The 71,210-nt window shown below is 47.9% G+C and overlaps 1 protein-coding gene across 1 annotated transcript; it reads left to right on the top strand.

Moving 5' to 3' along the window:
* Positions 1-26,852: 26,852 nt before the first annotated feature.
* IFNGR2 (interferon gamma receptor 2) lies at positions 26,853-58,539 on the top strand. The gene is made up of 7 exons (XM_039480581.2): positions 26,853-27,322; positions 37,846-37,978; positions 44,492-44,694; positions 50,364-50,512; positions 55,257-55,410; positions 55,788-55,945; positions 57,532-58,539. The coding sequence occupies exons 1-7, from the start codon at positions 27,244-27,246 to the stop codon at positions 57,664-57,666; spliced, it is 1,011 nt and encodes a 336-aa protein (XP_039336515.2). The 5' UTR covers positions 26,853-27,243; the 3' UTR covers positions 57,667-58,539.
* The last annotated feature ends 12,671 nt before the right edge of the window (positions 58,540-71,210 follow it).

The raw sequence follows: 71,210 nt of genomic DNA, 5'->3' as shown, positions 1-71,210 counted from the left end.
CCTCCAAACTCCTGCCAGTGGATCCGGAGTCTCAGAACCACACTGTTGAGTTGGATACACAGTAAACCCCTGGGTAACTATCGAGTCATGATGCAGACTTCAGGTTGTTCTGTATAAAAAGCAAAATAAATGTTTTAATTAACAGAAAAAGAAAAACAACAACAAAAAAAAACACATTTTAAAAAGTACATTCAGGCTGGGCGTGGTGGCTTACACCTGTAATCCCAGCACTTTGGGAGGCTGAAGGGGGCGGATCACCTGAGTCAGGAGTTCGAAACCAGCCTGGCCAACATGGTGAAACCCCATCTCTGCTAAAAATACAAAAATTAGTCGGGCATGCTGGCACGCAGTTATAATCCCAGCTACTCAAGAGGCTGAGGCAGGAGAATCGCTTGAGCCTGGGAGGCGCTGCAGTGAGCCAAGATCATGTCAGCCTGGGAGATAGGGCAAGACTCCATCTAAAAAAAAAAAAAAAAAAGTTTAAATTGCAGGGTTTTTTAAATAGACATATTTTTTCTCTAATGCTAATTGTATTTAAGGTGTTTTTGAAGAGTTAAATGAACATTTTTCTAAACTAGATTGTGGTAGTATTTATACAACTCTGTGAGGTTAATGAGAATTATTGATGTATACGCTTAAGATGGAGGAGTTTGTGGCATATAAATTATACCTAAATAAAGCTATTTTTTAAAATTGGGCAATAAATGAGGTCTTAATTATATAAAAACATTCTATTTCAGGAAGAACATTTAAACAGAAAATTCTGGGGCTGAGACAAAACTACACTTGATAGTATGCAATTATAAGTAGGATAAAATCAGGGGACACTTGAAAAATAGTATTACAGACAAAATCCTGAGTAGACACAGGAAAACAATCTTTTGAAAGTAATCTTTGGCCGGACACGGTGGCTCACACCTGTAATCCCAACACTTTGGGAGGCCAAGGTGGGTGGATCACCCAAAGCCAGGAGTTTGAGACCAGCCTGGCCAACATGGTGAAACCCCGTCTCTCCCAAAATTACAAAAATTAGCTGGGCATGGTGGTAGGTGCCTGTAATCCCAGCTACTCAAGAGGCTGAGGCAGGAGAATGGCTTGAAGCCAGGAGGCGGAGGTTGCAGTGAACCCAGATCGCACCACTGCACTCCAGCCTGGGTGACAGAGCAAGACTCTGTCTCAAATAATAATAATGATAATTAATAATAATCTTTTTAGAAGATAATAAGTTTTTAAATATAAATTTAAGTGACACCGAAAATATCAACTGCTTTTGGAAGGAAAGGGCTAAAATACACCCTTTGGATTTAGCCACAAAGAAGCCACTGGTGCCGTGACAGTGGCATCTCCCTTCGTGCTCAGCATCAGCCGGGCATCAGCACTGGGCTTCGGGAGGCACGTGGAGGAGGGAGCTTCCTTCCCACCTTGTCTTCCTCCAGCCCCCTCTCTGCTCACCTCTGGGTCCCTCATTTTCTCCCAGCAACCACATTGTCATCAACCTGCCCTTTTCCTTATTTACTCTCCTTCCTTCTTTTCTTTTTTTTTTGAGACAAAGTTTCACTCTGTTGCCAGGCTGGAAGGGAGTGGCACAGTCTCGGCTCACTGCAACCTCCGCCTCCCGGGTTCAAGCGATTCTCCTGCCTCAGCCCACTGACTCTAGGAGCGTGCCACCACACCTGGCTAATTTTTGTATTTTTAGTAGAGACGGGGTTTCACCATGCTGGCCAGGATGGTCTCGATCTCTTGACCTCATGATCTGCCCGCCTCGGCCTCCCAAAGTGCTGGGATTACAGGCATGAGCCACCGCGCCTGGACAACTCTCCTTCTTTTTCCCTAGTACAGCCACCTTCTCTACTTTATCCACCTTTGCCAGTTTTTCTGGGATTTTTTTTTTTTTCCCGTTCTCTTAAAAATTTCCCATCCCCATGGCAGTGACCACAGTCATCGCAGTATTTTGACAGGTCTGAGATGAGACTCAGTGAGCCACTGTGTGCTCTCCTGCCCTGAATGTGATGCCCTTCTGACGGTCCCTGGACTGTGCAAGTTCACAGACACAGATGACCAGTCCCCTCCCGACTCAGAGACCCATCTGTGCAGCTCCCTTCTTGCGAGGAAGCTTAACTGGAGGAAGAGAAGACACAGCCCCTTTTGATAAATGTCTCCTGAATGCAGAGCCTGGCTGGTGGTAGGAAGGGTGGCAGAATGTGGAGGCTGTAAGGACATACCCCCCCCTAATTATCCCTTGGCCTAACGTCTATCATTCACTTGCTTCTCTAGTGCCTAGGAATGATGGGACTATCAAGGCAGTGCTGGAAGAACTGTGGGGACCCTGTCTGAAAGGCCTGGCCAGAGAACTGGAGCAGTCTGCAGCAGGGTCAGCAGCACAGAGAAGGCATCACCAACAGCAACAAAGCAGAGAAGGCATGGCACAGCCAACAGTAGGGCTGCTTGCAGCAGGTGCATCTCTGAGCATGTGCGAGCCCTCCTCTGCCTAGGCTTCCCATCTGCCCTTCTCTCCTCATCCAGGAGCCCTTCAAAGGAATGGCTGAAGAGAAGGACTCCCGGTAACATCAGCTAAGGGACATCTGGATTGTTGAGATTTGAGATTCTCTGTGAAGGTGATGCAGTATATAAACACACACTGAGTGGAGCCTGGGACATTCCAGAGACGTTGATATACAGTAAAGCTTTTTTTTTTTTTTTTTTTTTTTTGGAGATAGAGGCTTGCTCTGGTGCCCAGAGTGCAGTGCAGTTGCATGATCTCGGCTCACTGCAACCTCCACCTCTCGGGCTCAAGCGATTCTCCTGCCTCAGTCTCCTGAGTAGCTGGGATTACAGGCACACACCACCTAACCCGGCTAATTTTTTCATTTTCAGTAGAGAAGGGGTTTCACCATGTTGGTCAGGCTGGTCTTGAACTCTTGACCTCGTGATCCACCTGCCTCAGCCTCCCAAAGTGCTGGGATTACAGGCGTGAGCCACTGCACTCGGCCCAGCAATTCATTTTCATACATTTGACATTTATCCAGTCACTTTCCCAAGCTCATGGATACTGGCAAAGCTGATTTGTTTATTTGTTTGTTTTGAAACAGTCTTGCTCTGTAGTCCAGGCTGTAGTGCAGTGGCACCATCCTGGCTCACTGCAAACTGTGCCTCCCAGATTCAAGCGATTTAGAGCCTCAGCCTCCCAAGTAGCTGGAATTACAGCTGCGCCACCAAACCCAGCTAATTTTTGGATTTTTAGTAGAGACAGGGTTTTGCCATGTTGGCCAGGCTGGTCTTGAATTCCTGGCCTTCTGCCCACCTTGGCCTCCCAAAGTGCTGTGATTATAGGCATGAGCCACCATGCCCGGCCATGGCAAAGCTTTTCATTGCACCTAAGTGTTTCCGAACAGTAGTTCTCAAAGTATCCAGAACTCCTTTCAGTGGGTATTAAAGGTCAAAACTGTTTTCATAACAATATCAAGAAACGAGTTGTCTTTTTCACTCGCATTCTTTCAGTGGGATGTGTGGTGGGATTTTCCAGAGGCCGCGTGTATGACATTGCACCTGTGCAAAGCAGAGCAGATGTAAGAAGCCAACTTCCTTCTATTAGGACAGAAATCAAAGAAGTTTTTTAAATCTCTTTTTAAAGAGCAGTAATTTTGGCCGGGCACGGTTGCTCACACCTGTAATCCCACCAATTTGAAAGGCTAAGGCAGGTGGATCGCTTGAGTTTGGGAGTTTGTGACCAGCCTGGCCGACATGGTAAAACCCCGTCTCTACTAAAAATACAAAATACTAGCCTAGCATTGTGGCTTAGGCTTGTAATCCCAGCTGCTTAGGAGGCTGAGGCAGGAGAATCATTTGAATCCAGGAGACAGAGGTTGCAGTGAGCTGAGATCGCACCAGTGCACTCCAGCGTGGGAGACAAGAGCGAAACTCTGTCTCAAAACAAATAAATAGCAAGTTTATCAATGAATACTTTTTTGTTTTGGAAAATATATTTTTCATGAAAAATATGTGGTTCGTGTTAACATGTAGTTGGTTTGTTATTTTTATTTATTTATTTATTTATTTATTTTGAGATAGAGTCTCATTCTGTTGCCCAGGCTGGAGTGCAATGGTGCAATCTCAGCTCACTGCAACTTCTGCCTCCTGAGTTCAAGCGATTCTCCTGCCTCAGCCTCCCACCGCGCCCTGATCATTTTTGTATTATTGGTAGAGACAGGGTTTTGTTGGCCAGGAAGGTCTTGGTCACTTGACCTCGTGATCCACCCGCCTCAGCCTCCCAAAATGCTGGGATTACAGGCGTCAGCCACTGCCCGCTGCCTGAGCTGGTTATTTTGAGAAACTGCAGGCATGGGAGTAGCTGAAAAGTGTCCTTTTGTAAAGAAAATTTGCATCTACAAAGGAAATCTACATCAGTAAAAAATATCTATAGCAGGCAGAGGGCTGCTTTGAGATACCTCTATTCGCTGAGATGCTGATTCTCTGCAGAGCAGGACAGGGTCTGCTCACCATGCTCTTACTGGTGGGTGTCACCTGCCACCACAGTAGCTAGTAATCGCAGCTACTCAGGAGCCAGAGACAGGAGAATCACCTGAACCTGTGAGGCACAGATTGCAGTAAGCCGAGAGTGCACCACCGCACTCCAGCCTGGGCGACAGAGCAAGACTCCATCTCAAAAAAACAAACCAAAAAAAAAAAAAAACCCACAAACAGAATGCTGTATAAACCTCAATCATCTGGCCTTTTGAGCCTCGTATTTGGTGGGACTTCTGTGCATATGCACATAACTAAAATGTTTTTTCTCCTGTTAATCTGTCCACTGTCAGTGTGTTTCATAGCCTCAACTATCAAACCTCAGAGAGTAGGAAGTTTTACTCTCCACCACACCAGTCTTTAAACATGCCTGGTGTCTGTAACGTGCAGCCGAGCTGAGAACGCTGGCTGGGCTCTCTTCAGGCCTCCCACGCCCGCTGGGACTTGCTCTGACTCACACAACAGGATAGCAGAGGCTTGGCAAGACAGGAAGCCAGCGCCTGGGGCAGCAGCCGGGTCTGTGCTCCCGGAAATCCACATTTGGTCAAAGGGGACACTTCAAGTTGCTGGGAGCACTTGGTCTGCTTTGTTCTGCCTCTGGCCGGGTTGGCCTGGTTTCTCCCCCTATCGTCCCCCTGCATCAGAGACTCCTCCACACAGAGCTGGTCTTAAAGCATAAACAAAACCCATGGATGATGGGGCCACAGAGATGGCAAGACCCCGGAGGATGCTGGAGGAAGCTGTGACCTCAAAATTAAGCAGAGCATCTGTGAGCTGGACGTTTTATACCCATTAGCAGTCACTCCCCATCTCCCCTGCCTGCCAGCCCCTGGTGTCCATTAATTTATATGTATTTTATATAAAGAGAATCATACAACACATGACCTTTGTGACTGGCGTCTTTCATTCGGCATCACATTCTTGAGGCTGATCTGTGTCGTAGCATGTATCAGTGCTTCCTTCCTTTATTGCCAAAGAATTTCCACGGTTTGGATACGTCACATGCTGTGTATCTAGCTATAAGCTGATGGACATTTGGGTTGTTGCCACTTTGGGGGGCAATTATGAGCACTATTTTAGGGGCCCACTTTTCTTTTCTTTTTTGGAAACAGGTCTCATTCTGTTACCCAGGCTGGAGTGCAGTGACATAATCACAGCTCACTGCTGTGTCACCCTCCTGGGCTCAAGCAATCCACCTACCTTAGCCTCCTGAGTAGCTGGAACTACTGGCAGGTGACATCACATCCAGCTAATTTTTTTTTTTTTTTAATACAGGGTTTAGCCACGTTGCCCAGGCTGGTCTCAAACTCCTGGGCTCAAGTCATCCACCAGCCTCAACCTCCCAAAGTGCTGCGTGCTGGGATTCAGTCGTGAGTCACCACGCCCAGTCTAGGGGCCCACGTTTGAATGACAACAGCCACTTTCTGGAAGGCACCTCATCAGGCATTGGCAGGGCTATGTCCCTCACAGGTTGACCCAGATGACACTCTTCCCGAGTGACTTCTGCTCCAGCCCTCTGTTCAGGCTTCCCTTGGCTCTAACCCCTCCAGGCATCCAGCCTTGCAGGAACTGGGGCCCCTACAGATCTTACTTTTATCAGCCTCAGCCAAGCTCTCCCCATCCCTCAATCCATCAAACATCCTCCAGTGACACTGAACTTCAAAGAAAGAGCAGAGGCCAGGTGCGGTGGCTCATGCCTGTAATCCCAGCACTTTGGGAGGCCAAGACAGGTGGATGACCTGAGGTCAGGAGTTCAAGATCAGCCTGGCCAACATGGTGAAACCCTGACTCTACCAAAAATACAAAAAAATTAGCCAAGCGTGATGGCGGGCACCTGTAATCCCAGCTACTCGGGAGGCTGAGGCAAGTGAATTGCTTGAACCCAGGAGGTGGAGGTTTCGGTGAGCCGAGACTATGTCACTGCACTCCTGCCTGGGCAAGAGAGAGAGACTCTGTCTCAAAAACAAAAAAAAAAAAAAAAAAAGAGAGAGAGAGAGAGAGAAAGAAAAAAGAAAGAGCAGAGAGGCCCAGTCGCTCTTCTCAGAGTCTCCATGGCATCTCTGTAGATTTGTTGGTCCAATATGGAGAAACCCCATCTCTACTAAACATACAAAATTAGCTGGGGTTGGTGGTGCGTGCCTGTAATCCCAGCTACTTGGGAGGGTGAGGCAGGAGAATAGCCTGAACCCAGGAGGCGGAGGTTGCAGTGAGCCAAGATCATGCCATTACACTCCAGCCTGGGCAACAAGAGTGAGATTCTGTCTCAAAAAAAAAAAAAAAAAAAAAAGAATAAAATAAAATAAAAATAGATAACCGGGTGCGGTGGCGTATGCCTGTAGTCCCAGCTACTTGGGAGGCTGAGGCTGGAGGATTGCTTGAGTCCAGGAGTTCTAGGCTATAGTGCGCTATGCTGATCGGGTGTCCACACTAAGTTCAACATCAATATGGTGACCTCCCAGGAGCGGGGGACCATGAGGTCCCCCACCAAGACCACAAGGAGGGGTGAACTGGCCCAGGTCGGAAATGGAGCAGGTCAAAACTCCCATGCTGTTCAGTAGTGGGATCGAGCCTGTGAATAGCCACTGCATTCCAGCCTGGGCAACATAGCGAGACCCCATCTCTTGAAAAAAAAAAAATAAATGTGTTGGTCCCTTTACATAACCCATGTTGAGGCATCTCCTAATCTCACTCACAGATGCAGCTAAGCACAGGCCCTTGTTCAGCCAAAACCATCTTGCCAAGCACCCGCCACCACCATCAGCATCATCTTCAGGTTGCTGGTCATCACCAGTTGTTGGTCATCTATGTCACCTAAGAGGCCACTCATGAAGTTAGCCCTTGACCTCAAAAAGGAACTCAAAGAAAATTCCAGTTTTTATTCCAAAAGGAGAAACTGGGCTGAGCTGTGATGGCTCACACCTGTAATCCCAGCACTTTGGGAGGCCGAGGCAGGTGGATTTCTTGAGCCCAGGGGTTTGAGACAAACCTGGGCAACCCTGGCTCTACCAAAAAATACCAAAAAAATAGCTGTGCCTGGTGGTGCCTTCCTGTAGTCCCAGCTACTCAGGAGGCTGAGGCGGGAGGATCACTTAAGCCTGGGAGGTTTAGGCTGCAGTAGGCTGAGATGGCACAGCCTGGGTGACAGAGCAAGATGCCATCTCAAAAACCAACAAAACAGAAGGAGAAACTGTTGGCAGTCCCTAATCTAGTATTGTCCCGGCTCCACCCACCTTCAGATCCAGCCTCCTCCCTCGGCACAAGGGAGCCCCCTTCTCTTTGCTCACGGTGAGGGAAGATCCCCTCGGCGGAGAGAGCTGTAGCCTTGACCTCTGCACACCTTACTTATCTAGAGCACGAGGCAGGGCCGCTGACTCATCCTGGTTTACCCCGGACTTTCCCAGTTCCAGCACTGAAAGTCCCGCATCTGGAAAAGCCCCCAAGTCCCCGACAAACCAGACAGTGGGGACCACGCAAAGCACAGTGCAGGGTGCTTTAGTCACAAAGCTGATTCAAGAGGCAGAGGCAGTGGGCCACAGAAAGCACCACGTGACCCAGGCTGTGAGGAGGACACAGGAAGCCTGCCAGGGGGTTCACCCGCCAGCAAGCTTCAGGGTTGCCTTTCCAGAGATCAGCAAACTGAAGCGCAGTCATGACTTGTCCTCATTTGCAAGACAAGACAGTAACAAATCCGTGAAGAGAAGGAGGCATAATTAAGCAAGGTGGCAGGGCCTGATGTCATTCTTGAGTGTTTTTGTTTTTTTTTTTTAATGATCAAGGTAAAATTCATGTAACATAAATTAACCATTTTAAAGTGTACAATTCAGAGGCATTTGGTACGTTCACACTGGTGTGCAACCATCACGGGTATCTAGTTCCAAAATACTTTCACTTCCTGGAAAGGAAGCCCGTTACTCAGTCACACCTACTCCGCTGCCCCCGCCCCCAGCCTCTGACAACCACCCGTGTACCTTTTGTCTCTCTGGATGTACCTTTACTGAACATTTCATATTAATGGAACCATACAATATGTGGTCCTTTGTGACTGGCTTTTTTCCCTCAGCATCAATTTTTTGTTCCTTTTTCTTTGAGATGGAGTCTTGCTCCGTCGCCCAAGCTGAAGTGCAGTGGCATGATCTCAGCTCACTGCAACCTCTGCCTCCTGGGCTCAAGCGATTCACGTGCCTCAGCCTCCCGAGTTGCTGGGATGCAGGCGTGCACCATCACACCTGGTTATTTTTTTTTTTTCTTGTAGAGACAGGGGTCTCACTACATTGACCAGACTGGTCTCAGCTCCTGACCTCAAGCGATCCTCCTGCCTCGGCTTCTCAGAGTGCTAGGATTACAGGCGTAAACCACCATGCCCAGCTTATTGTGCTAGTTCTTTCTGTTTGTTGTTTTTTTTGAGACAGAGTTTCACTCTTGCCACTCAGGCTGGAATGCAATGGTGCAATCTCAGCTCACTGCAATCTCCGCCTCCTGGGTTCAAGCGATTCTCCTGCCTCAGCCTCCCAAGTAGCTGGGACTACAGGTGTGGGCCACTGCATCTGGCTAATTTTTGTATTTTTAGTAGAGACAGGGTTTCACCATGTTGGCCAGGCTGGTCTCAAACTCCTAACCTCAAGTGATCTGCCCACCTCAGCCTTCCAAAGTGCTGATATTTCAGGTATGAGCCACCATGCCCAGCTGCTTTATCAATTCTCTATAAACATTTATTAATGAGACGTCAGTTGAGCTGTTTACCTATGTACTTGTTTCCAGAAAGAAACAGGGTGCACCTAGGCCAGCCTGGATCTCAGTGAAAGGCTCTCTTCCCTTTCAGTAACTGATCGAGAACCTCTTCTATGAGCCTTAGAATGTACCAAGAAAATCCACTCCGCAGAGTTTTATTTCTGGGCATCCTGTGCATACAAGCTGAGAGGAATCTGATTTTTATGCAGGGCTGAATGTCATTAAAAGGCTTCGAGGAAGAGTTTCCTGAGCTTCCTTGATGTTCGCGGTGCTGACTGTTACTTTCACACTTAGCTAAGTAACCTTTGATACTGTGTGGTTATCACATAATAACCACAGGTCCTTTGTCTTCTCTGTCAAAGGTGAAGAATTCGAAGGACTTTAACCACTGGTAAAAGTGTCTTCTCACATAAACCGCATAGCAGCAAGCATCATACGAACCAGCTGGTTATTCTCACTAAGTGGGTTGGATACAAGTTACAAGCCGATCGCGAAGCTGCTGAGACTGGATTGAGTGCAGGGTAGCCAAACGGCATGACTGGGAAGGGAAATCTCTAACCACCCTTTTCCCATTAGTTCCAACCCAGCCTCATGGCTTCGCCCAGCTTCCCAAGCCTTTGATGATGGCTTCAGGCAGTCCAAGCCAGGTTTACCTGAGTGCTTCCGGCCATCCCAGACTGCAATTAACGCCTTCCTTTGCCATCTGGGCTTTCCTCAGGTTAGTGGAACTGCTTCCAGGAGGGTGGGTCCTGCCCTATGGGGTGCCTGGAGCCGGGACTGTCACCAGCATCAAATGCCCAGGGAGGGAGCACAAATACACGAATCAATTGTTAGAGGAGACAATAACCCACTCAAAAAAGGGCACCAGCCAGACATGGTAGCTCACGCCTGTCATTCCAGCATTTTAGGAGGCTGAGGCAGGAGGATAGCTTGAGCCCAAGAGTTTAAGACCAGCCAGGGTAACTTAGTGAGACCCTCGTCTCTCTGTATTTTTTTTTTAATTTGTTGGGCATGGTGACCCCCACCTATAGTCTCAGCTACTTGGGAGGCTGAGGTGGGAAGACGGCTTGAGCCTGGGAAGTTGAGGCTGCAGTGAGCTATGATCATGCCACTGCACCCCAAACTGGGCAACAGAGTAAGACAAAAAAAAGAGGGGTGGGGGACAAAAGATGAGATTATAGAAAGAGATTCAAGTGTTGTTAAATCAATGGACGGCCAGACTCACAGTCAAAAAACGCAAATCAAGCAACAGTGAGATATCTTGGTGGGGAGCAGTTTCATGGGCAGATATTACCCCGTTTAATATCCTTGGTACCAGTGAGGTTGTGGGGAAAGAATGTGCTCACTAGAGCCCCCTGAAGGAGACCTCAGCACCTTTCCTGGCCTTGGGAAAGTTTCCTGGATCTTCCAAGGATTCTGCTACCAGTGACCTTCTGGTAAATTCGTTTTCTGCTTAAACTAGCTAGGGTGGGTTCTGTGGTTTCTAACTTGGCCTCTAACGCAAGGCCTCTGAGCTTCAGTTTTCCTCCCAGGCGAGAAGGGGATACTACTCTCTTCTTTACAAGTGGGTTGAGAGCGTTTCCCAAGACAACATCTCAAGTACAGATGTTCACTAGATGTATGTGGTTATCAGCACCTGTCTACCACCCCTTATCTGGGAAGCTCAGGGGCCAGAAATGTTTCATGATTTGGTTTCTTTGGCTTGTTTTTAAGACGGGAAGGGGTCTCACTATATTGCCCAGGCTGGTCTTAAACTCCTGGCCTCAATAAATCTTCCCACCTTGGCCTCCCAAAGTGCTGGGATTACAGGCGTGAGCACCCAACCTAATTTGGCGTTGTAGAAAGGCGACATGGTACACAGGTGAGATTGGGTAACACGCTCAGCACATTGGGGGCAGCACCCTATAATCAAACCACTTGTGATTTTCTAGGGAAGGTATATCCTTTCCCATTTAATGGAAGAATTAAGGACTGTATCTAGCTTGATATTAATTCAAGTCAGGAAATAAGGAAAAGTTTGTGATTTTCAGAGCTCTTTGGATTTTGGAGCTGTGAGTTGGGATTTATTTTCCCATTACCGAAATATTTGATTCTGGGACACTTGTTCTCTTAGTTTTGGTTTTGGTTTGTTTTGTTTTTGAGACGGAGTCTCACTCTGCTGCACAGGCTGGAGTGCAATGGTGTGATCTCAGCTCACTGCAACCTCAGCTTCCTGGGTTCAAGCGATTTTATAGCCTCAGCCTCCTGAGTAGCTGGGATTACAGGTGCCTGCCACCATGGCTGGCTAATTTTTGTATTTGTAGTAGAGACAGGGTTTCACTATGTTGGCCAGGCTGGTTTCAAATTCCTGACCTGAAGTGACCCTCTCACTTCAGCCTTCCAAAGTGCTGGGATACAGGTGTGAGCCACCGCGCCCAGCCTGATACTTGGTTTTTAAAAATCTTTCAACACAGGACTGGAGTATAACACCTGCCCTCTGTGGGAAGAGCTCTGGCCCCTGGGTTTATCTTCGATTCTTAGCAGTCCCAGTGACCTTCAGCCTGCAGGAGATGAGCCTCAGGTAGTTTATGACATCACTGGGTTGTTGGCCCCTCCACGCCCAAAGTGACACTAGCATTTCTCTAGGCCTTGAACTACTTGGGGGTCACAGCCACCAGCATTGAATAGGCACCAGTTTCACCTATGGGTCCTGAACTGATTTCCATGGGAGGAAATACCAGAATTTCCAATTCGGATTAAGGGTGGGACATTCCTAGGTTCAATTTCTTACTAAGCTTCTCTAAGAGGTCACATTGGGTATGCCTATGGACTACTACCGCAGCAATCAGCGACTGAGCGTTTTGCAACCCTGTTTTTAAGGTGTCTGCGTACAGCTTTTGTCCCTTTTTTCACAGTTTAATTGAGATATAACTGGTATATATTATGCTGTGCATATTTTGAATAGATATTTTGATAAGGTTTTTGCTTTGTTTTGGTTTTTTGAGATGGAGTGTGGCCACCACGCCTGGTCTTGATAAATTTTTAACATATGGGAAATTATATGTAATCATATGGGTGTGCTGGCTCACACCTGCAATCCCAGCACTTTGAGAGGCCGAGGCCAGCAGATCACCTGAGGTCAGGTTCGAGACCAGCCTGATCAACATGGTGGAACCCCCGTCTCTAATAAAAATACAAATATTAGCAGGGTACGATGGCACATGCCTGTAACCTCAGCTACTTGGGAGGTTGAGGCAAGAGAATTGCTTGAACCCAGGAGGCAGAGGGTGCAGTGAGCCGAGATCATGCCATTGCACTCCAGCCTGGGCAACACGAGCAAAACTTTGTCTCAAAAAACAAAATAACAGAAAGTTATTTTTATAATAACTTTAAATAACTTTAAACAACAGAAAGAAATGTTTACCCCTTTAGCAAGCTCTTGCTTTTAAAGGACAAATCCAGTTGCTTGACTTTTTAATTTTTTTAAAAACATGAGCAAACTAAAGTCAAAAGAGAGTCTAGATTCCATAGCACCGACAAGGTTAGGAATAATGAATAGCACCCTATTTGTTTCTAACTGCCACTTCAAAAAGAAGCCAAGGTGACACAATCTGAGCTAACGCAACTCCAGCTTGGCTGCTGATCCGCCCTGTTAGCTTCTGACTAACCCAGTTCCAGAAATGCCTGTAAAGATTTCTACTCTACCGTTCCTTGCATAAGAGTATGTACTTACCGTAAATCCTGCCCCTAGGTCAAAACAAGCTTGATGTTATCACACAGTTTACAGGCTGTGACACACATAAATTGCATTCTTGTCTTTTCCTGGAAAGTCACCTCCCTGCAGAGCACACAGCCCCTTTCCCTGTGGCATACAAGCCCCGGGTCTGGGGGTAACAGTGGGAGATATACCCATCTTGTGCTGCCCAAAACCAAGCTCATATCTGTAAGTTGCCTAATAAACTACCCTTTTCTGACAAACTGGATTTGTCTGCCATGTTCCTTGGTTTCTCAGCTCCTTTTGCAAAATTTGGGGATGACTTTGCATACAGGGCCCCAGATTGTTTCCTGGAACAGAAAAAAAGGAAATTAATGTGAAAACTGGTGACATCCAAATAAAACCTGAAGTTTAGTTAATATTAAGATGCCAATACTGTTTTCTGGCTTTTGACAAATGTCTTAGATATGTAAGATGCCCTAGTGCGGTGGCTCGCGTCTGTAATCCCAGCATTTTGGGAGGCCGAGACGGGCAGATCACTTGAGGTCAGGAGTTCAAGACCAGCCTAGCCAATGTGGTGAAACCCCATCTCTACTAAAAATACAAAAATTAGCTGGGCATGGTGGCGCACACCTGTAATCCCAGCTACTCAGGAGGCTGAGGCAGGAGAATCACTTGAGCCCAGGGGTTGGAGGTTGCAGTGAAACAAAATTGCACCACTGCACTCCAGCCTGGGCAACAGGGTAAGACCACACTGCTACTGTTTGGGGGAAATGCTTGTGGGAGGGTAGCCCGTACACATCTGAGAACTCCCTGCAAAAAAGATCCTACCTCCTTCCCCATCATTACCTCCAGATAGGAGTTTCCCAGCTGTAGGCTCCAAGGTTGGAAGGCTCGTCCAGGAGGAAGGGAGTGGGCCAGCAGGCAGGGAGGCTGGTTGGGAGGGTTCCCTGGGGAGAGCCATCCCTCCACACCTTATTGGGCTTTGTCCAACCCTAGGACCCTGGAAAGTTGGTCATGGAGCCTTGTGTAGCCATAGGCGAGGGGGACTCAGATGCCTGGGACCTCAAAAGATTCCAGGAGTAGGGAGCCTCGAACAGCAGCTCCACCCCCTTTGGATAAACTGCTGAGTATAAGGTCTTTTCGGCTGACCGACGCTGCCATGGATGCCATATCTCTGTGACCTGCACCGACAATGCAGATAAGTCTCTGGAAAATCTGAAGTAACTGGAAGACCATGAAAAGGGGAGGAAATGATCAGCCCCTGGGCACCTAATTAACTTTGAGACATTATCTATTGCTCTTTATTGCTGCCCCAATTGATAAGGCAGTTGGACTTTGTAACTGACCTTGGTCAACCTCGTGACTCCAGACCCTACCACCAGCTCCCAGCTTGCAAAAACTGCCCAAACCTATAAAACCAACTCCTAGCCCACCGCCCTCCGCTGACTCCCTTTTCAGACTCAGCCTGCCGCACCCCGATGAATAAACAGCCATCTTACTCACACAAAGCCTGTTTGGACGGGTCTCTTCATTCAGCGGGCACCTTTCAACACTGAGCATCTCAGCAGCGCTCACAGCAGATTCAAGGCCAGCCCAGCCAGCCCTCCACACCTTTCCCAGGCTTTGTCCAACCACAAAACCCTGGAAAGTTGGGCATGGAGCCTGATATAATTTGACTTAGACAGCAAAAGCGACTTAATGGTTCTTGTTTCTGAGAGCTGTGAAGAAACATACAGCAGTTCCCAGCTACTTGGTAAAAGACCCACCGTTTAGGCTATTGAAGAAATGAATCTAGGTCAGGAAGTGCATCATGTTTTCAGTAAATCTAATCTGCCTGGTGATCCATCTCACTTCCTATTTATGCGATACATTGTACTTGTAGATAATTATCAAGTTCTTGAGAGCTAGGCTGGGCAGTGCACATCTGAAGTTCTAGCTACCTGGAAGGCTGATGTGGGAGGATTGCTTGAGCACAGGAGTTCAGGGCCAGCTTGGGCAACATAGCAAGACCCCTGTTTTAATTTTAAAAACAAAGAAAGAATGGAAGGAAGGAAAAAGGGTCCTACAGTAGATTGAAGTTTAAGTTTGGCAACAATGCTTTGATCGCTGATGTATCTCAAGCGTCTAAAACAAAGCCTGACATCTAAGGAGTGCTTAATAAGTATTTGTTTAGGAATAAAAAGTAAATGAAAGTGTTCCTTTTTTTTTTTTTTTTGGCAGGACTCAGGCGATTCTCCTGCCTAAGCCTCCCGAGTAGCTGGGACTATAGGCACCAAGCCCAGCTAATTTTTTTTTTTTTTTTTTTTTTGAGACGAGGCTTTGCCACATTGTCCACACTGGTCTTAAACTCCTGGGCTCAAGCAATCCTCTCACCTTGGCCTCCCAAAGTGCTTGGATTACAGGTGTGATCCACTGCACCTGGCTGAATCTCTTTTTGATATGTGGATAAGTCAACGCCTCAGCATTAGAATATCATATTTGGTAGTGTTGCCTTCATTTGAACCAGCGTTCGTTGAGGTGAGGCTGTTTCCTAGGCAATATGAGTGATGTTCATTTGGAAAACAGGAATGTCCCTGAGTATTGAGTAAGGTGGGTTCTGGAGCTTCCTTTGCCTAGATGCCCCGAAGCTACCTGTGGGAATGAGTTAGGAGGCATGTGTGGATGGGCTCAGGTCCCTGGGTATTGGACTGGGCAGTGCTGAGAGGAATGGTGGCCTCCCCACTGCATGTATTGGGAGGCCCAGGCAGAGTAGAGACTTCCCCAAACCAGGGCAGGTCATGAGACTATGAGCTGGGGGTGCAGCCCATTGACAGAGGAAAAGAAACTGCCACTCAGTGGACACCCCCAAGCGCCTTGGGGATGTTGAAAAGCTCTGTGGATCGGTGCTTGTCCAGCACAGCCAGAGGGGCCACCCCAGTTCCTTCCAGGGGCTCCCCACCTCCCACACCGAGAGTCCAGCCACCAGGGGATGTACCAGTAATGCCGGAACAGAGGAAAAGGAGGGGCTTTCACAGAATCTCCTACTGCAGACCCCAAGAAAATCACCTAGGACTGGATGTAGTCCAACTTGCAAAGCATGCATGGTCCTGTCCATCGCACATTCACCAGCGTTCCAGACACTAGATGCTGTGTTCAGTGATTCACTGGGCATTCTCTGCCGCTGCCACTAAAACATATGTTCCACACACTCAGAGTTTTTTGTTTTTTTTTTTTTTCCACCACTATACAAACAAGGACTGAGTTTTTATCTATTATGCTCAGAACATGGCCTAGCATAGAATAGATGCTCAATAAGAAGTATGGGCTAAATACATGAAAGGAGGGAGGGAGGGAGAGAAGGCACCATATTCCAGAGCACCGTGTCCTTTCTGAACAGGCGTCACCCCTCCGCGGCTCTCTCCATCTTGCCCTCACCCGCAAAGGTACCCGCATGAATTCATGTTTGCTTTGTTTGGATTTGTTTTGTACGGATACACCAGAAGCCACACGCTATGATGTTTGCGGGTTCCAAGATAAAAAGAAAGTTCACAGCAACAATAGTTTAAGACCTCAGCGAAAGAAAGGACAGTAACAATGTATTTAACACCCACCAAATGTAGCCTAATCGCTGCATAATGCCTGAGTGTCACTATATCCAGGGGTTAACCAAAGGAAAGCTGAAGGTTCTGGGATGCAGAAAGTGAATGTAAGGCATTAGGCATCGCCTTTATCTCTGGCCCAAGGCATAGTTAGGGCTGTGCAAAGTCAAGACTGTATCTGTAGAGAACCTCTTGAAACTACCATGTATTGGTAGTCCCAGCTACTCCGGACCCTGAGACGGGAGGATGGCTTGATCCCAGGAGCTCCAGACTGTGGTAAAATAGGATTGTGCCACCGTATTCCGGCCTGGGCAACAGACAGAGATCCTGTCTTTAAAAGCAAAAACAACGACAACAACAAAAGGTGTGTATTTAAGTTTACAAGTTCTAAATCAATTAAAATTCAATAAGTTTCAATTTTAAGTTAGCCCAAATACTAAGGGCCCCAACAGAGGTCCTAACAAAAGCAAAAGTAGGCACTTCCTGTAGCAGAAGTCAGACTGAAAGCAAAATGCGTGCGCCTGTAAACTGCCCTTCTCTGTCTCTTTTTTTTTTTTTTTTTTTTTTAGAAGAATGTTACTCTTTTGCCCAGACTGGAGTGCAGTGGCATGATCTCAGCACACTGCAACTTCCACCTCCTGGGTTCAATCGATTCTCCTGCCTCAGCCTCCCAAGTAGCTGGGACCATAGGCGCCCACCACCACGCCCAGTGAATTTCTAAATTTTTAGTAGGGACAAGGCTTCACCATGTTGGCCAGACTAGTCTCGAACTCCTGACCTCAAGTGATCTACCCATCTTGGCCTCCCAAAGTGTGGGGATTACAGGTGTGAGCCACTGTACCTGGCCTCCTGGAGACTTGGATTCTTACACCACACACCAGCTTTCCCTGGAAGTCTCTGTCCTGCCGTGAGCCTCTGCAAGGGAATGTGTACCCAGAAAAATGTTTGTGGAGAGGAGGGAATTACATAAAGAACACCGCTGTCCCAGTAATTTGTCCCTCCCTACTGTAGACCTAGTGACTGGCCACACTGCCCAGGCCAGGTCCCCACTGTCACCTTTTTGCAACCAGGAAGTTGTAGTCTAGCCCATAAATGGATTTGGATAGATTATTCAAGAAATGCAGCAACTCCTTTCCACCCCCACTTGCCCTCAATCCCCAGTTCCAGAAAACAATTTTAATCTTTCTACCTACTCCTTAGTTTAAGGTGGGCTTTTTTTTTTTTTAATTATTATTTTTTTAAGTGACACAGTCTCGCTATGTTGCCCAGGCTGGAGTGCAGTGGCTATTCACAGATGCGATCCCACTACTGATCAGCACAGGAGTTTTGACCTGTTCCATTTCCGACCTGGGTCGGTTCACTCCCTCTTAGGCAACCTGGTGGTCCCTGCTCCCAGGAGGTCACCATATTGATGCCGAACTTAGCACAGACACTGATTGACATAGCGCACTACAGCCCAGAACTCCTGGACTCAAGCGATCCCCCAGCCTCAGCCTCCCAAGTAGTTGGGACTATAGCCATGCGCCACTGTGCCTGGCTCAGGCGGGCTTTGACTAAGCTAATTTAACAGTGCACTGAATTTAACAAGAAAAGGGCAAAAACCAGCCCCAGGAAGTGCAGCCGTGCAGGGACCACAGACCTGCAGACTTTGAGAGGAGGGGAATGCTGGCATGGTGGCTGCCTAGGGCTGTCAGGCTCGGGGTGTGCGTCATGTGTCGGGGCGGGTGATTGTGAGCACGCACGCTGGGCAGGAGTGAAGGGGACAGCCCAAGATGGAAGTGGGGCAAAGAGTCCAAGGTCCAGACACTGAGAGCTGCCACCTATCTGTCCAGTGTCATTCCGTGCAGCCCCTGTGGTGTACCAAATAACGACCCCCAAAGATGTCCACAACCTCACCCCCAAAACTTGTGATAAGGGGGAGTCGGCATATGTGACCAAGCTACAGGTCTCAAGATGGGAAGATGGTCCCGGATTACGGGTGGGTTCCGTCATCACAAGGGTCCTCACGTAGGGAAGAGGCCGGCAGAAGGGTCCAAGGAGGAGGGACGGTGATGGAAGCAGACATGAGGGTGGGTTGAGATGCTGCACTGCTGGCCTGAAGATGTAAGTGGGGAGCATGAGTTAAGGAACGTGGCCGGACACGGAGGCTCACAACCATAATCCCAGCACTTTGGGAGGCCAAGGTGGGCGGATCACCTGAGGTCAGAGGTTCAAGACCAGCCTGGCCAACACAGCAAAACCCCAGCTCTAATAAATTACAAAAACATTAGCCAGGTGTGGTGGCATGTGCCTGTAATTCCCGCTACTGAGGAGGTGGAGGCATGAAAATCGCTTGAACCCGGGAGGCAGAGGATGCAGTTAGCCCAGATCACGCCACTGCACTGCGGCCTGGGAGACAGCGTGAGACTCCATCCCCACCCCCTACTCCCCACCAAAAACAGAATAAAGGAATGCGGCAGCCTCTCTAGATGCTGAAAATGTCAAGGAACAGAGTCTCTCCATAGCCTCTGGAAGGACCACAGCTCTGCCAATCCATTTTGGGTTTCTCTCTCTCTCTCTCTCTCTTTCTTCCTTTTTTTTTTTTGTTTATCTGAGACAGTCTTGCTCTATCGCCCAGGCTGGAGTGCAGTGGTACCATCTTGACTCACTGCAATCTCTGCCTCCTGGATTCAAGAGATTCTCCTGTCTTGGGCTCCCGAGTAGCTGGGATTATAGGCATGCACCACCAGCCTTCCTTTCTTTCCTTTTTCTTTTCTTTTTTTTTTTTTCTTTTCTCTCTTTCTCTCTCTTTTTTTTTTTTTTTAGATGAAATTTAACTCTTGTTGCCCAGGCTGGAGTGCAATGGTGTGATCTCAGCTCACCGCAACCTCCACCTCCAGGTTTCAAGTGAATCTCCTCCTCAGCCTCCTGAGTAGCTGGGATTACAGGCATGTGCTACCACACCCACCTGATTTTTTTCTTTTTCTTTTTTTTTTTTTTTTTTTTTTTTTTGGTATTTTTAGTAGAGATGGGATTTCTCCATATTGGGTGGGCAGGTTACTCTCAAACTCCCGACCTCAGGTGACCCGCCCTCCTTGGTCTCCCAAAGTGCTGGGATTACAGGCGTGAGCCACTGTGCTGAGCTTCTTTTTCTGTTTTATAGATAGGGTCTCATTCTGGACCCAGGCTTTGGGTTATATGAAACTGATGTCCCTTTCTTTTTTATAGAGTCTCGCTCTGTCACCCAGGGTGGAATGCAGTGGTACAATCATAGCTCACTACAGACTCCAACTCCCTGGCTCAAGTGATCCTCCCAACTCAGCCCCCTGAGTAGCTAAGACATAGGCGGGCACCACCACACCTGGCTAATGTTTCATTTTTTGTAGAGACAGAGTCTTGCTATGTTGCCCAGGCTCTTCTCAACTCCTAGTCTCAAGTGATCCTCACATCTCAGCCTCCCAAAGCACTGGGATTACAGGCATGAGCCACCACACCCAGCCCCATTTGGGATTTCTGACCTCTAGAACTATAAGAGAATGAATTTTTGTTGTAAGCCACTAAATTCGTGGGGATGCATTCCAGCAACCACAGGGATCTAATGCAGCCTCCAAGAACCGGGGCCCAGCTAGGCATCTCGGGGTGCACTGGCAGAAGAGTCCGGCTCACCCATCTCCAAGCTGGGCGTCCTTATCCTGGTTCCCTGCATCTTGAGAGTCCCACATGGAAGGGTGAAGGCCCCTAGTGTGGCCCCAGCAATTCAGAAAGCCCCGTGGAAGTCATTCATGTGCTCCCAGGCTTTCTGAGAAAATGAAAACTTCAGGTTTCTTCATTTGTGGCTAGTATTGCACCCCGTCCGTGTGGCAATGCCGTTCTGTCACCAGAAATGCTGACTGGCAACTTCTGTGTGGTTGTAAAACAAGGACCAAATTCACTGAGACTGATTCCTACGGTGTGGTTACGCTGCGGCAAGGCAAGCACAGACGTTTTGACATCGGGACTGTTGCTGTTTCCTTAACAATCTACATGAAATGAGTGCCCACTGGGCAGAAGCCGGCGACAGCTTCACTTCTGTCTCTTACATCTCTGTTTTATGGACTCTTTAAATATATATATATATATATATATATATATATATATTTATGACAGAGCGAGGTGGTTCATGCCTATAATCCCAGCACTTTGAGAGGTTGAGGCAGGTGGATCATGAGGTCAGGAGTTCAAGACCAGCCTGGCCAACAAGGTGAAACCCCATCTCTACTAAAAATACAAAAATTAGCCAGGCGTGGTGGCAGGTGCCTGTCATCTCAGCTACTCGGGAGGCTGAGGTAGGAGAATCACTTGAACCTGGGAGGTGGAGGTTGCAGTGAGCCAAGATCATGCCACTGCACTCCAACCTGGGCAACAGAGCAAGACTCTCAAGAAAAAAAAAAAAAAAAAGACTGAAAATTCTCCCAACAGAGCAAGAGCATTCAAAAGATGCTGGACAGTCAGAAATCAAGATAAGCAGCCACTACCCTTATCTCTAGATGTGTTATGAGGGTTGGCAGAGCAATATATACAGCACAGGGCAGGATGTCAATAACTGGTACCTCTTCTTATTAGAGGATATGGGCATAGCTCCCTGCTTGCCCACAGCCTTGCTGTGACTCATCAGATGCCCCATGGGCCTCCTGGCTGTGGCTTATAACAGGGATCCCTAACCACTGCCTATGAGCAGGAGCTGAGCGACGAGGAAGGTGTCCTCTGTGTTTACAGTGCTCCCCATTGCTTGCATGCCCCCCTGAGCCCTGCTGCCAGGCAGATCAGCAGAGGCATTCGCTTCTCATAGGAGCGTGAACCCTACTGTGAACTGCGCACGCAAGGGAGCTAGGTTGCACACTCCATAAGAATCTAGTGTCTGTTAAGAATCTAGTCACTGTCTCCCATCACCCCCAGAAGGGGTCGTCTAGTTTCAGGAAAACAAGCTGAAGGCTCCCACTGATTCTACATATGGTGAGTTGTATACTTATTTCATTGTATATTACAAAGTAATAATTATAGAAATAAAGTGCACAATTAATGGAATGTGCTTGAATCACCCCGAAACCATTCCCCTCTGCTACCTGCACCTGATCCGTGGAAAAATTATTTTCCACGAAACTGGTCCATGGGGCCAAAAGGGTTGGGGACCCCGCCATACAGCAGCTGCCACCCAGCCTGGACCCTCAGTTAATAAATTGCTTCTACTCATGCCCAGCCTGCCAGGCTTTTCCTGGAAGTCTGAATGATCCCAGAGTGCAAAATTATGATTATATTATTATTATTTTATTTATTTTTTATTTTTCAAAGCAGAGTTTCCCTCTTGTTGCCCAGACTGGAGTGCAATGGCACGATCTCGGCTCACCACAACCTCTGCCACCTGGGTTCAAGCAATTCTCCTGCCTCAGATTCCTGAGTAGCTGGGATTACAGGCATGCACCACCATGCCCGGCTAATTTTTGTATTTTTAGTAGAGACAAGGTCTCTCCATGTCGGTCAGGCTGGTCTCAAACTCCCGGCCTCAGGTGATCCACTTGTCTCAGCCTCCCAAGTGCTGGGATTACAGGCGTGAGCCACTGTGCCCGGCTATTACTATTATTATTATTATTATAAGACTATTATTATGAGACAGGGTCTTGCTCTATCACCCAGGCTAAAGTACAGTGGCATGACCATAGCTCACTGCAACTCCGAACTCTTCGGCTCAAGCAATCCTCCCATATCACCTCTTGAGCAGCTGGGATTAAAGGCATATGCCACCCTTCCCAGCTAATTTTTACTTTTAAAAATGTTTTGTAGAGACGAGGTCTTGATATGTTGCCCAAGCTGGTCTCCAACTCCTGGGCTCAAGGGATTCTTCCTGTCTCAGCCTCTCAAAGCATTGAGATTACAGGAGTGAGTCAGTGTGCCCAGCCAGAGGGCAAATTTAAACACACACACACAAAATGATAGGCTCTTAATCCTTCCAGGAAATGGGGATTGGTTTGAGTTTTTCTGAATCACAAAACCCAAGAGGATTCATTACACAAGTCCCGTCCTGAGAACTCGTGAAAAAAAGTCTCAGGCCTGAAATTTCCGGTTGTTGCCCGAAGCTTCCCAGGTCCTGGGCTGTGGCCCTGGGGTTGTGGGTGCTTTTCGTACATTCCAGGCTCCGGAATATTAAAGCTTCATCTACCTAAAATGTAGGAATCTCCTGCTTTTCAAGGAGTTAAAATGGAACTGGAAGATTTTTTCTTCTCTGCTTGTTGTCTCTTGACAAATTTCAGGATAATCTGCTGGACCCGGTGGCTCACGCCTGGAATCCCAGTGCTTTGGGAGGTTGAGGCAGGTGGATCACATGAGGCTGGGCGTTCGAGACTAACCTGGCCAACATGGTGAAACCCCCGTCTCTACTAAAAATACAAAAATTAGCCAGGCATGGTGGCGGGCGCCTGTAATCCCAGCTACTTGGGAGGTTGAAACATGAAAATTACTTGAACCCAGGAGGTGGAGGTTGCAGTAAGCCAAGATTGTGCCAGTGCACCCAGCCTGGGCGAGAGAACAAGACTTTGCCTCAAAAAAAAAAAAAAAAAAAAAAATCAGGGTATCATTCATTCCCTGTTCTCGGGAGGAATGAAATGTAGAGTGCTGTATGTGTAATAGTTACTCTTGTGGGGGTCCCAGACAGGAGGCAAAAGACTAGAAAAGACTAGGTATTACTGGAAAGGTGTTTTATGATGGCCCCACTGGGGGGGTAGAAATGGTGGTGAGAGGAGGGGGCTGTGGCCTGTGACAAGCATGAGAAAATCCAGCCTAACACCGAACGTAGGGAATTCGTCCTTTTGCTAACATGCCAATTCCTCTGACCTTGATCCTGGAATTTTTTTGGAACAAGGTGCACCAAGTCACAAATCAAGGCCCCACTTGACAATGATCAAGGCCTACTTTGAGCTCAGAACCCTTACACCTCTGCTGAATCCAGGGAGGACACAGGCGTCGGCGGCCCTGCCTTTGGCTGTGTCCGTCCCCAGGGAGGCCCACCATGACACAAGACGGTGGCACGCAGGGAGAGACGGTAGTCAGAGAAGGCGACAGAGTTCTCAGGAAGTGGAGTCCGGAAGTTGCAGAATTTACACTGTGGGAATGGCAGGAGCAGGGGCGGGGCGGGGGTTAGAGATGAAGGCAGGGAGAGGCACAAACCTGTGGGGGGAGCAGCAGTGGAAGAGACAGAGAAGTAGGGCACAGGTGACCTTTGTGATGTACAACTTCAAAGGCTCACTGATGGAATAGCCGGGTCTTGGGGAACTGTGGAGCCCTTGATTGGGCACAAAGCTGGGCCTGATTTCGAGAAAACTGAACAGCATGATGAGAAGTCTAAAATGCAGGGGGCTCTGGCACTAGACCAGCCTGGCGAGGAGCCCACACTATCACTCACTGGCTGTGTGATTTGGAGCATGATCAGTGTGTGGGGTGTGTGTGTGTGTGTGTGTGTGTGTGTGTGTGTGTGTGTTGTTATAGAGATGTGACCTCATATAAACACGAGAGATGTGTGCACAGTCCAGAGAGACAGTTTCTCCTTTCCAGTGCTGGAGGCTGAAGTCCTGAGAGCAGGAGGCCAGGAAGAGAAGGTGGGAAAGTGGTGACGGAAGCAAGGACAAGCTGGAATCTAAGGCTCAGCTGCCACCCTCCTCGGTCACCCTCCATCTCTACACCTCCAGCTTACACGACTACAAGAGTTCCCACAGGAGGTGGAGGAACCTGGAGCCTGTGTGCATCCCCGCCATCCAGGAGGTCAGCAGAGAAGCCACAGGTCGTGGCTGCAAAGATGCCTCATGCCCTGCCCCAGCCTCTGGAGGGTAAAGGAATATGGCTGCACCACTCCTTCCACCTTCCAAGCCTTGCACATTGTTAGGGTTTGAATGTGGTGGAAATTTAATTCCCCAAGTGGTAATACAGAGAAATGAGGCCTTTCAGAGGTTATTGGTTATGGTGGCCCTGCCCTCATGGATGGATGGATTCATCCATGGACTAATGGGTTCACGGATCAATGGATTATCATGGAAGTGAGACTAGTGGCTTTTTTTTTTTTTTTTTTTGAGACGGAGTTTCGCTCGTTACCCAGGCTGGAGTGCAATGGCGCGATCTCGGCTCACCACAACCTCCGCCTCCTGGGTTCAGGCAATTCTCCTGCCTCAGCCTCCTGAGTAGCTGGGATTACAGGCACGAGCCACCATGCCCAGCTAATTTTTTGTATTTTTAGTAGAGACGGGGTTTCACCTTGTTGACCAGGATGGTCTCGATCTCTTGACCTCATGATCCACCCGCCTCAGTCTCCCAAAGTGCTAGGATTACAGGCTTGAGCCACCGTGCCCAGTCCCTGGGACTAGTGGCTTTATAAAAGAGGTGCCAGGTGCAGTGGCTCAGTCCTGTAATCCCAACACTTTGGGGGGCCAAAGCAGGTGGATCACTTGAGATCAGGAGTTTAAGACCAGTCTTTTTTCCCTATCTGTATTGAAAATACAAAAACTGGCCAGGCGCGGTGGCTCAACCCTGTAATCCCAGCACTTTGGGAGGTCGAGGCAGGTGGATCACGAGGTCAAGAGATTGAGACCATCCCGGTCAACATGGTGAAACCCCGTCTCTACTAAAAATACAAAAAATTAGCTGGGCATGGTGGCACGTGCCTGTAATCCCAGCTACTCAGGAGGCTGAGGCAGGAGAATTGCCTGAACCCAGGAGGCGGAGGTTTCGGTGAGCCGAGATCGCGCCGTTGCACTCCAGCCTGGGTAACAAGAGCGAAACTCCGTCTCAAAAAAAAAAAAAAAAAAAAAAAAAAAAAAAAAAAAAATTAGTGAGGTGTGGTGGTGCGCGCCTGTAATACCGATAGCTTCGGTTTCCTGTTTTCTTCAGATTGGAGATCTCAGTAGAAGAGTCAGCTGCAGATGACTTCAAGAGTCGTTCAGCCAGGAGGAGCAGAAAAAATGTAAATGCAACCCCTGAGAACTGACCTTTCCAGGGCAAGTTGCTTTAGGGCTTTTGCAACTACTTGCAATTGGGATACTGAATGCTCGACCTTGGCTTCAGTGTGGCTACCTCTGAACACTACCTCAAAGAAGGAGGCTGCACACCTTCCTGGTCTTAGTGTAACCAGGCAGCTTAACTTCAAAATGCATTTTAAAACTTTTTTTTTCCCTTTCCCATGGGTTTCAAATACGCATTTTTTTTTTTTTTTTTTTTTTTGAGACAGTCTTGCTCTGCTGCCGAGGGGGCTGGAGTGCAGTAGTGCAATTTCGGCTCACTGCAACCTCCGCCTGCCAGGTTCAAGCAATTGTCCTGCCTCGGCATCCCCGAATAGCTGGGATTACAGGCACATGTCACCACGCCTAATTTCTGTATTTTTAGTAGAGACGAGGTGTCGCTATGTTAGCCAAGCTGGTCTTGAACTACTGACCTCAGGTAATACACCTGCCTCGGCCTCCCAAAGTGCTGGGATTACAGGTGTGAGCCACCACGCCCAGCCTCAGTGCATCATTTTTGAAGTGATTCCAACTTATAGCCCGCTTTTTTCACATAACACATACATACATCTCTATGTCTCGAAATACCAATGCATAATTCAATTTCTAGGTATTTCATCACATATTTTTACGAGCATAGCCAATTTCAAAAGAGTTCTACAAAGAGGAAATATAAGAAGGCGGAAAGAGCAAAAGAAACGCTCTATGTTGCAAAAACGCATTTTTGCTAAGGCGTCCAGTGGGCTCCAGGGACGACCTGCTTTTAAATTCTTGGCCTCCCTGCACCACGTCCCCACTTTGCTGCGCTGGTTTCATGACGCGTCTTGGAAGAACAGGGCAGATTTAAAATCCTCTCCCAACAGGCGTCAAACTGGACACAGCTGCTAAGGCACTTCCTCCTCGTGCACCGCGGCAGGCTCCGGGGCAAACCCCACGCCGTTACGAAACGCTGGAAGTTTCTGTCTCTCCCTCCCCCGGCTCGGAGCCCATTCCCCCCTAGTGCCCCACCCCCTCCTTCACTGGGCCCTAACTCCTTCCCCTTAAAACCCTTTTCAAAAGGGGGTTGACGGGAGGTGGGGGTAGAGAGCCGAGACCGTGCCACTGCACTCCAGCCTGGCGATAGAGCGAGACTCCCTCTCAAAAAAAAAAAAGGGGGGGGGGGTTGAAAGCTTAATATGTATTTCAGGGGCTACTAAAGCAAACTTTTCGTCCAAAGGGGCGAATCCTCAAATTGTGCGATCAGGCACCCGAGTGGCGAGAGAGGAGAGTGAGGTAGGGGCAGGAGGGGTGGGGGCTCCAGGGAACGCCCGGGGGCCTGGGCTGGGGTCTCGAAGGGTCCCTCCGAAGGGATCGCGGCCCCCGAAGGTGGGCGTCCTGCGTGGCTCCAGTCTCCAGGACGTTTCGGGAGACTCCGCGCTCCGGGAGGCCGGCTGCCTGGGGTCCCCGCGCCGCGGCCGCAGAGGCCCCCAGTGCCTCGGTTCCCGAAGCGGGAAAGTCCCGCGCGGGGGCGGGGCCCTCGGGGGAGGGGCAGGGGCGCCGGGGGCGGGCTGGGTGCGGGCTGCCGAGCCTGGTCTCCTCCGCCGGGACGCGCTGCCGCCGCTCGGGAAGAGGCGGGTCTTGCGCGCCCTGCGCCCGCTATGGCGGCCCGGGCGGCGACGGGAGCGGGTCCTCGGACGCCGAGCGGGGCCTCGGTCGCGCCCTGAGCCGCCGCCGAGCGCCCGGGGCCATGAGGCCTGCGCGGCTGTGGTCGCTGCTGCTGCTGCTGCTGCTCGGAGCCTGCGCCGCGGCCGACGCGCTCCAGCCAGGTGAGCGGGGCCTGGGCCTCCGCGGCGGGACGCGGGTGCAGCGGCTGCGTATGGGGGGTCGGGAGTCCCGGATCGGGGGGTGGGGGAAATCTGCAGGGTGCTCAGATTGGGTGGGAATCTGTGGGGTGCTCAGATCGGGTGGGAAACTTACGGGTTCCCCGGGTGGGGGTCTGTGGGGGTGCCAAGAGCGAGAGGGGCCCGGGGGAGCCCTCAGCGGGGCTGGAGTGGGCGGCCAGGAGCTGGGCAGGAGCTGGAAGACTGGGGTGCACCCCTCCCGGGGTCCTGGCCGCCGGGACACCCCTCTCCAGGAGGGGACACTCGCTGCCCCTCCGTGAAGCCGGCACCCTCGACTGCGCCGCCTCCCCAACCCGCGCGCCCGCGCTGGGAAAGCCAGCGCGGCCCAAGTCTCCTAATTTCTCGGAATGAACAACGGCAGATTGAATCCGGGGCTCGGGCAGGGGCCGCCTTTGCAGGCCACGGGTTCTGCAGCCTGGCCGGACCGCGCTTTGTCCCCGCCGGGAGCGCCTCCCGGGGGCCTGGCTGAAAGCTGGACTCACTGCCTTTGTAGAGGCAGCGGTGGAGCAGGGACCAGCGTCTTGGACCGGCGACCCAGGCTCAATTCCGACTTTGGCCGGGGACATGCGTGACCCTGGGTATGAAATCCAGACAGTTCCTGCGGTCATAGAGATGGGAAAGCAGCATTCAGGCAGGGCCCAGTGCTGTCCGGGTGCCTTCAGTGTTGGGGTGGAGGAGGAAGAGTGTCAGTGGAGCCAGGCTTTTATTTACTTATTTATTTATTTTATTACTTTTTGAGACAGGGTGTCGCTCTGTCGCCCAGGCTGGGGTGCAAGTGACCATCTCGACTACTGCAGCCTCCGCCTCCCGTCCTCAAGGGATCCTCCCACCTCAGCCTCCTGAGGAGGTGGAATTATTGCCCACACCTGGCCAAATGTTTCGTTTTTTGTAGAGAGGAAGAGGTCTCGCTATGTTGCCCAGGCTGGTCTTGAACTCCTGGGCTCCAGCAATCTGCCAGCCTCGGCCTCTGAAAGTGCTGGAATTCAGGCTTGAGGCACCATACGATACTGAGCCAGGTTTTTAAAACCAGCTCTGTCCCCACTCAGAGGGCTTCTTACCTGGTGGCCTCCTTAACCTCTGACACCAATTGACCAGGCTTATGAACCAAACATCAAAACCAAAAGAAGATCGTGCGCAGTGGCTCACGGCAGAGGTATGGTGACGCACTCCTGTAATCCCAGCTACTCAGAAGGCTGAGGAAGGAGAATCACTTGAACCCAGGAGGTAGAGGTTGCAGTGAGCTGAGACTGTACTCCAGCCTGCAAGACAGGAGCAAGACTCCATCTCAAAAAAAAAAAAAAAAAAAAAAAAAAGTTTTGGTCTGTGTTGCCAAAGAAAACAAGCAAAAAACTGACTGCAGGCACTGTGGCTCATGCCTGTAATCCCAGCACTTTGGGAGCCCGAGGCAGGTGGATCATGAGGTTAGGAGTTCTAGACCAGCCTGGCCAATGTGGTGAAACCCCGTTTCTACTAAAAAATACAAAAATTAGCCAGGTGTGGTGGCGCGTTCCTGTAGTCCCAGCTTCTCAGGAGGCTGAGGCAGGAGAGGCGGAGATTGCAGTGAGCCGACATCGTGCCTGGGTGACAGAGTGAGACACTGTCTACAAAACAGAAAAGGAGGAAAAGACCGTAATGGCAAAGGTGTAGGGAGAACATTGTTGTGTGTGTATCTGTGTTTGGTTTGCTGGATTCTTTCCCGTGGAGAGAGTGATAGGTTGGACAACCCTGAAACTGTCTTGAGAACTTAGAAGATTCTTCCTATTCGAAGCTGTAACCTGGTGTTGGGGCTTTGTTTCTTCTTGGGGCATTCCTTGCAAAGGCCCTTGGGTTCCATAGCTCCTTGATCTGGGGTGCCTTGCACATGAGGAAATTAACTGTTTTTCCATGGAAGTCACACCGATAGGTTCAAATCCTGACTTTACTTGGACTTGGCTTTAAATCTTGAGCAACATGTGTATGCCCCTCCCTAGGCCTCCTCCTAATGAGCTGATGATTGCCCTGGTGTGGGATAGGCAGGCCGATAACTTCACACTTGAGAGGAATGACTAGTGGTGGTCTGTGGACTGTCTGTGACTCACCTGCGCTGAGTCCAGAGGTTGAGAGATGTATTTAGAAACTTTATAGTTTGATGTTGCTACAATATCCAGGTGCCTGTACATCTTGCTAACGATTAACTTTTATTGTATTCTACAAAAGTTTTGGTCTGGCTGGGCACGGTGGCTCACACCTGTAATTTTAGCACTTTGGGAGGCCGAGGCAGGTGGATCACCTGAGGTCAGGAGTTCAAGACCAGCCTGGCCAACATGGTGAAACCCCATGTCTACTAAAAATACAAAAATTAGCCCAGGTGTGGTGATGCATGCCTGTAATCCCAGCTACTCGGGAGGCTGAGGAAGGGGAATCACTTGAACCCGGGAGATGGCGGTTACAGGGAGCCGAGACAGCACTCCAGCCTGCAAGATGGGAGCAAGGCTCCATCTGAAAAAAAAAAAAAAAGTTTTGGTCTGTGTTGCCTGAGGTCAGGAGTTCAAGACCAGCCTGGCCAACGTGGTGAAACCTCGTCTCTACCAAAAATACAAAAATTAGCTGTGCATGGTGATACACGTCTGTGGTTCCAGCTACTTGGGAGGCTGTGGCAAGAGAATCACTTGAATTTAGGAGACAGATGTGCAGTGAGCTGAGATCACACCACTGCACTCCAGCCTGTGTGACAAGAGCAAGACTCTGTCTTTAAAAAAAAAAAAAAAACAGCCGGGCGCGGTGGCTCAAGCCTGTAATCCCAGCACTTTGGGAGGCCGAGGCGGGTGGATCACGAGGTCGAGAGATCGAGACCATCCTGGTCAACAAGGTGAAACCCCGTCTCTACTAAAAATACAAAAAGTTAGCTGGGCATGGTGGTGCGTGCCTGTAATCCCAGCTACTTAGGGGGCTGAGGCAGGAGAATTGCCTGAGCCCCGGAGGTTGCGGTGAGCCGAGATCGTGCCATTGCACTCCAGCCTGGGTAACAAGAGCGAAACTCCATCTCAAAAAAAAAAAAAAACAAAAACAAAAAAAAAAAAACAACACTTGGTTCCATCCTTTGAAAATTAGTAGCAGCTGGGCCTGGTGGCTCACACCTATAATCCCAGCACTCCGGGAGGCAGAGGTGGGTGGATCACCTGAGGTTGGAAGTTCCAGACGAGAGCAGCCTGGCCAACATGTTGAAAACCCAGTCTCTACTAAAGCTACAAAAATTAGCTGGGTATGGTGGTGTGCTCCTGTAATCCCAGCTACTCTGGAGGCTGAGGGAGGAGAATTGCTTGAACCTGGGAGGCAGAGGTTGCAGTGAGCTGAGATCATGCAACTGCACTACAGCTTGGGCAACAGAGAAAGACTCCGGTCTCAAAAAAAAGAAAAAGAAAGAAAAAAGAAAACTAGTAGCGCTTTAATCTCTATTTTGCAACTATTTGAACATTTTCATATTAAACAGCTTAAAAACAAACCCAATGGATGTTTTCAAGAAAAACCCTTTTTTAGTCAAAACACAAAGTGAAAATATTCACAATGATCATATGGCAAATTGGTGGTAGAAGGGTTTTCACACTTTCCCATAACTTACAGGTGTAATTATGAAATTGCTTTTATGGTCACAGAAAAAAAAAGAGTGTTGGAAACTTTTTTTTGAGACAGTATCTCTCTATCACCCCCGCTGCAGTGCAGTGACATCATCACAGCTCACTGCAGCCTCAGCCTCCCGCGCTCAAGCCATCCTCCCACCCCAGCCTTCTGAGTAGCTGGGACTACAGCGCATGTCACCATACCTGACTAATTTTTGTATTTTTGTAGAGATGGGGTTTCATCATGTTGCCCAAGCTGGTCTGGAACTCCTGGGGTCAAGAGATCCACCCGCCTCAGCCTCCCAAAGTGCTAGGATTATAGATGAGAGCCACCCAGCCGGACTCCAGAAGCACGTTTTTTAAAGGGAGACATAGTATCTATCCCTTAGAGTTGTTATAAGGATAGAATGTATAAAATATGGGACCTAAGGCAATTTGTAGCAATGCCCTGTTAAGTAGTAGCTATTTGCAGTAAATCAACAGTTTGGTTAGTTACCTGAGTGTTGAGGAATTAAGGCTTCTATTTGTAATTGTAGCAACTGCTGCTGACTTTTTCAGGGAATTGAATATGTACTGTGCCACAGAATTTTTTTTTTTTTTTTTTTTTTTGCGATAGAGTCTGTCACCAGGTTGGGGTGCAGTGGCACAATCTCAGTTCACTGCAACCTCCGCCTCTCAGGTTCAAGTGATTCTCCTGCCTCAGCTTCCCAAGTGGCTGGGACTACAGGCTCGTGCCACCATGCCCGGCTAGTTTTTTGTATTTTAGTAGAGACAGGGTTTCACCATGTTGACCAGGATGGTCTCAATCTCCTAACCTCCTGATCCACCCATGGTTTCCCAAAGCACTGGGATTACAGGCGTGAGCCACCGCGCCTGGCTGCAGCAGAATTTGTTGTCATTATTTGCTGACTTGAACATCCAAAGCTTCTCATATGCTTAGAGACCACCGAGAAAGACAGTAAGTACCCAGCAACTTAAAAACCATTGCATGTGAATGTCCACTGGGTAAGCTGCTGAGTGTTCATAATCTCAGCAAGTGAAAATATCATGTAGCCGGAATGTATTTGCTACCTTTATAAATGATCATGATAGTAACATTTATTGTGCCACTATTCTAGGTCAGATGAGATGCCAAGTGCTTTATATACATTTCCTCTCTTAATTTGCTCAGCCATTCTTTCAAAGTAGGTTATATCTCTATTTTACTCCCTAGAAAGTCAAACCTTTCTTGATAGGAAGAGCCAAATAATCTAGGTCAGTAACTTGATGTCTAGTTTTTATTTTATTTTATTTTTATTTTTCGAGATGGAGTCTTGCTCTGTCACCCAGGCTGGAATGCAGTGGTAGGATCTCAGCTCACTGCAACCTCTACCTCCTGGGTTCAAGCGATTCTCCTGCCTCAGCCTCCTGAGTAGCTGAGACTAAAGGCGCATGCCACCACACCCAGCTAATTTGTGTATTTTTAATATAGACGGGGTTTCACCATGTTGGCCATGATGGTCTCGAACTCCCAGCCTCAGGTGATCCACCCACCTCAGCCTCCCAAAGTGCTGGGATTACAGGCATGAGCCACTGTGCCCTGGCCCTCCTACTCTTAAATATGCATAAAGTCTGAAATGCCTGGATCTGGGGTAGATAGATGAAAGGCAGTGGAATGGGTCAGGAAGGCAGAGTTTCTTCACTGGTTGTTTTTTTTTTTTCCCCTTCTCCGGTTGTTAGTTAAATGCTCCTAGTGTTAGTCCCTGAGCATATAAAAATTATTAAGACAGTCAATGTAGAGAATAGTCTACTTAGAGACATTGTCAGAAGAACAAATAAGGTAACTGCATTACCATATGTACTATAATAGATACACGTACACTATCTGCCATGATTTTTCGAAAGTACTATAATAGAAATATTTAAAAATGTTACAGGACACTACTTGCCAGGAAGAGTGGAGGAAAGTCCAATAGAGGAAGAACAAACTGAGCTGGGTTTTGAAGCATGAATAGGAGTTTCAGATTTTAAAAAAAAAAAGAAGAAATAAAATATGCGAAATTATGTAGGCCCAAAAGAAAATAGGGTGGAGTTTTATGGTGTTTTAGAGAGTGGTGATGATTAATCCATTTGGGATAAGGTTGTGAAGGATTTTCAGCTTACTCAAGTCTGAACACCACCCTCCTAGCCAGGAATTGGCAAACATTTTCTGTAAAGAAGTAGACAGTATGCATTCAGATGGTTATAGAAGTTTGATTAAGTGGCTAATTTCTGAATTCGATATGGTATTTGAGACTGCCTAGGGAGAGTGCTCAGGTCATGTTTATGTTTAAATGTGTGGTTATTTTTTCCTCTTGCTTTTCCACATGTCTCTTGGTTTCCTAAGCTAAGGTTTTGGAAATGAGATTTTGACAGTTGAGTCACTTAAAATGCCCTCTCTAAGCATGTGCTTTTCCTTCTTTAAAGCATTCCCTTTGAGGAATAAGAATAATTGTTCTCTAATGTAGTGTAAGATGGGATTCAACCATTAATCCATTAGTCCAGTTCAATAAGCTTCATTTTTTTTGTTGTTGTTGTTGATAGCAGGGTCCATTTTATGGGAGAACATACCAATAATTGCTTTGCCTTTGGAGAAGTTTCCATTTATTAAAAGCAGTTACAGATATGTTACAGATGTAGTAGATTATACAGGAAGTTCCTCAACAGGCAAGAAGGTTCAGCAAATTCGTTGTCTTAATTATAATAACTTTCTTTTCCCAAGACTGAGTCTTGCTCCGTTGCCCAGGCTGGAGTGCAGTGGACGATCTCAGTTCACTGCAACCTCTGTGCCCCAGGTTCAAGTGATTCTCTGCCTCAGCCTCCCGAGTAGCTGGAATTACAGGTGCATGCCACCACACCTGGCTAATTTTTGTATGTTTAGTAGAGATGGGGTTTCACTATCTTGGCCAGGCTGATCTTGAACTCCTGACCTTGTGATCCACCAGCTTCAGCCTCCCAAAGTGCTGGGATTACAGGCATGGGCCACCATGCCCAGCCTACAATAATTTTTTTTTTTTTTTTTGAGTCAGAGTCTCACTTTGTCACCCAGGCTGGAGTACAGTGGCACAGTCTTGGCTCATTGCATCCTCTACCTGCCAGGTTCAAGTTATTCTTGTCCCCCCAGAGCCCCTAGGTTGCTTCCTTTCTCAACTGAATGCTTAGATTGGGGAGCTGGAGGTGCCCAGAGAGGGAGGACAGGAAGAAGAGACTATTTCTGCTGGTTCCTCCCCAGAGACGGGAGATGGTGAACGGAGGTGTGGAAGGCGGAGTAATGGTCCCCACAAATGTCTACATCCTCTTCCTCAGAGCCTGTGAACCTGGGAATGTGCTGCCTGACATACAAAAGGGACTTTGCACATGTAACTTCAGAGCCCAGACGTGGGGAGATGGTCTTGCATTGTTGGGCCAGGGGGCCTCATACCATCACAGGGTTCCCAAAAGATGGAGTGGAGACAGAAGGGTTGGTACCAGGGAGAAAAGAAGGATCATGCCAACCTGGAGGAAGGTGCCCTGAGCCAAAGAATGGTAGTGCCCCCTAGAAGACAAGGAAATGGGTTCTCCCCTGGAGCCTCCAGAAGGACCCCAGCCCTGCTTGTAGGGAAGCCATGAGCCCACATGTTGGTGCGCCAGAATGTAGGGATCGGCGAGTCCCACACTGGGCACCTGAACAGCTGTGAGTACCCCGAGTTCGAAAGTGATGCCCCCCCCCCCGGTCCCACTTTTTCTTTTAATCTTTTTCTCATTCCTTTGTCACCACCAAAGTCAGGGTACCACGGGTGATGGCTGGCTCCCTCCATTCTGGTGCCCAGTGTGGGACTCGCTGATCCCTGTGTTCCGGCGCACCAGCCTGTGGGGCTTATGACTTCCCTACACTGCTGATTACCTGACTTCAGTCAGTGAGACTGACTTTAAACTTCTGACCGGCAGAACTACAAACAAACAAATCTGGATTTGACTATTTATTTATTTTTAGAGATAGGGTCTCTCTATGTTGGCCAGGCTAGAGTGCAGTGGCTGTTCACAGGGGTGATCATAGGGCATGCACTACAGTCTCGAACTCCTGGCCTCCAGCGATCCTCCCACCTCGGCCTCTTGAGCAGCTGGCACTACATGTGTGCGCTCCCACACCCAGCTAAATCTGGGTTGTGTGGAGCCACTCGGTTGGTGGTAATGTGTTACAGTGCTAAGAGGAACCTAGCGCAGCAAATAAAAGGCGTTGTCAGATTTTTTGAATGCCCAGCCCTAAGCAGGCACTCACCCTGTTTTCGGAAAGAGCCGGGTCCAGCTGCGTTTTCTTGTGGCCCCAATAACTAGGAGCAGACAAACTAGGAAAAAGGGAATTTATTGCTGTAACGGGACACAAGGGGAAGGTTGGGGCTAATTCCACGAGACCAGCTCAAAGTGTTACCATTTTCTTAGTGCTTATATAGATTTGGGTTATGTGCCTATGTGCAGTATTGCACATTGTCTAAGTCTATGGGTAACTAATTTTGTTTCAACTAGAAGGTTAGAGAACGAAAAAGTGCTTTCTAAGTCTAATCAAGCTGTGAGGGCCCCGGTACCTTCAAAGCCTGTCTCCTAACTTTTATTTAATGAGGACTGTGGTACTGGAGTGTTTATTTTTGAGATGGAGTGTCACTCTGTCACCCAGGCTGGAGTGCAGTGGTGTACTCGGCTCGCTGCAACCTCCACCTCCCAGATTCAAGCCATTCTCCTGCCTCAGCCTCCCAAGTAGCTGGGACTCCAGGTGTGTGCCACCATGCCTGGCTATGTTGTATTTTTTGTAGAGATGGGGTTTCACCATGTTGGCCAGGTTGGTCTCAAACTCCTGACCTCAGGTGATCCACCCACCTTGCCTCCCAAAGTGCTGGGATTACAGGCGTGAGCCACTGCATGCACCCCACCAGGAGTGTTGATTTCTATCTCATCTCATTTATAGTTTGGTCTGGAGAGCTGCCTTAGACTCTCCAATAAATCTCTTCCAACAGCTACCTCTGTTATCTCGACTTGCTCCAGGTTTGGGAGAAGCCTGTGTAGGACGTGTGTTTCATTTCTGGGTTTGATGTCTGGGCATCAGTTTCCCTGGGTTTAATTCTTAGCTTAATGCTAAGGCAGTGCTGTGGATGTTTGTCTGTGTAGCTAGGGTGCTATGCAGGCCTGCCTGTGTGACTGTCAGGGAGAACTCACCCGCCACCATGCCTCTCTGGAAGCGGGCATTCAGTCCCCAGCTCACGTTGAGGATTGCTAGGTCACAGCAGCCGCAGCACGCCCACTGGGCCTGCCTCCCACCACACGTCTCCACCTGTGCCTTCAGCTCAGGTTGTCGTGAGGCCTACCATGTGTCAGGAGAAGTGTTGTTAGCTGGTTGGATGAAGGTCACCCAGAGCTCGTAGGTGTGGAGGGGAAGGGCATCCTATAACTAAACAAATGGCCAGAGACTTGGCCTTCTGAAGAGGAGCCAGTGGTCAGGCTGTCGGCTGATCTCTTTGAGGTTGTACGCACTTCCCAAAAATGTGTGGCTTGAATTTCCTGCTTTGAATTCTGGAAAAGCATATTTTTCTAACCTTTCTTCCACCTTCTGGGCATTTCTCATTAATCTTTTTGGTCAAAAGTCTTTTCTTAATTATGTTTTCTTTCTAAGACCAAAGGCTCCCTGTGAAATATCTGCTTGGGGAAGGGAGGAGTTGAAGTTGTTTCTTCCAGGTCACCCCAAAGGGAGGGATTCTGATATTGATGGTGTTTCCAGGAAAGTATATCCTTTTCTTTCTCTGTTTAGTATTATTATTATTATTATTTTGCTTTGTTTTGAGACAGAATCTCACTCTGTTGCCCAGGCTGGAGGGCAGTGGCTCGATCTCAGCTCACTGCAAACTCTGTCACCTGGGTTCAAGCAATTCTCCTGCCTCAGCCTCCTGAGTAGCTGGGATTACAGGCAATCACCACTGCACCCAGCTAAGTTTTGTATTTTTAGTAGAGACAGTGGTTTGCCATGTTGACCAGGCTGGTCTTGAACTCCTGATCTCAAGTGATCTGCCTGCTTTGGCCTCCCAAAGTGCTGGGAATACAGGTGTGAGCCACTGCGCTTGGCCATATTGTCGCCTAATTTTAATGTGCATGAGAAGCAATTTGTTGAAAATGCAGATTTCCTGGTCTGGGTTGGGGCCTGGGGACCTGCATTTTAACCAACACCCCAGTGATTGTGATGCTGGGGGTCCTTGAGAAACACAGCAGCTCTGATGGTGCCCAGAAGTTGGCACTCCTTGCCCTCTCCCCACACCTTGGGCTTTGCGTACCCGATTAGGGTGTTCGTGCATGTGTAGTGCATGCATGTGTACACATATTTGTGGACATTTACCAGACACTCCCTTGGTACTAAATCTGAAGCTAATGCATGTCACATGATCACCACTTTAGTCTTCCCCACAGCCCTGTGGGTGTACCATTATTGATCCCTTATTCCTGAAAAAGAAAACTCAGGCTCAGACAGGTGAAGTGACCTGCCCCAAGCCCAATGCGCTTGCTAATGGTAGAACTGGGACCCCAGTCTAGCCAGACTCCAGGGCCCGGGACCTGTTCGTAACACGTGGGACCCTCAGGCAGAAAGGCTGCCCCAGGTGCCTCTCTTCTTTTTTCACTGCCTGTACCAGTAGGGCCATCTTTGTAGCCAAAAGCCGGGGTGTGGGGCCACGCCCCGGGGACCTGGTAATTCCCTTTGTGCACTTTCACAAAAACTGAGTTGTGTGACTGACGTAGGTAATGTGCATTGAAACATTTTTGTAATAATTTCCCTCTCTCTCCTCCCCTCCCCCTTTTTTATTCTCTGTCCCCCTCAAGACTCTCTTTCCCAGCTGCCCGCTCCTCAGCACCCGAGGATTCGTCTGTACAACGAAGAACAGGTCCTGAGTTGGGAGCCAGTGACCCTGAGCAATGGCACGAGGCCTGTGGTCTACCGGGTGCAGTTTAAATAGTAAGCCAGTATTTCTGTTGGATCCTTGCCGGGAGCTGTGGGGACATCGTGGGGAACCCTAGGGCCACCTACTAGCTCCTGCCTCTGTGCACGGTTTGTTATCAAACCTGTGGGAAGCACATCTTTCTTGGAACTCGTAAAACCTCTGAGGACAGAGGTTCCACAACCTCCCACTCATCTGAAGGCTTAAACTAAACCGGCAGTCACAACTCTGCTGTCTAACCACATAGCTTCTTGCTTTGGTGGAAAGTTTATTCTTTTACTGGTTTCAGGAGAAGGGTTATAAAAATAGGCTTCCTCCATGGAGGGCAGGAGGCAGCTTTTAGTCTTCATCTTCGGGCTTAAAAATCTGATTGCTTTAACCTTATAGACCAAATAGGACCTGATCAGAAATGTTTTTGGTTAATTACAGTCAATTCTCAGTTTCTCCACTGGTTTTCCATTTTGTGTATTATCCCGACTCTTCATCTTTCTCTTACCTTTTCAAGCTTCTGCAGAATTGGCCATCACTTGATTTGCAGTGGCTCACGCCTATAATCCTAGCACTTTGGGAGGCCAAGGCAGGCAGATCACAAGGTCAGGAGTTTGAGACCAGCCTGGCCAATATGGTGAAACCCCTTCTCTACTAAAAATACAAAAATTAGCCAGACGGGGTTGCGGGCACCTGTAGTCCCAGCTACTCAGGAGGCTGAGGCAGGAGAATCACTTGAACTCGGGAGGCGGAGGTTGCAGTAAGCCAAGATCGCACCACTGCACTTCAGCCTGGGCAACAGAGCAAGACGCCGTCTCAAAAAAAGTACATACATACATACACACAGAAAGAGGTCAAAGTCCACATCCTTTGTTATTTTTTGTTTGCATTGTTAAGTAGGTTAATTAAAGAGTAAGGTAAAGTTATTGGCTAAGTCATTTTGTACTATTCAGTAAACCAAATGTAAACACATGATGATGTCCAGTGCTTGTGAGATGGGATTGGGGTTCACCTGTATTCACCTGATGCTGTTTGCAGAATCAATTAGCATAGTCATTTCAGAGAGTAATTCTACCAGACATTTGAAGTTATGGAAATGTCCATAGTAACTTTCTTGTGTGTGTGTGTGTGTGTGTATGTCGTTGTTGTTGTTTTGAGACAGAGTCTCCCTGTATCGCCCAGGCTGGAGTGCAGTAGCACAATCTCAACTCACTGTAACCTCCACCTCTTGGATTCAAGTGATTCTCATGCCTCCCGAGTAGCTGGGACGACAGGCATGAACTACCACGGCTAGCTAATGTGTATATTTTTAGTAGAGATGGGGTTTTGCCATGTTGGCCAGGCTGGTCTCAAATTTCTGGCCTCAAATGATCTGCCCGCCTGGGCCTCCCAAAGTGCTGGGATTGCAGGTGTGAGCCACCGCACCCAGCCTTCACTGTAGTTTTACCCTACACAGATCATTCAACCCCCCATCAAAAGAAAAGAGAAAGCAAAACTGCAATCCTGAAGAGATACATGGAAGCGTATATTCATGTCCCTCAGTAGGAAGAGGGCAAATTGTAGCCTGCTATTACACGTGAACACTAAACCACAGGCGGCCACTAGAAAGCATGATTGTATGTCATCTGGTAGAAGCTGCAACTCCATGAACTTTGACATGTATTTGGTTTTTTTATTTCTTATTTTTGTTAAGGTAAATTTCTATTCACTTTTTACTGAAAAGTTGCAAGTGGTGTGTATTTATTGTCAAGAACAGAAAGGGGCTGATCACAGTGGCTCCCACCTGTAAAAAACAAAAAAAGAAAAGTAATGTGGAACAATTGCAGGCAATTGATTTGTTAGAGGAGTAGGTTTCTAGATAACTTTTTTTTTTCTTTGAGACACAGTCTCTGTCGCCCAGGCTGGAGCACGGTGGCCCAGTCTCGGCTTACTGCAACCTCCACCTCCCAGGTTCAAGCGATTCTCATGCCTCAGCCTTCTGTGTAGCTAGGATTGCAAGTGTGTGCCACCCTACCTGGTTCAGATAACTACTTCTTATGCTTTGGGTTTTTGTTTTTGTTTTTTTTTAAACAAGGTATCAGTCTGTCCCCCCAGGCTATAGTACAATGGCATGATCACGGCTCAGTGCAGCCTCAACTTCCTGGGCTCAAGGGATCCTCCCACGTTAGCCTCCCAGGTAACTGGGACTACAGGCATATGCCACTGCACCCAGCTAATTTTTAATTTTTTGAAGAGATGGGATTTCACTATGTTGCCCAGGCTGGCCTTGAACTCTTGAGCTCAAGTGGTCTACCCACCTCAACCTCCCAAAGTGCTGGAATTACAGGTATGAGCCATCACACTGGCCTTTCTTATTCATTTTTAAATGTCTGTTGTAACAGTATTTGCTTAGTAGAAACTGGTGCTAACCTAAGGTTTGAGAGTTATCTCTATATCACATTTATCTGTTCCCTCAGTAGTTATAAATTACCAACATTAAGTCACATATAATTAACGGAGCAATCCACCACAACGGGCTACACAATTTGCTAGCCCCAATGTGAGACCCCTTATTCAAAAAGTATTAAGAATTTCAAGATGGCAACTGCAGCGCATCAAATGAAGTGCCTTTGTAAGAACGCAGCTTGATGTGGATGCTCAGGCCATAGGCCATGAAGCTGGCTACCCTCAGCATTCAGCAAATGTAAGACCCTCAAGCTACACCAGAAGCTTGCTGGGGGTGTCCCAGCTGATGTATTGACTTAACCTTGACAGCTGATTTACGTGCTTAGCATTTCTTGGCCTTGAACAGGGAAATATGTTTGCAGGTTTTCATAAGAGATGCTTCTAAAAATAGGAGAAAATGTTATTGCATTTTTTTAAAAAGCCTTTGATAGAGTTTCATATGATAGACTAACCTATTTCACTTTGTCTTTTTTTTCAGAAAGCATTGTGTAGATATTTTCTCAGTGATAGAGGTTGGATTTTTTTTTTTTTTTTTTTAATTTGAGACAGAATCTCAAAGTGCAGTGGTGTGATCTCGGCTCACTGCAACCTTCAGTTCAGTGCAACCTCCACCACCCCAGTTCAAGCGATTCTCCTGCCTCAGACTCCCAAGTAGCTGGAATTATAGGCGTGTACCACCACACCTGGCTGATTTTTGTATTTTTAGTAGAGACAAGGTTTCACCATGTTGGCCAGGCTGGTCTGGAACTCCTGACTTCAGGTGACCCACCCACCTCAGCCTCCCAAAGTGCTGGGATTACAGGCGTGAGCCACTGCACCCAACCTAGAGGTTGGTTTTAGTAAAAGAAACAGGTTATAGTACATGCGACTGTTCCTGCTAGAAAAAGTTGTAATTGAGGATGATTTCTTTTTCTTTTTCGATTTGTAGATTTGATGATGGAAGAGAGCCTTTGCATTTCTTTTTGGATACTTTCACATGTTTGGGACTTTCTTTTTTTTTTTTTGAGACGGAGTTTCACTTTTTTTGTTACCCAGGCTGGAGTGCAATGGTGCGATCTCGGCTCACCACAACCTCCGCCTCCTGAGTTCAGGCAATTCTCCTGCCTCAGCCTCCTGAGTAGCTGGGATTACAGGCACGCGCCACCATGCCCAGCTAATTTTTTGTATTTTTAGTAGAGACGGGGTTTCACCGTGTTGACCAGGATGGTCTCGATCTCTTGACCTCGTGATCCACCCGCCTCGGCCTCCCAAAGTGCTGAGATTACAGGCTTGAGCTACTGCACCCGACCTGGGACTTTCTATTAATCTTGAGGCTTGTGGGACTTAAATTTCCACCCTGTTTCTCTACAATAAAGCATTGCTGTGATTAAAAATGAAGATGCCTTTGTTTTTTGACAGTCAGAGTAGCAAGACCAAAATTACATGGAGCACTTTATGGGAGAATTTGAAGTCTGAATCACGGGTAGCAGACAGTGGCTGCAGGCTATTTGGTTCCCAGTGTTTGATTTTTGTTTTTTCCAGTTAGTTGCTAACATTAAGAAATCTGGATTTTTTCACTTAGAAAAAATAAATAACAGGAAAAAAAACCCAATCCTGATTTCAGTTTTCCTTGAAAATGTAGTCAGGCAGCAAGGTCCCTTCCAGGTCACGCCTCCTGGTGTACTGCCAGCCCCTCCCCAGGCCTGCCCAGCCCTGTCTTCTCAAACATTTTTTTCATTTTCATCTGATTTTAATAGCAATCCATGGTCTTTATAGAAAATCTGGACAATCTAGAAAAGTAGAAAAAAATAAAATAACCTGTTATTCTACACTCCACAAATAATCATTATTCTTATTTTGTTTTATTTTATTTTATTTTATTTTATTTTATTTTATTTTATTCTTAGACAGAGTCTCGCTTTGTCGCCCAGCCTAGAGTACAGTGGCACGATCTCCGCTCACTGCAACCTCTGCCTCCCAGGTTCAAGTGATTCTCCTGCCTCCGCCTCCCAAGTAGCTGGGATGTTACAGGGGCTTGCCACCATGCCTGGCTAATTTTTTTGTATTTTGAGTAGAGATGGGGTTTCACCACGTTGGCTGGGCTGGTTTCGAACTCCTGACCCCAAGTGATCTGCCTGCCTTGGGCTCCCACAGTGCTGGGATTACAGGTGTGAGCCACCATGCCCGGCCACTATTCTCATTTTAGACTTTTTTTCTAAATTCATTCTCTTGTTTGAACGTGTGTGTGTGTGTGTGTGTATTGTGTATAAACCAAACCAAACTGGGGTCAAACCTTTGAGATCTATTTCCTTTTTTTCTCTTAATTTAACGTAGTGAAGTGTGAGGATTTTTTCATACACTTATTTCAGTGTGGACGTTGTATGTTTCATTATGTGCTGTGTTCAGCTTTTCCCCAGTCATGGGAGTAGACAGTTGGCAGCTTGTCCCTGTCCTAAGTCATGTCCTCACACATAAATCATATCTGATTCTTACACTTCTAGAAGAGAGATTTCTGGGTCAAAGAGGATGGACTTAACACTTTTGTGAATGACCTCGCAAAGGCTGGACATAGCTCTTGAGTCGCAGGGTCGAGGTGCTGGGGAGCAGGCCCCACACTGCCTTTGAGGAAGAGCCATGCATGTTGCTCTTGGAGGAGGAGGAGCGGGGTGGTTAGAGGGTCTTTCAATATCTGTCTGCCTTGAAATCGCCTCTTCCAGAGCACACTCCTCACCCCCGCCTGAGAGGAGAGGCTTGTGGTCTGCGATCCCTCTTCCCATTAGGGTTTGTCAACTTGGGGCTGGGTAGTAGGTATCTATGGCAGGTGTCTTCGTGGAAGCTCTGGACACGCATCTTGAAGTGGCTTTCATCTTGTCCCTTGCCACTTAGAAAAAAGATACATCTTGGCCAGGGTCAGAGGTACAGCTAGAAGCATGTGTGGTATGTGAAAGCCAGTGGGCCTGGGGACACGGAGGGGTCATCAGGCTGTCTCCTGTCTCCCATGGTCTTGCTTTCTGGGCCATGGTTGCTGTTTTAGAAGGGACACTGTCCACTGCCCCTACTCAGGCTCCCAGGAGCCACCTCCTTAGCCTTTCTGAAGTCTGGAACCTACAGGAAAGAGATCAGAGCTGGGGAATAGAGTCCCAGTCCCACGTGGGGGTGTGGTATTGGGACTCTGGGAAAGGCACTGTCATTCACAAGGATGTGTAGCCATGTATTTGGCAGGGTTTTCATATGGGTGAGATACATCCTTTTTAAATGGGCAGCTATGGGGTGGAAAGAAACCCCGCAGCAGCAGGAAGCAGGACTAGAGTTTGCATTGACACAGCTCCATTCCCAAAATATAGGCAACAGAGACTGAGTTTGAAGTATTAAAATCAGTTCTGGGATGGAATGGGAGAAAATATTGGCAAGCCATATATCTGACAAAGGACTTGTATGCAGAATAGATAACGAACTCTTACAAGTCAACAATTAAAAGACAATTAAAAACCACAGCTGGGCACAGTGGATCATGCCTATAATCCCAGCACCTTGGGAGGCTGAGGCGGGAGGATTACTTGAGTCTAGGAGTTCAAGATCAGCCTGGGCAACATAAAAGGACTCCAGCTCTACAAATAAAAATAGAAGTAGTGGCCAGTCATGGTGGCTCACACTTATAATCCCAGCACTTTGGGAGGCTGAGGTGGGCAGATCACATGAGGCCAGGAGTTTGAGATCAGCCTGGTCAACATGGTGAAACCCCATCTCTACTTAAAAAAAAAAAAAAAAAAAAAAAAATTAGCTGGGTGTGGTGGCTTGTGCCTGTAGTTCCAGCTACTCAGGAGGCTGAGGCAGGAGAATCACTTCAACCCAGGAGGCAGAGGTTGCAGTGAGCTGAGATTGCACCACTGCACTCCAGCCTGGGTGACAGAGTGAAACTGAAAAGAAAAAAAAGGAAAAATGTATGGTATATATAAATTGTATCTCAATAAAACTGTGTTTTGAACAAAAGCTCTGGGGAAACTGCCACATGAAGCAGAGAGAATCCTCAAACTCACCCTTGTCAGAGAAAGGAAAAGAAAAAAAGAAAAAGAAGCAGAGAGAATTCTGTAAATTGAAATCCTTTTCTTCCTTCCCAGCAGCGGTGATGAATGGCTGACAGTGGACACGTCCATAGGGGTGAATTGTACGCAGATCACAGTGACAGAGTGTGACTTCACTGCCGCCAGCCCCTCAGCGGGCTTCCCAATGGATTTCAATGTCACTCTACGCCTTCGAGCTGAGCTGGGAGCACTCCATTCTCCCTGGGTAACGATGCCTTGGTTTCAACACTATCGGAATGGTAAGAGAACTTGGGAATAGAACTTCCTTTATACTTTCCAGGTTTTCTTCACTTGCAGTATCAACTTCACCCACCTCTGTCCTGCCTCTCACCCTAAATGACCAGCAGACAAAGGGATAGGATGGTCATACCCACACTCTGACCTTAAAGGCTGATGCTAGTGGAGTGTGATTTGCTAAACCAGGGGTTGGCCAACTACAGCCTGCAGGCCAAATCTGGCCCACCACTTGTTTTTGTAAATAAAGTTTTGTTTTGTTTTTTGAGACAGAGTTTCGCTCTTGTTACCCAGGCTGGAGTGCAATGGCGCGATCTCGGCTCACCGCAACCTCGCCTCCTGGGTTCAGGCAATTCTCCTGCCTCAGCCTCCTGAGTAGCTGGGATTACAGGCACGTGCCACCATGCCCAGCTAATTTTTTTCTTTTGTATTTTAGTAGAGACGGGGTTTCACCATGTTGACCAGGATGGTCTCTATCTCTTGACCTCATGATCCACCCGCCTCAGCCTCCCAAAGTGCTGGGATTACAGGCTTGAGCCACCGCACCCGGCCGTAAATAAAGTTTTATTGGAACACACAGTTACATCCATCTTTTACTGGGTCTATGGCTGCTTCCACACTATAGTGATGGAATCGTTGCAGTAGCAACTCTTGAGCCTACAAAGCCTAAATTTACTGTGGCTTTTTACTGAGAAAGCTTGCTAACCTCATGCTAAAAGGGATGCTAGCGTAGCTCTCTGATCACCCTCACTTGTTCTGGTGCAGCTTCTTTTATGTTGCAGAATAGGCACATGTAGTCGGTATTCAAGAAATATTTGCTGAATGACTGAATGAACAAATGTGTACCCAGGTATTGGAAGGAGACAGAAGAACCCTCAGATACCAGTTCCTACATTCGTTCCTCTGGTGATTCACTTGTCACATGGTCAGCCATGCCAGACGTTTCTTCCGTGTCTGTGGTTTATGCACACACAGGGCATGAAACTTGACTTGGATCTTGATTTACACAAACTAAAGTATAAGATAGTTGAGGAAATGTGATCACCATTTGATATATAATGAACAATTATTGTTGACTTATTTTCAGTGTTACAGTGGTGTTTGGTTATGTTTTTTAAAGCGGGGCAGTGATCTGGTTAAGATGTTAAAGTTTATGTTTTGTGTATTTTACTGCAATAAAAAATTGGGGAAATAAAAAGGATTCCTGCCGGGCACAATGGCTCACGCCTGTAATCCCAACACTTTGGGAGGCGGAGGCAGGCAGATCACTTGAGGTCAGAGTTCGAGACCAGCCTGGCCAACATGGTGAAACCCCATCTCTACTAAAAATACAAAAATTAGTTGGGCGTGGTGGCAGGCGCCTGTAATCCCAGCTACTCCAGAGGCTGAGGCAGGAGAATCACTTGAACCCAGGAAGCAGAGGTTGCAGTGAGCTGAGATCGCATCACTGCACTCCAGCCTGAGCAACAGAGTGAGACGCTGTCTCAAAAACAAATACAAAATAAAAACATAAAAATATAAAGGGTTCATATATTTTAGAGGTACAACTGAAGCATTTGCAGATGAAATGATGTGGTGGCTGAGATCTGTTCAAAGAAATCAAAATAATCCAAAGAGCAGGAAGGGCAAGGGCAAAGTGTCCAAGAAACAAAACTGGCCATGAGTTGACAGTTGATGGCCACGAGTTGACAGCTGATGGCCACGAGTTGACAGTTGATTGAGTTGGGTGATGAGTTCATGCATGTTTGTTATGATCTTCTCTCTACTTTCTATGTGTTTGAAATTTTCTGTCCTAAAAAGTTTTTGAGAGATATTTAAGTTTTTTAGAGTTTTTCAGATTACATGCCTGTAATCTTAGCACGTTGGGAGGCTGAGGTGGGAGGATCACTTGAGCTCAGGAGTTTGAGACTAGCCTGGGGAACGCAGCAAGACCCCATCTCTCTTTTTTTTTTTTTAAGGTATTTTAAAAAAATCAGTGGTTGATGCTAGATTCTGTGAGGGACAGAGCAGATGACAGGGCAGTTCTGTCAGCTTCTTGTCTGCTGTGGACAAGTCATTTGTCCTTGGTTAGAGAACCAGCCCCTGCTTGAGCTATAGAGTATCTAATACATGGGACTTAGGGGTATGAAAAGAAGTAATGACGGCCGGGTGCGGTGGCTCACCCCTGTAATCCCAGCACTTTGGGAAACTGAAACGGGCAGGTCATCTGTGGTCAGGAGTTCGAGACCAGCCTGTCCAACATGGTGAAACCCCATCTCTACTAAAAATACTAAAGTTAGCCAGGCATGGTGGCAAACGCCTGTAATCCCAGCTACTCAGGAACCTGAGGCAGGAGAATCTCTTGAACCTGGGCGGCAGAGGTTGCAGTGAGCCAAGATCATGCCATTCTACTCCAGCCTGAATAACAGAGCGTAACTCCACCATTTAAAAAAAAAAAAAAAAGGATGATAGTTACTGCCACTGCCCAGATGTCAAGAGAGGGTAACAAAAACCGGATGTGTGGTGACAGTGGGTCCGGAACCAGCCAGCCACTGCTCCTGGCATGTTTCTGTTAGTTACTGGCCGGGCTGCTGTTCTCTGCCCCCATGCTGGAAAAGCTTGACACAGTGGGGGCTCACCTCACACCTGCCACTTTCACCTCTGCTGGTGGCATTAGAATCAGTAATGGACATGAAGGTGGTTACCGAGTGGAGGGGTGAGATGGTGGTCGGAGGGTGCGGGCTTTGGCATCACCTGCACCTGGGTTCATATCCCAGCTTTGCCACTGACTGGCTGTGTTTCTCTGGGCAAGTAATATCACCTTCGGGCTTCCATTTTCTCATCCGAGAAATGGGGACAACCTTATTTGGTTTTCTGTTTGGGTTTTTTTGTTTTGAGACACCCTCATTCTGTCACCCGGTCTGGAGTGCAGCGGCGCGATCTTGGCTCACTGCAACCTCCGCCTCCCAGGTTCAAGCGATTCTCCTGCCTCAGCCTCCCGAGTAACTGGGATTACAGGCACGCGCCACCATGCCAGGCTAATTTTTGTAATTTTAGTAAAGATAGGGTTTCTCCATGTTGGCCAGGCTGGTCTCAAACTCCTGACTTCAAGTGATCCACCCACTTCAGCCTCCCAAAGCTCTGGAATTACAGGTGTGAGCCACCATGCCTGCTGTGCCCCGCCCACAATACCCTTATTTGGCGGTGACACTGATCCATGAAAGGCTTCATGGAAAGGCCAGTAGCCTGGAGGCTGCACACATTGCCCAGGGTTCCATCGGACCAGCCTTCCTCCAGTGCTATGAGAGGAGACAGATTGTTCTCCCCTCTAGAGACGAGGCTTACAGGGTTGATACCAGATTCCAGGCTGGGACTGTCTTCACAAGGGCAGGTCTCAGCCCTGTGCATTCAGCCAGGCAGTGGCCACCTGTGGCTGGTGTCCAGACTCCCACGTGCTAATGGAAATATCCAAAGAACGTGTCCTATAGCCAGGCCCTACAGGTGCTTCTGCATACACGTCTGCACGCTCTGCTCACTTAGCTGGGACCAGAGAAGCTGGAGAATGTGTATTTTGTCACTAGTAGTCAATCCACAAACATCACTATGGCTGGTGGTGGGCCAGGCCTGCCCTTGCTTCTGCCACTGGGCGTTGTCTGGACTTAGCACCTCCACCAGAACGAATGGGAGGGCACAGATACAAACCCAGCAGTTCTTTTGCATGGAGAGAAGTTTGGCCAGATCATGCACTTCTCCCTCGCCAACTTGGAGTGCCCAGGGGAGAGAAGCCAACTTCGATGTTGTGAACCCACAGTGATATGATTGTCTCTCGGTATAAAACATGCAGACATAGGGCTCTTAGAGCTTCCAGGACCCAACCTGTACTTTGATCTGAGTTCCTGTGGTGAATGATAGAATGTACATGCTTACTTAATAAATGCTTTATAACCCTCATTGATAGCACATTATGAGTCACAGTTCTAGCCTGACCTGTGAATTCTGTGAAAAGCCTTAACAAATAGACTTACCATGGTGATACTTCTCAGTTACTGTGTTTAAATACAGCATGGGCTTGGCGGCTCACGCCTGGAATCCTAGTACTTTTGGGGGTCAAGGCAGGAGGATCATTTGAGCCCAGGAGTTCAAGACTAGCCTCGACAACATGGCAAAACTTCAGCTTTACAAAAAAAAAAAAAAAAAATTAGCTGGGCGTGGTGGCACGGGCCTGTAATCTCAGGTACTTGGAGGGCTGAAGTGGTTGGGTCACTTGAACCTGGGAGGTGGAGGTTGCAGTGAGCCACGATTGCACTGCTGCACTCCAGCCTGGGCAATAGACAAAGACCCTGTCGCAAAAAAAAACTTTTTAAATAAATCAATAAACATAGTATTACAAGAAGCTAGGAGACAAATGTACATAAAGTTTATAAATACCACTTTTGCTCAGTTATATAGGAATTTTGTATATATATATTGTAGTTAAGGGCTAACAAAATCATTTCCCCTCTGCATGAAAACTTGACCTTCGGTTAACCCTCCAGTTTTGTTTCTCTGGAAATCCGACAATAAAGGTGCCATGTCCCCCATGTTACTAGGTGGCACTGCTTATGGTCACATGGCCCCTGACTGGTAACCTGCATCTCAGCTGTGAAAATCCTAAATACCTGGTAGAAAGCCATATCTGTGGGATCTGCTGAGCACAGTGATTCCTGTAATTGGGCATGTCCTTTGCAGAAGCCCTGGAGACAACTCCTAGGGAGTTGTTATAAGAGACATTGGCTCTGGTGGCCTTTCAGTCAGGGAGGCTTTTGCACCTGCCTGGTGAAATGTCTCCTCCTGGCACTGGAGCGGCCTCCTGCGGAGCCAGAGGGATTTGCTCTGGGCCACACTGTGGATGCCTCAAGCCCTCTCCTTCCACCTGGAGGCTGACTTGAAGGCAGCCTCTTGCCTAGAGCAGCCTCTTACAGTCTTGTGCGTCCAGAGTCAACCCCACTGCAAATATAAATACAAATATGGCTGGACACGATGACTCACGCCTGTAATCACAGCACTTTGGGAAGCTGAGGTAGGCAGACCACCTGAGGTCAGGAGTTTGAAACCAGCCTGGCCAAAATGGTGAAACCCAGTCTCTACTGAAAATACAAAAATTAGCCAGGTATGGTGATGGGTGCCTGTAATCCCAGCTACTTGGGAGGTTGAGGCAGAAGAATTGCTTGAACCTGGGAGGCAGAGGTTGCGGTGAGCCGAAATCGTACCACTGCACTCCAGCCTGGGTGACAGAGCAAGAGTCCATCTCAAAAATAAATAAATACATTTAATTAAATAAATAGGCCAGGCACGGTGGCTCACACCTGTAACCCCAGCACATTGGCAGGCTGAGGCAGGTCAATCAAGAGGTCAGGAGTTCGGGACCAGCCTGGCCAACGTGATGCAACCTTGTCTCTACTAAAAATCCAAAAATTAGCCAGGCAAGGTGGCATGCGCCTGTAATCCCAGTTACTTGGGTGGTTGAGACAGAATTGCTTGAACCTGGGAGGTGGAGGTTGCAGTGAGCTGAGATCACGCCACTGCACTCCAGACTGGGCGACAGAGCAAGACTCCATCTCGAAAAAATAATAACAATAATAAATAAAAATATGTATGTGTGTATGTATCTACACACACTATATATAATGGTTTTCTCTTTGTAATTCTTTTTCAGTGACTGTCGGGCCTCCAGAAAACATCGAGGTGACCCCAGGAGAAGGCTCCCTCATCATCAGGTTCTCCTCTCCCTTTGACATCCCTCATACCTCCACAGCCTATTTTTGGTACTATGTCTATTACTGGGAAGAAGCTGGAGTCCAAAAGGCAAGAGCATGTTCCTTTTTTGTTTATATTTTCTTTCCTTTGCCGTTTCTGTCTTAGCAAAAGAAAAACATCTTTAACATGGGCTAGAACAGGGCGTCCCCGTGTCCCCATGGAGGCTGAGTCCTGAGCCTGTTTCCATGATCCTCTTCAAGACCTGTTTTCCCACTCCATGTGCTGAGACCTCCCTCCGCCAGGTCCATCTGAAGGGCTGGCCGCCCTTTGATGCCAGTCTGTTTCGCTTGCGAGGGGTCCACACTTGGCTGGTGCCCTGCTCACAATGCCTTTGCCACGCTCTGCAGTTTGGAGGAGGTTTTAGCGGGCCTGGTTCTCCATGGGGAATCCATGACTACAGCTCACAAGGCTTAACTGTATAAACGTCTCAACAGTTTGTGAGGAGGGCACATGTGAAATAGGGGGAAGGCCCACTGGAGGGAGAAGGAGCCTTCCAGAGAGCAGTACCAGCAGCTGTGAGAAGGCATGGCACGTGTGGAGAACTGCAGGTGCTTAGATTGGTCAGAAACGCAAGTCACAAGGGACTGTGGCAGGTGGTCACATTGACAGAGGTGTGTGAGATCAGAGGGGCCTCGTCAGCCTCGGGGAGTACAGGACAAAACAGGGTGGCCTTGAAGCTTCTCCAGGGCCTAAATTATCCCAGCTGCATTTAATGAGGTTGTTTTCTATGTGAACTTCATGATTTCCTAAAGTCAACTTTTGGATGATAATAGCGTACATTTATTGAGAGCGTCCCTTATGTTTGGCTCTGGGCCAGCATTTTAGACACTTCATCTCATTTCATCTTTTTTGTTTTGTTTTGTTTTTTTGAGATGGAGTTTCACTCTTGATGCCCAGCTAAGTGTTGTATTTAGTAGAGAGGGGGTTTCACCATGTTGGTCAGGCTGGTGTCAAACTCCTGACCTCAGGCGATTCGCCCACCTCGGCCACACAAAGTGTTGGGATTACAGGTGTGAGCCACCATGCCCAGCCCATTTCATCTTTATACCAACCTGTTTTGCAGAAAGGGAATCCAAGTCGTTAAGTCACTTGCCCCAGGTCAGTCCTGAACCACTGGCAGAGCAGAGCATAGTCATCTAGCTTCAGAGCCCTGCTCTTGACCACCATGTTTTTCTGCCACATACTTTATATCTGCACTTCTTCATTTTTTTTTTTAATTACTGTTTTTTTTTTGAGAGCGTCTCACTGTCACCCAGGCTGGAGTATGGTGGTACGATCTCAGTCACTGCAACCTCCGCCTCCTGGGCTCACACGGTCTACCCACTTCAGCCTCCTGAGTAGCTGGGACAGGCTTGTACCACCACACCTGGCTAATTTCTTTAAATTTTTTTTGTAGAGATGGGGTTTTGCCATGTTGCCCAGGGTGGTCTCGAACTCCTGGTCTCAAGTGATCTGCCCACCTCGGTCTCTGAAAGTGCTGAGGTTACAGGCATGAGCCCCTGTCCCCAGCCTCCTCTTCATTTCATTATGGGGAGTATGAAACTGGGAAGGGTGAGACTCATTGAAAAACAGATGTAGCATCTAGGAAATAGGGAAAAATACTTTTTCTAAATCAGAGCTCAAGATCTGGGTTGATTAGGATAGAGGGAGCCTGGCAGATTCCAGGAGTCTATCCTCACCCACCGGATATGGTGCTGGCAACGCAGGAGATGGGGCGGGTGCTCTGGCCATGTTATTCTCCACCCTCTGGCTGGTTTCTTCGCTCAAGGGCACCGTGTGGCCGAGCTCCCTCCCCAAGAGCCTACCCATACTTCTGGTTTTTTAGGATGGAGATCCTCTGCTTCTCTACACTGTCAGCCTCCAGAGGGCAAGTTGCACTTGCATCCTAGAGGTGGGCAGGGCCGCCCAGCACTAGAGGACTCTGCTCCAGGTCCCTGGGGCCAGCCTCATTGATCAGTGTGCCCTAATGAAGAGCGCACACAACAGGCTTCCACTGCCTTCTAGCTCCACGTCACTTAGCCTCTCTGGGCTGCAGCTTCCTTGTGTATAAAATGAAACAACCGAGCTATAAGCTAGAGCCTGTGAAGAGGAGCAGCTGTGAGGGATCCCAAGCCCCTTTCCCCATTTGACCAAAGCCTCTGTACTTGGCATCCATGATCAAAAGGTTAAAGGATGAAAATGACTCTGAAAGCCACAGATAGGATCTTTGTTTCAGCTGTGAGTCTGTGTGTTAAGGTCCCCAAAACCCACCCCTAGGCCACTCAAAGGACTCCCAGGACTCAGCAGAGTCACACTCTGATTTCTTTTTTTCTTTTTGTTTTGAGACAGAGTTTCACTCTGTTGCCAGGCTGGAGTGCAGTGACACAATCTTGGCTCATTGCAACCTCTGCCTCACGGGTTCAAGCGATTTTCCTGCCTCAGCCTCCCGAGTAGCTGGGATTATGGGTGCCCACCACCACACCTGGCTAATTTTGTATATTTTTAGTAGAGATGGGGTTTCACTGTGTTGCCCAGGGTAGTCTCGAACTCCTGACCTCAAATGATCTGCCTGCCTTGGCCTCCCAAAGTGCTGGGATTACAGGTGTGAGCCACCACACCTGGCCCACACTCTGGTTTCCTACAGCAAAAGGATGCAAAGCAAAATCAGCAAAGGGAAAAGACTCATGGAGGAAGGTCCGCAGGGCCTGAGGTCGCTTCCAGGAACCCTCCCCTAGCTGAGTGTCCAGGACGCACTTCATTCCTCCACCAGCAAGCTGTGACTGCACATGAGAACTGTTATCTGCCAGGGAGGCTTATGAGAGACCTAGTGCCCAGGGAATTTACTGGGGGCTAGACACATAGGCACCCTCTATCTAGCATATACCAAAATTCCAACCCCCAGAAGGAAAGCAGATGTTCCTCATAAAGAAGCCACATTGTTTGTGCAAACAGTGTAGGGACAGTAAGCCACCTTACCAGTTTGAGAATGGGAGGGATAAACCTGAAATCCAAATTCCCAGGCTGGGTGCAGTGGCTCACACCTGTAATCCCAGCACTTTAGGAGGCCGAGGCGGGCAGATTACTTGAGGTCAGAGGTTCGAGACAGGCCTGGCCAGCATGGTGAAAACCTGTCTCCACTAAAAATACGAAAATTAGCCAGGCGTGGTGGCAGGCACCTGTAATCCCAGTTACTTGGGAGGCTGAGGCAGGAGAATTGCTTGAACCCAGCAGGCAGAGGTTGCAGTGAGCCAAGATCACGCCACCGCACTCTGGCCTGGCAACAGAGTAAGACTCGGTCTCAAATATAATAATAATAATAATAATAATAACAACAACAATAACAACAACATGTTCTGTATTTGATTGATCTGCCTTTTCCAGTCAACAATTTAGCCGCCTTACCTTTCCATATTTTCAAGCATATGTGATGCCACCATTTCTTGTGGCTGCAGTGATTTATAGTGTATCTCAAAATTAGAAAACAGTTCTTTGCAAGGAACCCTATGCTGCCATAATAGGGTGTCACTCACTGTTTTTCACTTCAGTATGGGACAGTGACAACTTTGGCAAGACAAGAGTGAGGAGCCATTGCCTGGATGACCAGGCGGGGAGGCGGCAAGGCCTGCTGGGGGCAGCAGGGCACGTGGGGAGGGCACAGAATCCTCCTGGCGTCTGGGGTCCAGGCGTCTCCTGATGACACAAATCCCTAAGGCCATCAAGCACATTTTGGTCAAGCTAGAAGCAGGCTGGGAATGCAAGGAACATTCTTTCTTAGAATAATTTTATCTTTGTTGACTAACTTGAGGTAGATTAACCATGAAATACAAAATGTTGGCTGGGCCTGGTGGCTCCCGCCTGTAATCCAGCACTTTGGGAGGCTGAGGCAGGTGCTTCACCTGAGGCCAGCAATGCAAGACCAGCCTGGGCAACATGGTGAAACCCTGTCTCTACTAAAAGTACAACAATCAGCTGGGCATGGTGGCAGGTGCCTGTAGTCCCAGCTACTCGGGAGTCGGAGGCAGGAGAATCACTTGAATTGGGGAGGTGGAGGTTGCAGTGAGCCGAGGTCACACCACCAATGCACTCCAGCCTAGGCAATGAGAGTGAAACTCCATCTCAAAAAAAATACACACACATACACACACACACACACACACACACACACACACACAAAATGTTAGTTTATTTTGAGATGGAGTCTTGATCTATCACTCAAGCTGGAGTCTTGCTCTATCACTCAAGCTGGAGTGCAGGGACACAGTATCTGCTCACTGCATCCTCCACCTCCTGGTACAAAGGATTCTCCTCCCTCAGCCTCCCATGTAGCTGGGATTACAGGTGCATGCCACCACACCCAGCTAATTTTTATATTTTTCGTAGAGACAGGGTTTTGTGATATTGGCCAGGCTGGTCTTGAACTCCTGACCTCAGGTGATCCGCCCACCTTGGCCTCCCAAACTGCTGAGATTACCAGGCATGAGCCACCGCATCTGGCCCAAATGTTAATTTTAATGGAGAAAAAGGTTATCTTAGAAATTGGGATTTAGTAAAGTCTAGTTACTACAATGGGCCCTCTGAGACCTCACAGCCAGAAACACAGTTCTAAAGCCGTCAGCCTCTTTGGCACACAGCACACCAATTTTCACACACAAAATGTGTCCGCTGCCAGCCAGTGACCTGCTCAAAATAGCATCTCGTTCTCCTTTGGCTTTCGCTTTCACAGTGAATTTCGGGAAGCATCAGAACAGTTGGATGCAGCTTGGCCTTGTTCATTCAGGTGATTTACGTGTGTGCTTGTCGTGTTTATTTCTAGGTCAAAGGCCCTTTCAGAAGCAACTCCATTTCATTGGGTAACTTAAAACCCTTCAGAGTATACTGTTTACAAGTCCAGGCACAACTGCTTTGGAACAAAAGTAACGTAAACGGGCACTTAAGCAACACATCTTGCTACAGAATCATGGCAGATGGTAAAATATACCTTCTTATGTCCTTTCTGAACGGGGAAAAGAATACTCCTCCAATAGTGAAACTGAGGAATGCTTATGAGGTCATGGGTGGTGGGAGTGGGGAGACCCAGTGAGAAGAGCACATTGAGCTGCAGGGATAATGAGCTTGTCCTGCGATCTGCAGTAGCAGAGGCTGCCAGACACCTACCACTTGCTTTATTTCATTACAGGATTGACTTTAGCTATCACTGTAAGCATACCAGGTTGGGGCAGGGTAGGGGGACTTGTCCATTTTACTAGGACAGGAATGCTCTTCAAGCAGCATGGACGAAACGTTAGCTGATGTTTGTGTTGTGTGTAGGATGGTCATTCTGTTCACCTTCGGGTCCTCTTTTTAGCCTCCACCAAGCTTCAGCAAGTCATCCTGATCTCTGTGGGAGCATTTTCGTTGATGTTGGTGCTGGCAGGGGCCTGTTTCTTCCTGGTCCTGAAATACAGAGGCCTGATTAAATACTGGTTTCACACTCCACCAAGCATCCCGTTACAGATAGAAGAGGTATGTGTGCACACAGCTTATTTTTCCTTTTTCTTTTTCTTTTTTAGGTGGAGTCTCACTCTGTCACCCAGGCTGGAGTGCAGTGATAACATCTCTGCTCACTGAAACCTCCGCCTCCTGGGTTCAAGCAATTCTCCTTCCATAGCCTCCCAAGCAGCTGGGATTACAGGTGCACCACCACAGCCTGCTAATTTTTTGTATTTTTAGTAGAGATGGGGTTTCACTGTGTTGGCCAGGCTGCTGGATGCAGTGGCTCATGCCTGTAATCCCAACATAACATTTTGGGAGGCTGAGGCAGGCAGATCACCTGAGGTCAGAAGTTCAAGACCAGTCTGGCTAACATGGCGAAACTCCGTCTCCACGAAAAACATAAAAAATTAGCTAGGCATGGTGGTGCGTGCCTGCAATCCAAGCTATTCGGGAGGCTGAGGCAGGAGAACCGCTTGAACCTGGGAGGCAGAGGTTGCAGTGAGCTCAGATCATGCCACTGCACTCCAGCCTGGGTGAAAAAGAGACTCTGACTCAAAAAAAAAAAAAAAAAGTGTTTCATTGTTGGAAAAAAAAGAAAAGTTAACACAAAAATTAGCTGGGCGTGGTGGTGCACGCCTGTAATCCTAGCTACTCAGGAGGCTGAGGCAGGAGAATAGCTTGAACCCAGGAGGCAGAGGTTGCAGTGAGCTGAGATCTCTTCACTGCACTCCATCCTGGGCAGCAGATCAAGACTCAGTCTCAAAAAGAAAAAAAAAGAAGTTATGTCATTGGTGGACAGAATCAATTTATACCTGAATAAAATACAACTATACCAATTAAAACTACAGTAGGCAGACGTGGTAGCTCACACCTATAATTCCAGCACTTTGGGGGGCTAAGGTGAGCAGATTATTTGAGGTCAGGAGTTCAAGAGCAGCCTGGCCAACTTGGTGAAACCTTTTCTCTACTAAAAATAACAAAAATTAGCCGGCTTGGTGATGCCTGCCTGCAATCCTAGCTACTCGGGAGGCTGAGGCAGGAGAATCGCTTGAACCCTGGAGGCAGAGGTTGTAGTGAGCCACGATCGCGCCACTGCACTCCAGCCTGGGTGAAAGAGAGGCTCTGACTCCAAAAAAAAAAAAATTGTTTCATTGCTGAAGAAAAGAAAGAGAAGTTATGTCATTGGTGGACAGAGTCAACTTACACCTGAATAAAATAACAACTATACCAACTAAAACTACAGTAGGCCAGGCGAGTGGCTCACGCCTGTAATCCCAACACTTTGGGAGGCTGAGGTGGGTGGTTCACTTGAGGTTAGGAGTTAGAGACCAGCCTGACAAACATGGTGAAACCCCATCTCTACTGAAAGTACAAAAAATTAGCCAGGCATGATGGCAGGCACCTGTAGTCCCATCTACTTGGGAGGCTGAAGCAGTAGAATCGCTTGAACCTGGGAGGCAGAGGTTTCAGTGAGCCAAGATCACACCACTACACTGTTCAGCCTGGGTGGCAGAGTGAAACTCCATCTCAAAAAAAAAAAAAAAAAAACTAAAGTAAAAGGTCTGGTATAATGAACTGGTAAGCTAATTACAATTTTGCTTTTTAATCTCCCCAAGTATTTAAAGGACCCTGCTCAGCCCATTTTGGATGCCTTGGACAAGGACAGCTCACCAAAGGATGACGTCTGGGACTCTGTGTCCATCATTTTGTTTCCAGAAAAGGAGCAAGAAGATGTTCTCCAAACACATTGAACTAAAGCATGGGTGTAGCCCACCAGCCCCCTGGAAGAGGCCATCAAGCCAGCGGAGCTGCTAGAGTTCTGTCTGGACTTTACAGAGACCAGTATTCCCTTTTCCTGCCTCTAAAAGGCATGTCCTCGCCTTGTGAGAGACAGTGGGTCTTGTGGGGGTGACAAGCTTTTCTTTTTTCTTGAAGAATTCTCAAAATCATACAAGTTTCCAGAATGATTCTACGGAGATATCCCAGGAAAATTAAGGCTCCTCTTAAACACTAAAAAGGCATGTAATTGCTTGTTAGCAAAATGGATATGGCACATCTCTGATACATTTTTTATTTTTGGCTGGGCTGAGCGGTGAGAAGACCTGGTCTTCATCTTCTCAGCTTTGGCAAATGAGCCGGAGCCCCTTGGGCAGGTCACACAACCTGTCCCAGCCTGTCCCAGAGAGTGACCTGTGTGGCCCTTCATATTCACAGTGTGCTGGCTTCAAATGTAATTAATCCTGTAAATATATTTCTAGTAATTTAAGATTTTTTTTTTTCTTTTTTTTTTGAGATGGAGTCTTGCTCTGTCGCCAGGCTGGAGTGCAGTGGTGCAATCTCAGCTCACCGCACCCTCCACCTCCTGGCTTCAAGCTACTCTTCCGCCTCAGCCTCCCGAGTAGCTGAGACCACAGGCGTGTGCCACCATGCCTGGCTAATTTTTGTATTTTTAGTAGAGACGCGGTTTCACCATGTTGCCCAGGATGGTCTTAATCTCTTGACCTCATGATCCACCCGCCTTGGCCTCCCAGAGTCCTGGGATTACAGGTGTGAGCCACCGCGCCCCGCCAAGATTTTGTTTTTAAGCTAGAAATAAAAGACTGTGTAGTACATGTTTTTTAAAAGTCTGTGTGAAGTCTTTTATTTATTGTAGCCAATTTTCTGCAGTTTCAGCTTTTTAAAATTACTCAATCTAAACTTGTTTTTTCTTTTCTTTTCTTTCTTTCTTTCTCTTTCTTTCTTTCTTTCTTTCTCTTTCTTTTCTTTCTTCTTTTATTTTTTCTTTTTTTTTTGAGACAGAGTTTCCCTCTTGTTGCCCAGGCTGGAGTGTAATGGCACAATCTTGGCTCACTGCAACCTCTACCTCCCAGGTTCAAGCAATTCTTCTGCCTCAGCCTCCCAAGTAGCTGGGACTACAGGCATGCACCACCACATCCAGCTAGTTTTTTGTATTTGGTAGAGATGGGTTTTCACCATGTTGGTCAGGCTGGTCTTGAACTCCTGACCTCAAGTGATCCACCTGCCTTGGCCTCCCAAAGTGCTGGAATTACAGGCATGAGCCAGCTCACCCGGCCTTATTTTTTTAAATAACACCTGGTAGAGCTACTGAGGCCTCACAGGAACTCAGCAAACACCTCCTGTGGATGTCACTTGATCCTCCAAAAGTTATAAAAGGCTGGGGCCAAGAACAGTGGCTCATGCCTGTAATCCCAACACTTTGGGAGGCTGAAGTGGGTGGATCACTTGAGGCCAGGAGTTCTAGACCAGCCTGGGCAACATAGCGAAACCCTGTTTCTATGAAAAATACGAAAATTAGCCAGGCATTATGGCATGCACCTGTAGTCCCAGCTACTTGGGAGGCTGAAGTGGGAGGATTCTTGAGCCTGGGAGGTGGAGGCTACTGTGAGCCAAAATGGTGCCATTGCACTCCAGCGTGGGATACAGAGCAAGACTCCATCTCAAATAAGAAAAAAAAAAAAAAAAAAAAAAAAAGGCTAGGCATGGTGGTTCATGCCTGTAATCCCAGCACTTTGGGAGGCCAAAGTGAGAGGATCACTTGAGGCCAGGGGTTTGAGAACAGCCTGGGCAACATAGTGAGACTTTGTCTTAACAAAAACATAAAAAATTCTAGTCATAGTGTTGCACACCTAGTTCCAGCTACTCAGGAGACTTATACCAGAGGATCATTCGAGCCTAGGAGTTCAAGGCTGCAGTGAGCAGTGATTGCACCACTACATTCCAGCCGTGGCAACAGAGCGAGAGAGACCCTGTCTCAAAAAGATAGAAGTTATAAAGGGGGTTTGCTGAAGGCACACTGGCACTTCGTTATATGTAACAAGTCACACCGTGTTGACCAAGGCAGGGGGGTTCATGGGCAATAAAGAGAATTAACTAATCAGTAGTAGTGTTATGCAAAGAGCACACACTGGCTCTTTTGTTCAAAGGATACGTATTTAAAATCCATTTATGGCCGGGCACGGTGGCTCAAGCCTGTAATCCCAGCACTTTGGGAGGCCGAGGCGGGTGGATCACAAGGTCGAGAGATCAAGACCATCCCGGTCAACATAGTGAAACCCCGTCTCTACTAAAAATACAAAAAATTAGCTGGGCATGGTGGCACGTGCCTGTAATCCCAGCTACTCGGGAGGCTGAGGCAGGAGAATTGCCTGAACCCAGGAGGCGGAGGTTGTGGTGAGCCGAGATCGCGCCATTGCACTCCAGCCTGGGTAACAAGAGCGAAACTCTGTCTCAAAAAAAAAAAAAAAAATCCATTTATAGGCCAGGCTCGGTGGCACACGCCTATAATCCCGCACTTTGGGAGGCTGAGGCGGGCAGATCACCTGAGGTCAGGGGTTCAAGACCTGCCTGGCCAACGTGGTGAAACCCCATCTCTAAAAGCACAAAAAGCCAAGTGTGATGGCAGGCGCCTGTAATCCCAGCTATATGGGAGGCTGAGGCAGGGGACTTGCTTGAGCCTGGGAGGTTTCAGTGAGCCAAGATGGCACCACTGCCCTCCAGCCTGGGTGACAGAGCGAGACTCCATCTGGAAAAAGAAAATCCATTCATATGACTCCATTTGGGAAATGGATGTGTAGATTCATTCCATCTCACACGCAAAGGGACACGGCTGCTGTCCTGCTGCTTTAGGGAGAAGCCCTGCCGGCAGCCCAATCTTCACAATGCGAAGTGGTGACACCGACTGTAGCTTTATGAAGCTTCTAGCGCAAGTTGATGGAGCCACCTTCTCTCCCTCTACTGGGGCCCTGTACTGCTGGTAAGAAAATGGCTTTTTTGTTGTTTTCTTTTTGAGACAAAGCCTTGCTCTGTCTCCCAGGCTAGAATGCAGCAGCCCGATCTCAGCTCACTGCAACCTCCACTTCCCAGGTTCAGGTGATTCTCCTGCCTCAGCCTCCCGAGTAGCTGGGACTGCAGGCGCACACCACCACACCAGGCTAATTTTTTAATACTTTTAATTGAGATGGGGTTTCACCATGTTGGCCAGGCTGGTCTCGAACTCCTGGCCTCAAGTGATTTGCCTGCCTCGGCCTCCCAAAATGCTGGCGTGAGCCACTGTGCCTGGCAAAAGTGGCTAACTTTGTAAGTATTGTGTTTCGTGCTGTCTGGGGTGGCAAGAGTTAAGAAAACAAGGCCCACTCCCACCCCATGCATGCAAGTCCCCCTGTGAGGCACCTGTTGTATGCATTAGGTGCACCTGAAATAGGCAACTTTGAAGGTAGAGGTCGTAGATAGGAATTGTAAAGACTTACCTTAGACCCTTCAGGAAATTGGAGACAGAAGAGCTGCTTCTGTTGGGCAGCAGGATGGCACCCAGCGACAAGTGGAAGATACATCCATAGCAGGAGAACAGGAAAGAGTTTGACCCTAGCAGGACAAAGGGCAGATCAACTCTGTTAGGGTAAGTGCACCTGTGCCACCCCATTTATTTATTTATTTAGCGACAGAGTCTCACTCTGTTGCCTAGGCTGGAGTACAGTGGCACGATCTCAGTTCACTGCAGCCTCCACCTTCCAGGTTCAAGCGATTTTTGTGCCTCAGCCTCCAGAGTAGCTGGGATTATAGGCATGCACCACGTCTGGCTAATTTTTGCATTTTTAGTAGAGATGGGGCTTCACCATGTTGGCCAGGATGGTCTCGAATTCCTGACCTGAGTTGCTATGCCCAGCTTGGCCTCTCAAAGTGCTGGGATTACAGGTGTGAGCCACTGTGCCCAGCCTTAAATAGTATTTTCTGAAAGGAAATGACTCACTCTCCTTAGTAAAATAAATGACTAATTGATGGGATTAATACTTACACTAGTCAAGACCAGGCACTGTGGCTCACGCCTGTAATTCCAACACTTTGGGTGGCCAAGGTGGGCAGATCACTTGAGGTCAGGAGTTTGAGATAAGCCTGGCCAACATGGTGAAACCCCATCTTTATTAAAAATACAAAAATTAGCCAGGCATGGTGGCACACACCTGTTATCCCAGCTACTTGGGAGGCTGAGGCAGGAGAATCACTTGAACCTGAGAGGTGGAGGTTGCAGTGAGCTGAGACAGCACCTCTGCACCCCAGCCTGGACAACAGAGCGAGACTCTGTCTCAAAAAAAATAAGCTAAGTACAGAGTCATAAAAGTTTTGAGTTGGGAGCACTTTTATAAATCATCTGTTAACAGGGCATAATCCATAACCCACTGGCCAAATCTAGCCCATTCCCTGTTTTTGTAAAGCCCGTATGCTAAGAATAACTTTTACATCTTAGAATAGTTGGAAAAAAGTCAAAAGAAGACTATTTCATCACACATGAAGATTATATGAAATTCAAATTTCATTGTTCATAAATATTTATTAGAACCCAGAAGGTAAGCTGGGCTTAGTGGCTCATACCTGTAATCCTAGCACTTTGGGAGGTTGATATGGACAGATCACTTGAGGTGAGGAATTCAAGAGCAGCCTGGCCAACCCCATTTCTGCTAAAAATACAAAAATCAGCTGGGTATGGTGGCACGCACCGGTAGTCCCAGCTACTCAAGAGGCTGAGGCAGGAGAATCACTTGAACCCGGGAGGCGGAGGCTGTAGTGAGCTGAGATCACACCATTGCACTCCAGCCTGGATGAAAGAGCAAGACTCTGTCTCAAAAAAAAAAAAAAAAAAAAAAAAAAAGGACTTTGTAGATAATGTTTAAAGAAATCTGGATACTCACCACTGTGGTCTCTGTGTCTTTGAAGCACCACAGCAGAGAGGCTCTCTGAAAGGAAAGGATACTGATTTGGTAATAGGGCGTTACAAGGGGAATATGTGTGCCAGAGTAAACTATGTGCATATTTAGGCAGATAAAGGAAAACAAAGGTTCTTAAAGGAAAAGTGAGGAGGATTAGATCATTGTTTTAAGATAATTATCCTTGGCTAGAAGGATCAATAGCAAGGGCGATTCCAGTTTGAGTTTAGCAGGCAGTTGCTGGGCAGATGTCCTCATAAAAGCGTTTTTTGTGTGACACTGTGAAGGGCAAAGCCCTGTATTCAGGTGCAAGGTTGAGGTTTCTGCAGTCTTTTGTCATCATTTTTTATTTCTTTGTTTTGAGACAGAGGAGTCTTGCTCTGTCGTCCAGGCTGGAGTGCAGTGGTGTAATCACAGCTCACTGCAACCTCTGCCTCCTGGATTCAAGCAATTCTCCTGCCTCAGTCTCCTGGGTAGCTGAGACTACAGGGTCCTACCACCATGCCTGGCTAATTTTTTTGTATTTTTAGTAGAGACAGGATTTCATCATGTTGCCCAGGGTGGTCTTAAACTCGACCTCAAGGGATCTACCCGCTTTGGTCTCCCAAAGTGCTGGGATTATACGCATGAGCCACCGCACCCGGCCCTGTGATCATGTTTGTTATCAAGCATTTAAGCATGAGAATCGGTCTCTTCAGGGCCTCCGCCAGCTCTATTTGTCTATTTTTGTTTGTTTGTTTGTTTTAAGTGATTCCATTTTGATTCTGACAACTTTCACACTATGCAGTCACATCTCAGGCATCCAGAGCCCTCCAACATATATTTGCTGTCTGCCAAATAGTCTGTTTGAGATGAGAACATCCCCAGCTGTCCTGTTTGGTGAGGCATGAGACTACATCTCAGCATTTTCCAGAGATGCAGTCACACCTCCCCGCCCTTTGCTGCCACTCCCAGCCTCCTGTGAGACTCCAGGACTGTCCCATGGGAATGAAGTGAAAGTCATGTCTTCCTCCTCGTTTCCCATCTGTGGTGAAGGAGATCAGCTGGCCGTGCTTGGGAGGGTATGGAAACCAGCGAGAGTGGGTACTTGGGACCCGGGCCTCAGAGCCGCCCATTGCTAAGGATAGGACTCTGGTCAGGGCAGCTTGCCAGTGCTCTACGAAGATGCTCTAGGAATGACACAGCCTAAAAAATTCACCCCAGTGTAGAAATACAGGCAGCACTAGCTTCTCAAAAAAAGGAGGGAGACAGACCCTCAGGGTTACTTTACATCCATATACCTAGCTACAATAGAAACATTAAATGATATGGGCCAGGTGCGGTGGCTCACACCTGTAATCCCAGCACTTTGGGAGGCTGCAGATCACTTGAGGTCAGGAGTTCGAGACCAGCCTGGCCAACATGGTGAAACGCCATCTCTGCTAAAAATGCTAAAATTAGCGAGACATGGTGCCACACACCTGTAGTTCCAGCTACTCAGGAGACTGAGGCACGAGAATCGCTTGAACCTGGGAGGTGGAGGTTGCAGTGAGCCAAGATTGTGCCACGGCATTCCAGCTTGGGTGACAGAGAGAGAGACTCTGTCTCAAAAACAACAACAACAACAAAACCCACAACATAGGCTATTAATGATTTTCCTTGAAATTAGTGATATGAGTAAAAAATGTATAATAAATGTAAATATTAATTCAACTCGTTTCACTTCTGCATTCAGGTGAATAAAAATACCTGATCTATTCTCTGTGGGTAATAAGAGTATTTTTGTTCCTGAAAAGAGCTGTTAAGTCCAGGTAGAACCTTGAGGTCCTTGGAGATGGGCAGGTATAAAATTTTGCCTGGCATAAAATTCAATTAATCAATCAAACTAATGTGTTTCTTTACTATTTCCTTTCTGAAATGTTGCTGTGACCCTTAGTACAACTGTGAGTACCTTCAGGTGTCCTCCAGATGCTTCTCCAGTGGCCAGCCCCATGCTACTACTGAAATACATGGAGCACCAGTCGTCGGGGCTGTGAGGACATTCCTGTAGGTGCTGCCGACCTAAACAGAACACAAAGGCACACAGCAACTGCTAGCAGTCCTGAGACATAAGCCGCTCAAGTTCCAAATGCCTAGTCACAGAAGACAAAGACTTCCAAACTTAAGAGACACTGCAGGGTCATGACAATTAAATGCAATGTGTGACCACGGGCTGGATCCCACCAGAAAAATAGAGGGTCTTTTCTTTTTTTTTTTTTTTTTTTTTTTTTTTTTTTGGGACGGAGTTTCGCTCTTGTTACCCAGGCTGGAGTGCAATGGCTCAATCTCGGCTCACCGCAACCTCCGCCTCCTGGGTTCAGGCAATTCTCCTGCCTCAGCCTCCTGAGTAGCTGGGATTACAGGCACGCGCCACCATGCCCAGCTAATTTTTTGTATTTTTTTTAGTAGAGACGGGGTTTCACCATGTTGACCAGGATGGTCTCGATCTCTCGACCTCGTGATCCACCCGCCTCGGCCTCCCAAAGTGCTGGGATTACAGGCTTGAGCCACCGCGCCCGGCCTGGGTCTTTTCTTTACTATAAAGTACATTACGGGGGTAATCTGAAAAATTTGAGTAGGCACAAAGTCCTGTGTCAATGTTAATCTCCTGACTTTGGCATCGTATTGCAGCTATGTTTTGGGGGAAATGGACACGGTATGCAAGGGTAAGTAAACAGGCATCACATCTGCAGCATGTCGCCAAACATTTAAAATAACAGACAGAAGCAAATTCGGTAAGACAGTAACTTTTGGGAATCTATAAATTCTTTGTGCTTTTTTTTTTCCCCCTGAAATGGAGTTTCACTCTGTCACCCAGGCTGGAGTGCAATGGCCTAATCCCAGCTCACTGCAACTTCCACCTTCCGGATTCAAGTGATTCTCCTGCCTCAGCTTCCCAAGTACTGGAAGTACAGCCATCTGCCCCATTCCCAGCTAATTTTTGTATTTTTTAGTAGAGATGGGGGTTTCACTATGTTGATCAGACTGGCCTTGAACTCCTGACCTCAGGTGATGCGCCCACTTCAGCCTCCCAAGGTGCTAGGATCACAGGCATGAACCATTGTGCCTGGCCTCTTTGTGCTATTTTTATAACTCTCCTGGTAAGTCTGATGTTACTTCAACGTAAAAAGTTAATCTCAGGCTGGGCACAGTGGCTCATACCTGTAATCCTAGCACTTTGGGAGGCTGAGGCCAGCAGATCACTTGAGCTCAGGAGCTCCAGACCAACTGGGCAACATGGTGAAACCCTGCCTCTACAAAAAATATAAGAGCCAGGCGTGATGGCACACGCCTGTCGTCCGAGCTACTCAGGAGGCCGAGGTGAGAGGATCTCTTGAGCCTAGGAGGTGGAGGTTGCAGTGAGCCAAGCTCACACCACTGCACTCCAGCCTGGGTAAAATAGTGAGACCCATCTCTTTAAAAAGGGAAAAGAAACTGCTGGCTGGGTGCAGTGGCTCATGCCTATAATCCCAGCACTTTGGGAGGCTGAGGTCAGCAGATCCCTTGAGCCCAGGAGTTCGAGACCACCCTGGGCAACATGGTGAAACCCATCTCTACAAAACATTAACAATTAGCCAGGCTGTAGTGGCATGCATCTGTAGTCTGAGCTACTTGGAAGCCTGAGGTGGGAGGATCGTTTGATCGTGGGAGGCAGAGGGTGACACAGTGAGACCCTGTCTCCAAAAATAAAAAGTAAAAGTAGGGCCGGGCGCGGTGGCTCAAGCCTGTAATCCCAGCACTTTGGGAGGCCGAGGCGGGTGGATCACGAGGTCAAGAGATCGAGACCATCCTGGTCAACATGGTGAAACCCCGTCTCTTCTAAAAATACAAAAAAATTAGCTGGGCATGGTGGTGTGTGCCTGTAATCCCAGCTACTCAGGAGGCTGAGGCAGGAGAATTGCCTGAGCCCGGGAGGCGGAGGTTGCGGTGAGCCGAGATCGCGCCATTGCACTCCAGCCTGGGTAACAAGAGCGAAACTCCGTCTCAAAAAAAAAAAAAAAAAAAAAAAAAAAAAAAAAAGTAAAAGTAACTGCTGCTGGGAAACAGCACAATTTACACCCTTTTTGGAGAGCTCTCTGGTTTTACGTCTAGACCCCTGGGGTAGGAAAGAGGTCAAGACGCTCCCCAAATCAAAGACCCAATGCTGTCTACACTGGCATAAACCACGAGGGTCTAGACAGTCTGTCCTGCCATACTTACTCAAATAAATTTAAAATGTCCTATTTGCCACAGCTAAAAAAAATAAAGAAGCAGCCAGGCACGGTGGTTCATGCCTGTAATCCCAGCACTTTGGGAGGCTGAGGTGGGGGGATCATGAGGTCAAGAGATGGAGACCATCCTGGCCAACATGGTGAAACCCCGCCTCTCCTAAAAAAATACAAAAATTAGCTGGGCGTGGTGGCGTGCGCCTGTAGTCCCAGCTACTCGGGAGTCTGAGGCAGGAGAATCGCTTGAACCCAGGAGGCAGAGGTTGCACTGAGCCGAGACTGCGCCACTGCACTCCAGCCTGGCGACAGACTTGGAAGTCTTGCTTGTTTTTCTTAGCATGGCATGCCACCTTGTGGCAAAAAGGTAAAAAGTCATCAGAGGAGGAAGGAAACATCCCTTCAAAAGTCATCAGGAGAAAATTAAAAATGCCAGGCTCGGCCGGGCGCGGTGGCTCAAGCCTGTAATCCCAGCACTTTGGGAGGCCGAGGCGGGTAGATCACGAGGTCAAGAGATCGAGACCATCCTGGTCAACATGGTGAAACCCCGTCTCTACTAAAAATACAAAAAAATTAGCTGGGCATGGTGGCGCGTGCCTGTAATCCCAGCTACTCAGGAGGCTGAGGCAGGAGAATTGCCTGAACCCAGGAGGTGGAGGTTGCGGTGAGCCGGGTCGCGCCATTGCACTCCAGCCTGGGTAACAAGAGTGAAACTCTGTCTCAAAAAAAAAAAAAAAAAAAAAAAAAGCCAGGCTCAGTGGCTCACACCTGTGATCCCTGTACTTTGGGAGGCCAAGGTAGGTGGATCATCAGAGGTTAGGAGTTCGATACCAAGCCTGGCCAACATGGTAAAACTTCGTCTCTATTACAAATACAAAAATTAGTCACATATGGTAGTGCAGGACTGTAATCCCAGGTACTGAGGAAGCTGAAGCATGAGAATCACTTGAACCCAGGAGGCAGAGATTGCAGTGAGCCAAGATCACGCCACTGCACTCCAGCCTGGGCAACAAGAGTAAAACTCCATCTCAAAAAATTCAAGAAATAAAGAAAAAACATTTTTGGACTGAGTTCAGCCCAGGGTTTCTCAAGCTTCTTTGCCACACACACTTTTTCTCAGGTACAACTTCAGGGACATCAGTGTTCTACAAGCAACTTGGGAAAGGTGCAATTAAATCTAAAAAGGAGAGCTGATTGTATTGGTGCACACCTATCATCCTACTCAGTAGGCTGAAGGAAGGACTGCTTGAGCCAAGGAGTTCGAGGTAGCAGTGAGCTATAATCATGCCACGGTGTCCCAGCCTGAGCAAGAGTGAGACAATGTCTGTAAAAAGGACTCCATAAGTAAGCCAGGCGTGGTGGCTCAAGCCTGTAATCCCAGCACTTTGGGAGGCTGAGGCGGGTGGATCACAAGGTCAAGAGATCGAGACCATCCTGGTCAACATGGTGAAACTCCGTCTCTACTAAAAATACAGAACATTAGCTGGGCATGGTGGCGCATGCCTGTAATCCCAGCTACTCAGGAGGCTGAGGCAGGAGAATTGCCTGAACCCAGGAGGCGGAGGTTGCGGTGAGCCGAGATCGCGCCATTGCACTCCAGCCTGGGTAACAAAAGTGAAACTCCGTCTCAAAAAAAAAAAAAAAAAAAAAGGACTCCATAAAAAAGAACAATGAAAACAAAGGCTCCTGAGTTCATGTGATTGAAAACCCTTCCATCGGGGAAAAATGTAGAAAACATCATGAGTTTAATGCATCCATGTCAAATCTTCTGGGGGCTCTTGCTCAAGGGGCCAAATTTTATGGTTTGATATCATCAATCTTTCAGTCTTCAAATCTCATTTTGATGCAAGTCAATGTCTTGTGTATAGAAATATATAGATAGATACCAGTGGGCGGTGGCTGGCAAGATAGCCGAATAGGAACAACTCCAGTCTGCAGCTCCCAGTGAGATCAACACAGAAGGCACGTGATTTCTGTATTTCCAACTGAGGAACCCAACTCATCTCACTTGGAGTGGTTAGACAGTGGGTGCAGCTCATGGAGGGAGAGCCAAAGCAGGGTGGGGCATTGCCTCACCTGGGAAGCGCAAGGGGTCAGGGAACTCCCTTCCCTAGCCAAAAGAGGCCGTGAGAAACTGTGCCAAAAGGAATGGTGCATTCCAACCCAAAATGCACTTTTCCCACAGTCTTTGCAACCTACAGACCAGATTCCCTCAGGTGCCTATGCCACCAGGGCCCTGGGTTTCAAGCACAAAACTGGGCCACCCTTTGGGCAGACACTGAGTGAGCTGCAGGAGTATTTTTTCATACCATAGTGATGCCTTGAACACCAGCAAGACAGAATCCTTCATTCCCTTGGAAAGGGGATTGAAGACTGGGAGCCAAGTGGTGTAGCTCAGCAGATCCCACCCGCATGGAGGCCAGCAAGCTAAGATCCACTGGCTTGAAATTCTTACCGCCAGCACAGCAGTCTGAAGTCAACCTGGGATGCTATAGCTTGATGGGGGGAGGGGCGTCTGCCATTACTGAGGCTTGAGTAGGCAGTTTTCCCCTCATAGTGTAAACAAAGCAGCTGGAAAGTTCGAACTAGGTGGAGCCCATCACGGCTCGCCAAAGCCACTGTAGCCATACTGCCTCTCTAGGTTCCTCCTCTCTGGGCAGGCCATCTCTGAAAGAAAGGCAGCAGCCCCAGTCAGAGGCTACTGAAAAAATTCCCATCTCCCTGGGACAGAGCACCTGTGGGAATGGGCGGCTGTGAGCACAGCTTCAGCAGACTTAAACGTTCCTGTCTGCTGGCTCTGAAGAGAGCAGCAGATGTCCCAGCACAGCACTCGATCTCTGCTAAGGGACAGACTGCCTCCTCAAGTGGGTCCCTGACCCCATGCCTCCTAACTGGGAGATACCTTCCAGCTGGGGTCGACAGACACCTCATACAGGAGAGCTCCAGCTAGCGTCTGGCAGTTGCCCCTCTGGGATGAAGCTTCCAGAGGCAGGAACAGGCAGCAACCTGCTGTTCTGCAGCCTCCCCTGGTGATACCCAGGCAAACAGAGTCTGGAGTAGACCTCCAGCAAGCTCCAGCAGACCTGCAGCAGAGGGGCCTGTTAGAAGGAAAGCTAACAGACAGAAAGGAATAACATCAACATCAACAAAAAGGACGTCCACACAAAAACGCCATCTGAAGGTCACCAACATCAAGGTAGATAAATCTATGAAGCTAAGGAAAAACAAGCACAAAAAGGCTGAAAATTCCAAAAACCAGAACACCTCTTCTCCTCCGAAGAATCACAGCTCCTCACCAGCAAGGGAACAAAACTGGACGGAGTTTGACAAATTGACAGAAGCAGGCTTCAGAAGGTGGGTAGTAACAAACTCCTCCAAGCTAAAGGAGCATGTTCTGACCCAATGCAAGGAAGCTAAGAATCTTGAAAAAAGGTTAGAGGAACTGCTAACTAGAATAACCAGTTTAGAGAAGATAAATGACCTGACGGAGCTGAAAAACAAAGCACAAGAACTTCATGAAGCATACACAAGTATCAATAGCTAAACTGATCAAGTAGAAGAAAGGATTTAGAAACTGAAGATCAACTTAATGAAATAAACCGTGAAGACAAGATTAGAGAAAAAAGAATCAAAAGGAACAAACAAAGCCTCCAAGAAATATGGAGGCTTTGTGAAAAGACCAAATCTACGTTTGATTGGTGTACCTCAAAGTGACGGGGAGAATGAAACAATTGCTACAAAGAGAAATAAAATACCTAGGAATACAACTTACAAGGGATGTGAAAAACCTCTTCATGGAGAACTACAAATCACTGCTCAGGGAAATAAGAGAGGACACAAACAAATGGAAAAACATTCCATGCTCATGGTTAGGAAGAATCAGTATCATGAAAATGGCCATACTTCCCAAAGTAATTTATTAATTCAATGCTATCCCCATCAAGCTACCATTGATTATCTTCACAGAATTAGAAAAAAACTACATTAATTTCACATGGAACCAAAAAAGAGCCTGTATAACCAAAACAATCCTAAGCAAAAAGAACAAAGCTGGCGGCGTCATGCTACCTGACTTCAAACTATGCTACCAGGCTAAGTAACCAAAACAGCATGGTACTGGTACCAAAACAGATACAGACCAATGAACAGAACGGAGGCCTCAACACCACACATCTACAACCATCTGATCTTTGACAAATGTGACAAAAACAAGCAATGGAGAAAGGATTCTCTGTTTAATAAATGGTGTGAAAACTGGCTAGCCATATACAGAAAACTAAAACTGGACCCCTTCCTTACGCCTTATACAAAAATTAACTCAAGATGGATTAAAGACTTAAATGTAAGACCTAA

This window comes from Saimiri boliviensis, chromosome 18 (assembly GCF_048565385.1).
Source record: "Saimiri boliviensis isolate mSaiBol1 chromosome 18, mSaiBol1.pri, whole genome shotgun sequence".
In the NCBI taxonomy this organism is placed as follows: domain Eukaryota; kingdom Metazoa; phylum Chordata; class Mammalia; order Primates; family Cebidae; genus Saimiri; species Saimiri boliviensis.
Note: the sequence above shows the minus strand (reverse complement) of the source record. Positions and strands in the feature narration are given on the sequence as shown.

Bases quoted from the DNA above. Each gene is read 5' to 3' on its own strand.
- IFNGR2 (XM_039480581.2), top strand. From the start codon at position 27,244: ATGAGGCCTGCGCGGCTGTGGTCGCTGCTGCTGCTGCTGCTGCTCGGA. The intron at 27,323-37,845 runs GTGAGCGGGGCC...GTCCCCCTCAAG, and splicing joins GGCCGACGCGCTCCAGCCAG to ACTCTCTTTCCCAGCTGCCC. The intron at 55,411-55,787 runs GTAAAATATACC...TCCTCTTTTTAG, and splicing joins CTACAGAATCATGGCAGATG to CCTCCACCAAGCTTCAGCAA.